This window comes from Panthera tigris, chromosome B1 (assembly GCF_018350195.1).
Source record: "Panthera tigris isolate Pti1 chromosome B1, P.tigris_Pti1_mat1.1, whole genome shotgun sequence".
Taxonomy (NCBI): Eukaryota; Metazoa; Chordata; class Mammalia; order Carnivora; family Felidae; genus Panthera; species Panthera tigris.
This window is the reverse complement of record NC_056663.1, coordinates 37,502,580-37,574,668: the sequence shown is the minus strand read 5'-3', so window position 1 is coordinate 37,574,668 and position 72,089 is coordinate 37,502,580. Positions and strand designations below refer to the sequence as shown.

Sequence of the window (72,089 nt, the reverse complement as noted above, 5' to 3'; positions counted from 1 at the left end):
TCCTGCAATCAGTTTTCTAGGTGTGTAGGATGGTTTAGTGTTGATCTGGCTGTATTTCATGGACGCAAGACACACAGAAAACTTCCATGCTGTTCCACCATCTTAGCTCCCCCCACCCTAGACTATTAGATTTTAAACCAAAGACTATAGCAAGAGATGAATAAGGGCATTACATCATACTTAAGAAGTCTATCCATCAGGAAGATATAACAATTATAAATATTTATGCCCTCAATTTGGAACACCCAAAAATACAAATCAATCAATAACAAACATAAAGAAACTCATTGATAACAATACAATAATAGTTGGGGACTTTAACAACACACTTACATACTTATGGACATATTATCTAAGTAGAAAATCAACAAGGAAACAGTAGCTTTGAATGACACATTAGACCAGATGGACTTAACAGATATATTCAGAACATTTCTTCCTAAAGCAGCAGAATACACATTATTTTCAAGTTCACATGGAATAATCTCCAAAATAGATCACATACTGGATCATAAATCAGCCCTCAACAAGCACAAAAAGACTGATATCATATCATGCATATTTTTAGACCACAACACTATGAATCTTGAGGTAAAATACAAGAAAAAATTTGGAAACACTAAGAATACATAAGGTTAAAGAATACATTACTAAAGAAAGAATGGGCTAACCAGGAAATTAAAGAAGAAATTTTTAGAAAGTACATTGGAGCAAATAAAAATGAAAACATGACAGTCAAAACCCTTTTGGATGAAGCAAGGCAGTCCTCAGAAGGAAGTATATTGCAATACAGGCCTATATCAAGAAACAAGAAAAGTCTCAAATACACAACCCAACCTTACATCTAAAGCAGCTAGAAAAGGAACAACAATAAAGCCTAAAACATGAAGAATAAGGAAAATAAAGATTAGAGCAGAAATAAATAATATAGAAACAAAAAAGTACATAGATAAATAAAACTAAGAACTGGTTCTTAGAAAGAATTAATAAAATTGATACCCTCCTAGCCAGACTATTCAAAAAGAAAAGAGAAAAGACACAAATTAATAAAATCATAAATGAAAGAGGATATATCATGCTCAACACCAAAGAAATACAAATAATTATAAGAGAATATTATGAAACTTATATGCCAAAATGTGGGGCAGTATGGAAGAAATGGGCAAATTCCTAGAAACATACAAACTACCAAAACTGGAACAGGAATAAATAGAAAATTTGAACAGACCCATAATCAACAAGAAATCAGTAATGAATCAGTAATCAAAAAATCTCCCAAAATCAAAAGTCCAGGGCCAGATGCATTCCCAGGGGAAATCTATCACACATTTTAAGAAGAGTTAATACCTATTCTTCTCAAATTGATCCAAAGAATAGAAGTGGAGGGAAAACTTCCAAACTCCTTCTATGAATCCAGCATTACCTTGATTCAAAACCAGACTAAAACCACAGTAAAAAGCAGAATTACAGACCAATATGCCTGATGAACATGGATACAAAAATTCTCAACAAAATACTAGAAAATCAAATCCAACAGTACATTAAAATAATCATTCAGCACGATCAAGTGGGATTTATTCCTGAGCTGCAGGGCTGATTCAATGTTTGCAAGTCAGTGAATGCAATACTCCACATTAATAAAAGAAAGCATAAGAACTATAGGATCTTTTCAGTAGATGCATAAATAGCATTAGACAAAATACAAAATCCATTTTTGGTAAAAACCCTCAACAAAGTAGGAACAGAGAGAACATACCTCAATATCATAAAGGCCATATATGAAAGACCCACAGCTAATATAATCCTCAATGGGGTAAGAGACTCTTAAGAACTGAGAACAAACTAAGGGTAGATGGGGGTTGGGGGAGGGGAAAGTAGGTGACAGGCAGGGAAAAGGGCACTTGTTGGGATGAGCACTGGGTGTTGTATGGAAACCAGTTTGAAAATAAATTATATTTTTTAAAAATACTCAATGGGGGAAAAACTGATAACTTTCCTCCTAAGGTCAGGAACAAGACGGGGTTGTCCAATCTCATCATTACTATTTAACATTGTACTGAAAGTCCTATCCTCAGCAATCACACAGTGAAAATACTTAAAAGGCATCCAAATAGGCAAGGAATAAGTCAAATTTTTACTATTTGCAGATGTCATGATGCTCTGTGTAGAAAACCAGAAAAAAAAAAACATAAAAAGAAACAAAAAAACTCAACTAAAAAATTACTGGAACTGATAGAAGAAGTTAGTAAATTTGCACAATACAAAATCAATGTTCATAAATCTGTTGCATTTCTATACATCTATAATGAAACAGCAGAAAGAGAAATCAAGGAATCAATCCCATTTACAACTGCATCAAAAACCATAAGTTACCTAGGAAAAAACTTAAACAGTGGTAAAAGATCTGTAAGTTGAAAACTATAGAAATCTTATGAAAGAAATTGAAGGTTACACAAAGAATTGAAAAACATTCTATGTTCATGGATCTGAAGAACAAATATTGTTAAAATATATACACTGCCCAAAGCAGTCTACACATTCAATGCAATTCCTGTCAAAATATCACCAGAATTTTTCACAAAGCTAGCACAAATAATCCCAAAATTTGTATGGAACCAGAAAAGATCTCAAATAGCCGATGTGATGTTGAAAAAGGAAAGCAAAGTGGAAGGCATCACAATTCCTGACTTCAAGCTGTATTTTTTATTTTTTGCTTATTGGGTAGGATATTTATTTATTTATTTATTTATTTTTTAATATGAAATTTATTGTCAAATTGCTTTCCATACAACACCCAGTGCTCATCCCAAAAGGTGCCCTCCTCATACCCATCACTCACCCTACCCTCCCTTCCACCCCCCATCAACCCTCAGTTTGTTCTCAGTTTTTAAGAGTCTCTTATGTTGTGGTTCCCTCCCTCTCTAACCTCTTTTTTTTCCTTCCCCTCCCCTATGGTCTTCTGTTAAGTTTCTCAGGATCCACATAAGAGTGAAAACACAATATCTGTCTTTCTCGGTATGACTTATTTCACTTAGTGTAACACTCTCCAGTTCCATGCACGTTGCTACAAAAGGCCATATTTCATTCTTTCTCATTGCCATGTAGTATTCTATTGCGTATATAATTTCTTTATCCATTCATCACAATTTCTTTATCACAATTTCTTTATCCATTCATCAGTTGATGGACATTTTGGCCCTTTCCATAATTTGGCTATTGTTGAGAGTGCTACTATAAATATTGGGGTTCAAGTGCCCCTATGCATCAGTACTCCTGTATCCCTTGAGTAAATTCCTAGCAGTCTATGGCTGGGTCACAGGGTGGGTGTATTTTTAATTTTTTGAGGAACCTCCACACTGTTTTCCAGAGCGGCTGCACCAGTTTGCATTCCCACCAACAGTGCAAGAGGATTCCCGTTTCTCCACATCCTCCCCAGCATCTATAGTCTCCTGATTTGTTCATTTTGGCCACTCTGACTGGTGTGAGGTGATATCTGAGTGTGGTTTTGATTTGTATTTCCCTGATGAGGAGTGACGTTGAGCATCTTTTCATGTGCCTGTTGGCCATCCGGATGTCTTCTTTAGAGAAGTGTCTATTCATGTTTTCCGCCCATTTCTTCACTGGATTATTTGTTTTTCAGATGTGGAGTTTGGTGAGCTCTTTATAGATTTTGGATACTAGCCCTTTGACCAATATGTGCAGAAGTTTTTATCTTCATGAGGTTCCAATAGTTCATTTTTGCTTTTAATTCCCTTGCTTTTGGGGATGTGTCAAGTAAGAAGTTGCTACAGTTGAGGTCAGAGAGTTTTTTTTCCTGCTTTCTCCTCTAGGGTTTTGATGGTTTCCTGTCTCACATTCAGGTCCTTGATCCATTTTGAGTTTGTTTTTGTGAATGGTGTAAGGAAGTGGTCTAGTTTCATCTTTCTGCATGTTGCTGTACAGTTCTCCCAACACCATTTGTTAAAGAGATTGTCTTTTTTCCATTGGATATTCTTTCCTGCTTTGTCAAAGATTAGTTGGCCATACGTTTGTGGATCTAGTTCTGGGGTTTCTATTCTATTCCATTGGTCTCTATGTCTGTTTTTGTACCAATACCATACTGTCTTGATGATGACAGCTTTGTAGTAGAGGCTAAAGTCTGGGATTGTGATGCCTCCTGCTTTGGTCTTCTTCTTCAAAATTACTTTGGCTATTCGGGGCCTTTTATGGTTCCATACTAATTTTAGGATTGCTTGTTCTAGCTTTGAGAAGAATGCTGGTGCAATTTTGTTTGGGATTGCATTGAATGTGTAGATAGCTTTAGGTAGTATTGACATTTTGACAATATTTATTCTTCCAACCCATTAGCATGGAATGTTTTTCCATTTCCTTATATCTTCTTCAATTTCCTTCATAAGCTTTCTATAGTTTTCAGCATACATATCTTTTACATCTTTGGTTAGGTTTATTCCTAGGTATTTTATGCTTCTTGGTACAATTGTGAATGGGATCAGTTTCTTTATTTGTCTTTCTGTTGCTTCACTGTTAGTGTATAAGAATGCAACTGATTTACGTACATTGATTTTGTATCCTGCAACTTTGCTGAATTCATGTATCAGTTCTAGCAGACTTTTGGTGGAATCTATCGGGTTTTCCATGTGTAATATCATGTCATCTGCAAAAAGTGAAAGCTTAACTTCATCTTTGCCAATTTTGATGTCTTTGATTTCCTTTTGTTGTCTGATTGCTGATGCTAGAACTCCCAACACTATGTTAAACAACAGCGGTGAGAGTGGACATCCCTGTCGTGTTCCTGATTTCAAGGAGAACGCTCTCAGTTTTTCCCCATTGAGGATGATACTAGCTGTGGGCTTTTCATAAATGGCTTTTATGATGTTTAAATATGTTCCTTCTATCCCGACTTTCTCGAAGGTTTTTATTATGAAAGGATGCTAAATTTTGTCAAATGCTTTTTCTGCATCAATTGACAGGATCATATGGTTCTTATCTTTTCTTTTATTAATGTGATGTATCACATGATTGACTTGTGAATGTTGAACCAGCCCTGCATCCCAGGAATAAATCCCACTTGATCATGGTGAATAATTTTTTTTACATGCTGTTGAGTTCGATTTGCTAGTATCTTATTGAGAATTTTTGCATCCGTATTCATCAGGCATATTGGCCTGTAGTTCTCTTTTATTACTGGGTCTCTATCTGGTTTAGGAATCAAAGTAATTCTGGCTTCATAGAATGAGTCTGGAAGTTTTCCTTCCCTTTCTATTTTTTGGAATAGCTTGAGAAGTTTAGGTATTATCTCTCCTTTAAATGTCTGGTAGAACTCCCCAGGGAAGCCATCTGGTCCTGGACTCTTATTTGTTGCGAGATTTTTGATAACTGATTCAATTTATTCACTGGTTATGGGTCTGTTCAAGCTTTCTATTTCCTCCTGATTGAGTTTTGGAAGTGTGTGGGTGTTTGGAATTTGTCCATTTCTTCCAGGTCGTCCAATTTGTTGGCATATAGTTTTTCATAGTATTCCCTGGTAATTGCTTGTATTTCTGAGGGATTGGTTGTAATAATTCAATTTTCATTCATGATTTTATCAATTTGGGTCATCTCCATTTTCTTCTTGAGAAGCCTGGCTAGAGGTTTGTCAATTTTGTTTATTTTTTCAAAAAACCAACTCTTGGTTCCCTTGATCTGCTCTACAGTTTTTTTTTTTTTAGATTCTATATTGTTTATTTCTGCTCTGATCTTTATTATTTGTCTTCTTCTGCTGGGTTTAGGCTGCCTTTGCTGTTCTGCTTCTATTTCCTTTAGGTGTGCTGTTAGATTTTGTATTTGGGATTTTTCTTGTTTCTTGAGATAGGCCTGGATTGTGATGTATTTTCCTCTCAGGACTCCCTTCGCTGCATCCCAAAGCGTTTGGGTTGTTGTATTTTCATTTTCATTTGTTTCCAAATATTTTTTTAATTTCTTCTGTAATTGCCTGGTTGACCCACTCATTCGTTAGTAGGGTGTTCTTTAACCTCCATGCTTTTGGAGGTTTTCCAGACTTTTTCCTGTTGTTGATCTCAAGCTTCATAGCATTGTGGTCTGAAAGTATGCATGGTATGATTTCAATTCTTGTATACTTATGAAGGGCTGTTTTGTGACCCAGTATGTGATCTATCTGGAGAATGTTCCACGTGCACTCGAGAAGAAAGTATATTCTGTTGCTTTGGGATGTAGAGTTCTAAATATATCTGTCAAGTCCAACTGATACAATGTATCATTCAGGGCCCTTGTTTCTTTATTGACCATGTGTCTGGATGATCTATCCATTTCTGTAAGTGGGGTGTTAAAGTCCCCTGCTATTACCACATTCTTATCAATAAGGTTGCTTATGTTTGTGAGTAATTGTTTTATATATTTGGGGGCTCCTGTATTTGGTGCATAGACATTTATAATTGTTAACTCTTCCTGATGGATAGACCCTGTAATTATTATATAATGCCCTTCTTCATCTCTTGTTTCAACCTTTAATTTAAAGTCTAGTTTGTCTGATATAAGTATGGCTATTACAGCCTTCTTTTGACTTCCAGTGGCATGATAAAGAGTTCTCCATCCCCTCACTTTCAATCTGAAGGTGTCCTCAGGTCTAAAATGATTCTCTTGTAGACAGAAAATAGATGGGTCTTGTTTTTTTTTTATCCATTCTGATACCCTATGTCTTTTGGTTGGAGCATGTAGTCCATTTACATTCAGTGTTATTATAGAAAGATATGAGTTTAGAGTCATTGTGATGTCTGTAGATTTCATGCTTGTAGTGATGTCTCTGGTACTTTGTCTCACAGGACCCCCTTAGGATCTCCTGTAGGGCTGGTTTAGTGGTGATGAATTCCTTCAGTTTTTGTTTGTTTGGGAAGACCTTTATCTCTTATTCTATTCTAAATGACAGACTTGCTGGATAAAGGATTCTCAGCTGCATTTTTTTTTATGTTCATCACATTGAAGATCTCCCTGCCATTTCTTTCTGGCCTTCCAAGTTTCAGTAGATAGATCAGTCACTAGTCTTATCAGTCTCCCTTTATATGTTAGAACATGTTATCCCTAGCTACTTTTGGAATGTTCTCTTTATCCTTGTATTTTGCCAGTTTCACTATGATATGTTGTGCAGAAGATCGATTCAAGTTACGTCTGAAGAGAGTTCTCTGTACCTCTTGGATTTCAATGGCTTTTTCCTTCCCCAGATCTGGGAAGTTCTCAGCTATGTTTTCTTCAAGTACACCTTCAGCGCCTTTCTCCCTCTCTTCCTCCTCTGGAATCCCAATTATGCGTATGTTATTACATTTTATCACATCACTTAGTTCTCTAATTTTCCTCTCATACTCCTGGATTTTTTTATCTCTCTTTTTCTCAGCTTCCTCTTTTTCCATAATTTTATCTTCTAATTCACCTATTCTCTCCTCTACCTCTTCAATCTGAGCTGTGGTCACCTCCATTTTATTTTGCAGCTCATTTATAGCATTTTTTAGCTCCTCCTGACTGTTTCTTAGTCCCTTGATCTCTGTAGTAGTAGATTCTCTGCTGTATTGTATACTTTTTTCAAGCCCAGTGATTAATTTTATAACTATTATTCTGAATTCATTTTCTGTTATATTGTTTGAATTGTTTTTGATCAGTTCGTCAGCTGTCACTACTTCCTGGAGTTTCTTTTGAGGAGAAACTCAAAAGTTTCATCATTTTGGATAGTCCCTGGAGTGGCACAGAACTGCAGGGCTCTTCCTCTGTGCTGTCTGGAGTAACTTGCATTGGTGGGTGGGGCCTCAGTCAGACCTGATGTCTGCCCCCAGCTCACCGCTGGGGCCACAGATTGGTGTGTACCTTATCTTCACCTCTCCCAGAGGCAGGACTCACTGTGGATTGGTGTGACTGCTGTCTGGGCTACTTGCACACTCCCAGGCTTGCAGTGCTGCTTCTATGGGGTCTAGCATATTAGCTGGGGTGGATCCGCAAGGTGCACAGCAGTGGGAGAGGCAAACTCAGCTTTGCCTTTGGTGGTCCACTTCTGGAGGGGTCTTGAGGTACCAGGAGGGAGGCAGACCCTCGGAGGGATGGATCCACAGAAGCACAGCGTTGGGTGTTTGCGCAGTACAGGCAAGTTCCGTGATGGGAACTGGTTCCCTTTGGGATTTTGGCTGGGGGATGGGCAAGGGAGATGGCGGTTCTCAGCACCTTTGTTCCCTGGCAAGCTGAGCTCTGTCCTCCAGGGCTCAACAACTCTCCCTCCCATTGTCCTCTAGCCCTCCCACTCTCCAAGCTGAGCTGTTGACTTATAACATTCCAGATGTTAAGTCCCGCTGGCTGTCAGAACAGACTCCATCCAGCCCCTCCACTTTTGGAAGCCAGATGTGGGGGTTCTGCCTTGCAGGGAGGGCTGCCCCTCCACTGCCCTGGCTCCCTCCTGCCAGTCCCTGTAGCAGGCACCACCTCTCTGCCCTTCCTACCCTATTCTGTGGGCCTCTTGTCTATGCTTGGCTCCAGAGAATCCATTCTGCTAGTCTCTGGTGGTTTTCTGGGTTATTTAGGCAGATGTGGGTGGAATCTAAGCTATCATCAGGACGTAGTGAGCCCAGCGTCCTCCTATGCCACCATCTTCTGGGGGAAAAACAAACAAACAAACAAAGAAAAAAGAAAAAGATTTCAAGCTGTATTACAAAGCTTGGAATCATCAAGACAGTATGGTACTGGTAGGAAAAACAGATGCATAGATCAATGGTACAAAAGAGGAAACCCAGGAATGAATCCATAACTATATGTTCAACTAGTCTTCAACAAAACAGGAAAGAATATCCAATGAAAAAAAACACAGTCTCTTCAAAAAAAAAACGGTGTTGAGAAAACTGGACAGCAGCATGCAGAAGAATGAAACTGGACCACACACAAAAGAACACCACATACAAAAAGAAATTTTAAATGGATGAAAGACTTAAATTTGAGACAGGAAACCGTCAAAATCCTGGAAAACAGAGGGAGCAACCTTTTTGACCTTGGCCATAGCACCTTCTTACTAGACACATCTCTGGAGGCAAGGGAAACAAAAGCAAAAATGAACTATTGGGGCTTCATCAAGATAAAAATCTTCTATATAACAAAGGAAATAATCAACAAAACTAAAAAAAGCCTTGAAATGTTAGAAGATATTTGCAAATGATATATCAAATAAAGGGCTAGTATCCAAAATATACTAAGAACTTACAAAATTCAACACCCCAAAAATTAATATTTCTCCAAAAAAAGGCATGCAGATTGCTAACAGACACGTGAAAAAATGCTCAACATCACTTATCATCAGGGAAATACAAATCAAAACTACAATGAGATATGACCTCACACTTGTCTGAATAACTAAAATTAATGACACAGGAAACAACAGATGTTGGTGAGGCTATGGAGAAAGGGGAATCCTCTTACACTGTTGGTGGGAATGCAAACTGGTGCAGCCTCTCTGGAGAACAGTATGGAAGTTCCTCAAAAAGTTAAAAATATAACTACCTTATAAACCAGCAATGTGCTACTAGGTATTTATCCAAAGGACACAAAAATAGAGACTGAAAGGGGCACATGCAACCAATGTTTATAGCAGCACTATTGACAATTGCCAAATTATGGAAACACCTCAAATGTCCATTGATTCATGAATGAAGTAGATGTGATACACACACACACACACACACACACACCGGAATATTACTCAGTACTGAAAGGAATGAAATCTTGTCATTTGCAATGACATGGGTAGAGCTAGAGTGTATTATGCTAAGGGAAATAAGTGAGTCAGAGAAAGACAAACACCATATGATTTCACTCATATGTGGAATTTAAAAAACAAAATAAATTAACATATGAGAAAGAAAAAAAATAAATATGAAGGCAAACCATAAGAGAGATTCATAAATATAAAGATCAAACTGAGGGTTGCTAGAGAAGAGTTGGGTGAGAGGATGGACTAAATGAGTGATGGGTAATAAGGTGGTACTTTTGTAATGAACACTGGGTGTACATGTAAGTGATGAATCACTAAATTCTATTCCTGAAACTAATATTACAATATTACTTATGTTAAGTAGCTAGAATTTTGATAATAACTTGAAACATTAAAAAGAAACAGAGAAAAAAAATAAACCACCTCAACAAATTTTTCTCTTCCTTATTCTTGAAGCCTCCCCATCCATTTTACTTGTTTTCTATAGAACCCTTTGTTCCAGAAACTCAGTAGTAATATTTACATCTTGCTGACTTTAATGTATACTTGAGGCCACCTTGAAGACATGACAAATGTCACTGGTTGCACATACCAGATTCCTAAAAACGTCCAGATTCTTTATTTTCCTATAAAGCCCCTCAGTCTTTTACCCTGAGTAGGTCTTCAATTTTGAAGGCATGAGCCTGATGCAGCCTCCTCTTCTGGGAAACATAATAAAACTACCAATCCTTTTTATACCCAAACTCTCTCTTTGCATTACATATTTCAGCTTCAGAATGCAGCTTTTCAACAAACTTGACCTTCAGTAAACATAACTAGAATAAGTTTTATATTTAATATTGATAACTCTAAAGACATATATATATATTGATTAAACCAACAACCTTAAATTAACTCTAATATCAAATATTTTCCCAGATCATATGAACTTGAAAAATATTTGTTATCTCCTATCTTTCTGAATTCTAAGATGTCTAATCCTTACAATCACTTGCCATTAAACCAACTAAACAGAACTCTTTTACATATTAATTTTAGCAATACCATCTGGAGGTAAAGAAATCTCACATTTACAACATATGTGGATACACACTATGAAACACAGACAAGGTGTAAACAAAATCTTAATTTTGTTTCTACTAATATTTGTAGAGAGGATATTATAGGCCCAAATTTTAAACATTTCCATTTATTTATTTTTATGAAAATATTTTCTCTAGGGTTTGTATTTCAAAGATTGGCTCTTAAGTCCAAAAGAAGATGGGGATATAAATTTATATCAATGGAAAAGCAGAGGAACTAAGTTTTCTCCAAGGTGGATATTTGGAGTATATTAGCCTGTTATCAGAGGTGCTGGAGTCTTTGCATAAAAGCTATTTCAGAAGTTTGATTTGTGGTTTTTAATTTTTTTAAATGTTTGATTTACTTTTAAGAGTGAGAGTGTGAGTGGGGGAGAGACAGAGAGAGAGGAAAACAAAAGATCTGAAGCAAGCTCTGCACTGATAGCAGCAGGCCCAACATGGGGCTCAAACTCACAAACTGTGAGTTCATGACCTGAGCCAAAGTCAGACACTCAACCAACTAGCCACCCAGGCACCCCTCGGAAGTTTTTTTTTTTTTAAAGCACTTCCTTTTTTTTTCCCTTCAGTCTCAGGCGATTGTTGGCTGTGTTCATATTTCAAAGACACGATAAGGCGATACCTGGCTGGTTCAGTCAGTGGAGCATGAGAGTCTTGATCTCAGGGTCATGAGTTCAAACCCCATGTTGGGCGTGGAGCCTACTTAAAATAAACACACACACCCACACACACACACACACACACACAAAGATACGATATGATTTATAATTTAAAGGGCCAGAGAAAAATGTAAAGAAATTTTTTTTCTAGAATTTCAGGGTAATTGGTATTTAAAATTTATCCTTTTATTGAAGTATAAAACAATTTTGTTCTATTTTTCTTATCTTTTATAATATCCACAAATATTTTGACAGGAATATGAAAGGTTTGAAGATTGGTAAAGTTAGGTGGGTTTTAACTTGTTTCTAGAGTTGTAGTTCTGGTTTTGTGGAGATTTGTAAGATAAAGACAGTTGTTTCTAATTCCCCAAAGAACTGGATTAAAGTCTGGATATCAAAGGATTGGCCCATCTTTTTAACTAAATTTGTTTCTGTTTGTCAGGGAGAATTTTTTGTCTGCTTATTTGTTTTGTTTGTTACATTCCTTATATAAGTGAAATCATATATTTTTCTTTGTCTTATGTAGCAAGATACCCACTAGTTCTAACCATGTGGTCACAAATGGCAAGATCTTTTTTATTCAATTGTGTGTGTGTATATATATATATATATATATCTTTACCCATTCATCTATCAATGGACATGTGGACTGCTTCCATATTTCCATATTTTGGCTACCATAAATAATGCTGCTATAAACATAGGAATGTATATATCTTTTTGATTTAGTATTTCATTTTGGGGGTTAAATAACCAGTAGTGGACCAGGGCATCATATGGTATCACTATTTTTAATTTATTGATGAACCTCCACACTGTTTTATACAGTGGTTGCACCAAGTTACATACCCATCAACAGTGCACAAGGGCTCCCCTTTCTCCAAATCCACACCAATACTTGTTATTTCTGGTCTTTTTGATACAAGTCATTCTGACTGGTGTGAAGTGATGCCTTCTTTGGAAAAAATGTGTATTAGGGGGGCGCCTGGGTGGCTCAGTCGGTTGAGCGTCCGACTTCAGGTCAGGTCACGATCTCGCAGTCCGTTAGTTCGAGCCCCGCGTCAGGCTCTGGGCTGATGGCTCAGAACCTGGAGCTTGTTTCAGATTATGTGTCTCCCTCTCTTCCTGCCCCTCCCCCATTCATGCTCTGTCTCTCTCTGTCTCAAAAATAAATAAATGTTACAAAAAATTTAATTTAAAAAAATGTGTATTGGGGTCCTTTGCCCTGATTTTTAAATCAGATTTTGTGGGGCCCCTGGGTGGCTCAGTTGGTTGAGCATTTATTCAACTTCAGTTCAAGTCATGATCTTGTGGTCTGTAGGTTCAAGCCCCGTGTCTGGCTTTGTGCTGACAGCTCAGATCCTGGAAACTGCTTCAGATTCTGTGTCTCTCTCTCTCTGCCTCTCCCCTGCTCACACTCTCTCTCTCAAAAATAAACATTAAAAAAATTAAATCATATTGTGTGTATGTGTGCATGTGAGTTGAGTTGTGTAAGTTCTATATATTTTGTTTTCTTTTGTTTTTATTTTAAATCCAGTATAGTTAACATATAGTGTTATATTGGTTTCAGTGGTATATTGGTTTCATTATTCAGTGGTAATCAAGATGGGTGAACTCTTAATCCCCTTCACCTGTTACACACATCATCCTACCCACCTCATCTCTGGTAACCATCAATATGTTCTGCAGAGTTAAGAGTCTGTATTTTTGGTTTGTCTCATTTTCTTTTTCATTGCTCACTTGTTTTATTTCTTAAATTCCACATTTGAGTGAACTCATGTGGTATTTGTCTTCCTCTGACTGGTTATTTTGCTTACAATATATTTTCTAGCTCCATCCATGTCATTGTAAATGGCAAGACTTCACTCCTTTTTATGGTTGAGTAATATTCCACTCTACCACACTTTCTTTATCCATTCATCAATGGATAAACTTGGTCTGCTTCCATTATTTGGCTATTGTTAATAATTTTTGCAATGAACATAGAGGTACATATATCTTTTCAAATTAGTGTTTTTATATTTCCTGTGTAAATTCCCAGTAGTGCAATTACTAGATCATAGAGTAGTTCTATTTTTAATTTTTTGAGGAAACTCCTTACTTTTTTCTACAGTGGCTGCACCAGAGTTTATTACTAAGTGCACAAGTCTTCTTTTTTATCCACATTCTCACCAATACTTGTTTTTTATTGTTTTTTTTAATTTCACCACTCTGACAGGTAAGAGGTGATATCTCATTGTGGTTTTGATTTGCATCTCCCTGGCAATCAGTGATATTGAGCATATTTTCCTGTGTCTGCTGACCATCTAGACATCTTCTTTGAAGAAATGTTTGTTCATGTCATCTGCCTATTTTTAAATGGATTATAAGTTCTTTATGTATTTTGGCTACTAGCCCTTTATCCCATATGTCACTTGCAAATACCTTCTTCTATTTCCAAGGTTGCCTTTTAGTTATGTTGGTTGTTTTCTTCACTGTGCAGATTTTTATTTTTATGTAGTCCCAATGTTTATTTTTGCTTTTGTTTTACTAGCCTCAGGAGATATATTTAGTAAGAAGTTGCTATGGCAAATGTCAAAGAGGTTGCTGTCTGTGTTCTCCTCTAGGATTTTGATGCTTTCCTATTTCACATTTAGGTTTTTAATCCATTTTGAATTTGTTTCTGTGTATGGTGTAAGAAAGCTGCCCAGTTTCATTCTTCTGCATGTTACTGTCCTGTTTTCCCAACACTATTTGTTGAAGAGACTTTCTTTTTTCCATTGCTGAAGATTAACTGACCATATAGTTGTGGGTTCATTTGTTTCTTTCCCCAAATTAGGAAAGTTTTCAACTATTATTTCTTCAAGTAAATTTTCTTCTTCCTTTTCTCTCTCTTCATCTTCTGAGATCCCTATAATGTGAATGAATGTTATTATACTCGATGGAGGTCACTGAGTTCCCTAAGTCAATTCTTGCTTGCATAATCCTTTTATCTCTCACATACTCAGCTCGATCACTTTCCATTACATTGCCGTCCAGGTCATTAATTTGTTCCTCTGCTTCTTTTAGCTTGCTATTACTTTTGTCAAGTGTATGTTTTAGTTCATTTTTTCATGTTCTTCATTTCTGGTTGGTCTATTTTATTTTCCATCTCTTTGTTAAGGGTCTCACTAATGTCCATCAGTTTTTTCTCAAGTCCAGTGAGTATCTTTGTAATCACTTTAAATCCTCTACAGGCATATTACTGATATCCATTTTGCTTATATCTCTTGCTGTGATTTTGTGGTGTTTTTTTCATTTGGGATATGTTCCTTTGTCTCTTCATTTTGTCTAACACTTTGCATCTATTTCTCTATGTTAGGAAAGACAGCCATATATTTCCTGCACTGGAAAGTAGTAGCCCTATGAAGAAGAGGTCCTATGTCAACAAACCTGACACTTCAAGGTTGTCGCTTTGTCAATGGATGAGTGTGCCTTGCTGCTGTAGCTGAACCAGTTTTTCTTTCAGTCCTGCCACCTGCAATGGCTCTCTTTATTTTTTGGGTGCGGTTTTTGGTCTCTTTGGTGTTAGACAGCCGGTCTGGGGATTCCTTGGGCTTGCGTTGGGTCAGACCAGGCATTTGCCAGAGATGCATACCACCTAACTGCAGAGCACTTTCTCTGTGTTGTCCCCTGAGAAGCATTTATTGGTGGATGGGGCCTGTAGTCAGACCAGTTGTCTGCCTCCAGCCCACTGCTGGAGTCTCCATTTGACTGGTGTATGATTATCTTTCCCTCTTTCTGGGGCAAGAGTCACTTTGGAATGGTGCTGGCCTGTGTAGGGGCTGCTTGCACACTTCCAGGCCTGCAGCACTACCCTGTATGGGCTCTTGCCAGGAGCATATTGGAGAGGGTGAATTCCCCAAAGCACTGCCTAGGGGTTTGTGCATCAGTACTAGTGAGCTTAGGTGCCACGGGAGGGGCCCCGCAGTACCAAGAATGAGGTACCTTCCTTGGAAGTAGGGTGCAGGGTGCAGGGAAGAGGGTGCCAGTACTAACAAGCTTCGTGTGTCCCCAGTTCTCAGAGAGGGCCATGTCATGAGGGACTCAAGTGAGCCTTTGGGAGGGATGGATTGGTGTAAGTACAGTGTGTGAAGAGGGGTGGCAGCGTTAGAAAGTTAAGTAGACAGCCCCTCAGGTGTCTGTGTGTTTATGCTGGGGGCAGTGGAGGGAAATAGTGCCTGCCAGTTCCTTTTTCCTGGAGGAGTTCTTGAGCAATTTCTGGGACAGGTTCTGAGATGAGTAAATAACTCTTCTTCCTGTATGCCCCAGGCACTTTCAAACTACGGCTTTTATGCTGTATCTTCGTGAACTGTTTTTTGTGCTAAGGGAGGAACTCAGTTTCCTCTCACTGTCCCAGCTTTCCTAGGGCTGAGTTCATAGATTTTTTAAATTCCAGGTTTTAAGCCCCACTGGTTGTAAGAAATCTTGAAACTTGGCCCCTCTGGTTTTCAAAGGCAAACGTTTTGGGGATTAATCTTCCCCTTTTAGGGGCCCCAGTGTGGGGTCTGTTTCTCTCCCTTTTCCATGCCCAGTGTTCCCCGCCCCCCTGATTGGAGCATCCTGTGGGTCCATTTAGCTCCTGACCACATCTCTACCTTTCCTACCCTTTTTGATATGGTCTCTTCTTTTTAATGTGTGCCCATATTTGGGTCATTTTATGAGTTATTTACCCTGATGTGAGTGTTCTCTAATTGTATCTATGAGACAAGGTGAGCCTAGGGTCTTTTTACTCCATCTTCCCCAGAAGTCAAGTAGCATATTTCTTGAAATATGCAGAAAAGTTTCTACATTTAAGCTTTACTGATAATTCACAGCTGAAAAAAAAAAAAGAGCTCTGTATTAAGTTTTGTGCATGAGCATAAAGTGTTAAGTTATTTTATAACAGAAAGAGCTCAGACTTTGGATGTAGACCAACCTGAGTTTAAATATAGACTTTACTGCTTGTTATGTGAGAAAGTGATTGTGTGCACTTAAGCTGATTACTTAAACTCTCAGACCATTTTCTTGTTTATAAAATGGGGACAGAAATGCTTAACCCAGGAGGATGAAGTGAGACAACATATTTAGGAGGGCCAATATGTCATAGATTTCTCTTTATGAAGTTTAGTGGAAGAAAATTATAAAATCATAAGGAGAAAAATAAAGAGACCTGAGTAAATGGAGAAATAAATGTAAAATTCATTAACTGACAAAAACAATGAATGGAGATAGAAGTAAGATTACTGATTACCTTTAGGAGGAGAGTGAATTTTGACTGAGGAGAGACAGCCTTCTGAGGTGATGGAAGTGTTCTACATCTTTATCTGAGTAGTAGTTACATGCAGATACATAAATGTGTTGCATATACACTTAAGATTAATGCATTTTACTGTAGATATAAGATACACAATTTTTAAAGAAAAGAATAGGGGGAGAGGAAGCAAAAGTAGAAGAGGAGGAAAGTAAAAGAAGGAGAAGAAGAAAAGAGAAAGACAGAAAAGAATGGGAAGAAAAAAAATGACTACAAAAACTGGTTGGTGGGGGAGTCCTAGAACTTAAGACAGTGGTCTGAAGATGTTTAAATATGCCCCACCTTCCACTCTCTTTCCTTAGGGCTTACTAAATTATCTGTATCAGTTCTGGAAGCTATGGGAAGAGACATCCATACATAGAGACTGTGAAGAATTTCTGTGCATACTGATGTGACTGAATGAAGAAAGGGTAGACCATATTGTGATTCAACCATGAGAAAACAGAATCTATGTGGGAGTAAGTGGAAGTGATTTGCATTTAAAAATCCTTGTCTTAGACCAGCAGGAGATGGAGGCCAACACAACCAGGGGACAGCCAGAGTGTAGTTGCACATGTAAGATTTGCTGCTACCACAATTTATGGAAAGTACTCTGAATGCAGGGATCACCACAGAGTGTTGATTCCCCCACATTATTCACCCACAGCCTGCATGCCAGGCATTGTGCATGCCAAAAGCAAATTCACCCATGTCTTTGTCTCAGCTAATTGCTAACAAGAATAGTCATGCCAGTTTAAGAAATAAATCACTTTCATTCAGACTACTTCAGAAAATGTAAAAAATAAATGAAGGCAAACAGACCAAACTCTCTAACATACTTGTCTCAACTCTGCTCTTTTCAATGTTTTTATAAGAAAGTTCCAACTGTGAGTAATTTTTTCGCCATCTTCATTTAAAGGACCTGGAAAATTTTGAGTAAAGGCTCATATAAACTCAATAGCTGCACTATTAAGGATTCAAAAGAAAGATTTAGGGATAACACATAAGAGATAGGAACAAATTTTTGGAAATTTTGGGCGTTAAAATGTTTGATAAAAACTGATGGGAAAATTAGCAAAAGAGGGATGTCCAATAGCAAATTCAAACAAAACGACATGACAATCAGAGAAAACCTCTCTAAAGTCCTTATTTCTAAGTCAACATGACTGTATATAACTTTGTTCAAACCAAAAGCCTGATTCTATGGCGCACCAGGATGCATTATACATCTGCTTTGTAAATCGTAGCTGAAAAGAAAACCATCTTGTCCTTAAGATGCCCATCAATGCTCCTACTTACTCCCTGCATTTCTTTATGATAAAACTAGTTATTCCTGCCTATATGTTAATTTATAATCTTTTGAGCTTTTACAAAATGTAAAAAAGTATATAACCTTGTGAAAACTGTTCATTCTATGTGAAGATTATATTTCCTAAGATAAAACTCCCTTTGAGAGAAGTTTATTCATTCTGCATCAACACAATAAAAAGAAAGTCAATTTATATCACAGAACTTCATAGGTAATTAGGAATTGAAGATGGTGCAAGAAAAAGGGCTGAAAAACAAGAAAATTGGTATGTGTAAGGACACCTAGGTTCCATCCAGCATATCCTAAAGCTTACCTGCCCCCTGGGGAGAAAAGAAAAATTTAACCAAAAAGGCAAAAACTAAGGGCATTACTCACAATGGAAGGCAGAGAAGAGGTGCCATGCCTAAAACAGTGAGAGTAACTCAACAGAGGTCTGCTTTCCCACCCTGAGTCCACTTAAGCCATTATGATCTAACAATGTTAACTTCAACAATCCCCTACCACCAGGGGGGAAAGTTTTTACTGGAAAAATTAAAGACAAGACCAACAGACACTGATATGGGACAGTTTTCCCCAAAATGAATCAACACCCAATCACCCCAGGAGTTTATAAGCTCTAGTCATCATGTAGTCTTCTAGGGACTACTTAATAGATTATAAGACATTTGAAGAAACTCTCCCTGATTAAAGACAGCTCAAAACAAGCAAGGGAACTGGAGAAACATGCAAATGCAGGGAATGAAAAACATAGCTTGACCCACTCTCAGAGAAAGAAAATATATTATAACCATGAAATGAAATTAGAAGAGTATTTAAAAATTTGGAGACCTCTTACAAATTAAATTATTATAGCTAAAATGGAAAAATAACTCAAAGAACAGATGGATACAAAATTGAGGAAATATCTTATGGTGGAGAGATTAAACAACAACAACCAATAAGTTTAAAAGTTTGAATAGGAGGGAAGAGAAAGATAATCAATCAATCCAGGAAGCCCACAGTCAACTAACAAGATTTCCATAAATAAAACAAAAAGTGAACATAAAATAAAACTATAAGAAAGATAGCACAATAAATTCCCAGAAAAAAAGAACATAATTTTCTAGATTGAAAAGTTCCATTGGGTATGCGGCACAAATAATAAAAGAGATCTCCACAAAGTCTCACTATTGTGAAATTGCAGAAGACCTGGAATAACATCCTAAAATCCAAAAGCAACAGTAGATCTATTCAAAGGACTGAGAATTAAATGGTCCTGGACTTCTCAACAAAAATGCTGAAATCAGAAGACAAAGGGCTGCATTCAAAATCTGAGGAAAAATTAGATCTCCAAAGGAAAAGCGAGCTGAGCCTGCCCCTCCCGCCCCCATGCACCTTGCCAATCCACCCCAGCTAATATGCCAGATCCCCCGCACCACAAGCCTGGCAGCGTGCAAGTAGCCCAGATGGGCCACGCCACCCCACAGTGAATCCCGCCCCTAGGAGAGGGGAAGAGAAGGCACACACCAGTCTGACTGTGGCCCCAGCAGTGGGCTGGGGGAAAACATCAGTTCTGACTGTGGCCCCACCCACCAATGCAAGTTATTCAAGACAGCACAGGGGAAGTGCCCCGCAGTCCTGGAACCACTCCAAGTACTATCCAAAATGACAAAAGGGAAGAATTCCCCACAGAAAAATGTCCAGGAAATAACAACAGCTAACGAACTGATCAAAAACGATTTAAACAATATAACAGAAAGTGAATTTAGAATACTAGCAATAAAATTAATCGCTGGACTTGAAAAAAGTATAAAGGACAGCAGAGAATCTCTTGCTACAGAGATAGGGACTAAAGAACAGTTAGGAGGAGCTAAAAAATGCTATAAATGAGTTGCAAAATAAAATGGAGGTGACCACAGCTCGGATTGAAGAGGCAGAGGAGAAAATAGGTGAATTAGAAGATAAAATTATGGAAAAAGAAGAAGCTGAGAAAAAGAGAGATAAAAAATCCAGGAGTATGAGGGGAAAATTAGAGAACTAAGTGATGCACTAAAGAGACATAATATACGCATAATTGGTATTCCAGAGGAGGAAGAGAGAGGGAAAGGTGCTGAAGGTGTACTTGAAGAAATAATAGCTGAGAACTTCCTGGATCTGGGGAAGGAAAAAGGCATTGAAATCCAAGAGGCACAGAGAAGTCCCTTCAGACGTAACTTGAATCGATCTTCTGCACGACATATCATAGTGAAACTGGCAAAATACAAGGATAAAGGGAAAATTCTGAAAGCAACGAGGAATAAACATGCCCTCACATATAAAGGGAGACCTATAAGGCTCGTGACCGATCTCTCTACTGAAACTTGGCAGGCCAGAAAGGAATGGCAGAGAGATCTTCAATGTGATGGACAGAAAAAAATATGCAGCCGAGAATCCTTTATCCAGCAAGTCTGTCATTTAGAATAGAAGGAGAGATAAAGATCTTCCCAAACAAACAAAAACTGAAGGAATTTGTCACCACTAAACCAGCCCTACAAGACATCCTAAGGGGGATCCTGTGAGACAAAGTACCAGAGACATCGCTACAAGCATGAAACCTATGGACATCACAATGACTCTAAACTCCTATCTTTCTATAATAACACTGAATGTAAATGGACTAAATGCGCCAACCAAAAGACATAGGGTATCAGAATGGATAAAAAAAAAAAGACCCATCTATTTGCTGTCTATAAGAGACTCATTTTAGACCTGAGGACACCTTCAGATTGAAAGTGAGGGGATGGAGAACTCTTTATCATGCCACTGGAAGCCAAAAGAAAGCTGGAGTATCCATACTTCTATCAGACAAACTAGACTTTAAATTAAAGGCTGTAACAAGAGATGAAGAAGGGCATTATATAATAATTACAGGGTCTATCCATCAGGAAGAGCTAACAATTATAAATGTCTATGCGCCAAATACGAGAGCCTCCAAATATATAAAACAATTACTCACAAACATAAGCAACCTTATTGATAAGAATGTGGTATTTGCAGGGGACTTTAATACTCCACTTACAGAAATGGATAGATCATCTAGACACACGGTCAATAAAGAAACAAGGGCTCTGAATGATACATTGGATCAGTTGGACTTGACAGATATATTTAGAACTCTACATCCCAAAGCAACAGAATATACTTTCTTCTCAAGTGCACGTGGAACATTCTCCAGATAGATCACATACTGGGTCACAAAACAGCCCTTCATAAGTATACAAGAATTGAAATCATACCATGCATACTTTCAGACCACAATGCTATGAAGCTTGAGATCAACAACAGGAAAAAGTCTGGAAAACCTCCAAAAGCATGGAGGTTAAAGAACACCCTACTAAAGAATGAATGGGTCAACCAGGCAATTACAGAAGAAATTAAAAAAATATTTGGAAACAAATGAAAATGAAAATACAACAACCCAAACGCTTTGGGATGCAGCGAAGGGAGTCCTGAGAGGAAAATACATCACAATCCAGGCCTATCTCAAGAAACAAGAAAAATCCCAAATACAAAATCTAACAGCACACCTAAAGGAAATAGAAGCAGAAAAGCAAAGACATCCTAAACCTAGCAGAAGAAGAGAAATAATAAAGATCAGAGCAGAAATAAACAATATAGAATCTAAAAAAAACTGTAGAGCAGATCAAGGGAACCAAGAGTTGGTTTTTTGAAAAAATAAACAAAATTCATAAACCTCTAGCCAGGCTTCTCAAAAAAAAAAAGGGAGATGACCCGAATTGATAAAATCATGAATGAAAATTGAATTATTACAACCAATCCCTCAGAGATACAATTATCAGGGAATACTATGAAAAACTATATGCCAACAAACTGGACAACCTGGAAGAAATGGACAAATTCCTAAACACCCACACGCTTCCAAAATCTGAGGAAAAATTATATTTAGCCCAGAACTCTGCATCCAGACAGCTATCAATTAAGTACAATATTTTTAGACATCCAATGTCTCAAATTATTTACCTCCTTTGCACCTATTTAAGGAAGTTATTGGAGGATGTACTCCACTAAAAAAGGGGGGGAGGCAAACCAAGAAAGAGGAAGAAACTGAATCCAGGAACTAGGGGATCCAATTTGAGAAAGCAGCCTAGGGGAGGCCCCAAAGAGCAGTCTTGCAGACAGCTTAGAAAAAACAGTCCAGAGGACATAGGGCTGAAGTTATGTCTCCAAAAACGAATCATATTGAAAGATTATCTAGTATGATCAGATTATTAGTTATAGGGGTTTTATAAATCTTTTGGAGGACCTGAGAAAACTGAGTGACAGTCATCTGGAAAAGTAGGCAAATGAAGCAGGCATTACCAATTCCAGAAAAAAACAAAATGCTGTAGAAAAGGGAATGAAATCAGAATACCATTCTTAGTTCTGCAGTGAGTAATGCTGATGTGGTCATAATAATGCAAATACTTATTATTAATTTGATAAATTGTGGTATAATTATATTGGAAATTAGAAGGCAGCATAACTGGCAGTAAAAATATCTAATCTCTATCTGCCATTAAAGGAAGATAGTGGATGTCAAAAGATATTAAATCATAGATATTCATGGAGGGAATCTGAAAGGATAGCAGAATAGAGGCCTCCAAGCTCACCTTGTTCCATGAATACAACTAGATAACACTCACATCAGGATAAATAACCCAGAAAATGATCCAAAGACTGGCAGAACAAACCCCACAGCTAAAGATAAAGAGGAGATCACATCAAAGGTAGAAAGGGTGAAGACACAGTTTGGGAGCAAAACAGATCATGGCTGTCCATAGTGGAAAGGGGGCAAGTGTTGCAGAGATGGGCAAAAAGCACGTTCACATCAGGGATCCCATGAACAGGGATGATGAATCATCATAACATTTGCCTTGGAAAGTGAGAGGGATCAAACTTTGTGAGTTCTTACAACTAGTGAGACTTGAAACCTGGGATTTTATAAATTAGCAGACTTGGCTCCGCGAAAGCCCAGAGGGCCTTAGGAAGCAGAGTCCCTGCCCTTAAAAAGACATCAGGACAAACAGCCTATGCAGATAGAGCATAGAACCACCAGTTTGAAAAATGCTGGGGGAATATGGGAGGGAGAATGATTTACTTATCTCAGAGCTTGGCCTGAAGAGAAGGGATTACAGGGGACACCTCCAGGAACAAAGGAGCTGACAGTTGCCATTTCCCTTTTCCACCCCCCAGCATAAACAATGGTCATCTTCTGGAACCAGTGCTGTGCCCACACAAACTTGCTTATACCAAGTCCCCCACTCCTGCAATTCTGTGAATCCACCTTTCCTAGTCATGCTCCCCTTAGTCCCAGTGCTATGGGCTCTCTCCTTCAGAAGAATAGCACAAACCCTGCCAACACCACATCTCCCCACCTGCACATATTGTGGGATCTCAGCTGTGATGGCAATGGGTGCAGGTCTCATTTCAGAAGTAGACCACCACATACCTTGTTAAAAGAGGTTGGGTAACCTCTGCTATGGACCAAACACTGCCATAATAGGCAAAAGAGCTTCTGCAGACAACTGGACTGAAGGGAAAAGAGGCCAAGATTCAACAGTAGAGCATAAGTAACACACATAGGAGACATTCCCTGAAGCATCAGACCCTGGAGAACAGTGGACACTGCATTGAAGAATACTACAGAATGTTCATAAGGCTATAATCATTGATAGAAGAAGTAGATGACTTTACTAACACAGGGAAACAGATACAAGAGTTAGACAAAATGAAGAGACAGAGAAATAGGTCCCAAGTGAAAGAACAGAACCAAACCACAGCAAGAGACCTAAGCAGAACGGATATAATACGTCTGACAGAGAATTTAAAATAATAATAAAGAAACTCACTGGACTTGAGAAAGAGTAGAGGACATCAGTGAGATCCCTAACAATAAGATAAAAAAAGAACAAATCAGGGATGAAGAACACAATAAATGAAATTAAAATACACTTTATTGCAAAATAAAACAAAATACACTTGATGGAATAAATACCAGGCTAGATGAAACAGGGGACCGAATTAATGAACTGAAAGACAGAGTAGTGGAAAGTAACCATCTGAGCAAAGGGGAGGAAATAAAATTATGTAAATTGAGAATCATCTTAGGGATCTCACTGATTCCATTAAGTAGAAAGAATTCACATTACAGGGATCTCAGAAGAAGAAGAAGAGAGAGAAAAGGAAGTAAAAAATTTACTTGAAGAAATAATAGCTGAAAACTTCCCTAATATGGGGAAGGAAACAGATCTCCAGATCCAAGAGGCAGAGAGAACCCCCAACAAAATCAACCTAAGGTCCACACCAAGATACATAGTAATCAAAACGGCAAAAAGTAGTGCTAAAGAAAAAAATTTTGAAGCAGCAAGAGAAAAAAAAATAGTTACATACAAGAAAAACTCCATAAAGCAATGAACAGATTTTTCAGTAGAAATTTTGCAGGCCAAAAGGGAGTAGCATTATATATTCAAAGTGCTGAAAGAGAAAAATCTGCAATAAAGAATATTCTATTCATGAAATATGGCCCTTTGTAGTAACGTGGATGGAACTGGAGAGTGTTATGCTAAGTGAAATAAGCCATACAGAGAAAGACAGATACCATATGTTTTCACTCTTATGTGGATTCTGAGAAACTTAACAGAAACCCATGGGGGAGGGGAAGGAAAAAAAAAAGAGGTTAGAGTGAGAAAGAGTCAAAGCATAAGAGACTCTTAAAAAATGAGAACAAACTGAGGGCTGATGGGGGGTGGGAGGGAGGGGAGGGTGGGTGATGAGTATTGAGGAGGGCACCTTTTGGGATGAGCACTGGGTGTTGTATGGAAGCCAGTTTGACAATAAATTTCATATATTGAAAAAAATAATAAAATAAAATAAAATAAAATAAAATAAAATAAAATAAAACGAATATTCTATTCAGCAAAGTTATCATCCAGAATAGAAGTGAGGAGTTTCTCAGACAAACAAAAACTAAAGGAGTTCATGACCACTAAACCTGCCCTACAAGAAATATTAAAAGGAACTCTTTCAGTGGAAAGGAAAGACTGTGAGGGTATGAAAAGTTTTTTAAAAAGCAATAAAAATAAGTGCTTCTGTAAATATCAGCCAAGGAATTCATAAAATAAAAGGAGGTAAAATATAACTTCTAAAGCATGAGGAGGAAAGGAATAAAGGATGAGTTCAAACTTAAGTGACCATCAACTTAATATAGGTTGTGATATGCAGAAGATGTTATATGCAAACCTAATGGTAACCACAATTCAAAAGCCAGTAATAGATATGCAAAGAATAAAGATAAAGGGGTCCAAGTATATAACAAAAGAAAGCCAACAACCATGAAAGACAGGGAGCAAAGAAAGGACCAGATAAAAACTACATAAACAACCACAAAACAAGAAACAAAATGGCAACAAATACATATCTATCAATATTTACTTTGAATGGAAATGGGAAAAAAATGCTCCAGTCAAAAAAATGCCCAGGTATGGGCACCTGGGTGGCTCAGTCGGTTGAGCGTCCGACTTTGGCTCAGGTCATGATCTCACAGTTCATGGGTTCAAGCCCCACATCAGGCTCTGTGCTGACCGCTGGCCTAGAGCCTGCTTCGGATTCTGTGTATCCTTCTCTCTCTGCCCCTCCCTTGCTCACGCTTTGTCTCATTCTGTTTCTCAAAAATAAATAAATGTAAAAAAAAAAATTAAAAAGACATAGGGCGACATAGTGGTTAAAAAATAAGCCCCAATCTTGAGGCACCTGGGTGGCTAAGTTGGTTAAGTGATTTCAGCTCAGGTCATGATCTCATGGTTCATGAGTTCGAGCCCTGTGTTGGGCTCTGTGCTGACAGCTCGGATTTGGATTGACAGCTGCTTTGGATTCTGTGTCTCCTTCTCTCTCTCTCTGCCCCTCCCCTACTCACAATCTGTCTCTTTCTCTCTCTTTCTCAAAAATAAATAAACATTAAAAAAATTATATGAAAAATATAAGACCCAACCATATGTTCCCTACAAGAGACTCACTTCAGACCTAAAGACACTTGCATATTGAAAGTGAGGGGCTAGAGAAACATTTATCATGAAATGGATGTCAAAAGAAAACTGAGGTAGCAACATTTTTATCATACAAAATAGACTTTTTTAAGATTTTATTTTTAAGTAATCCCTACACCCCAAACATGGGGCTCAGACTAACAGCTCTGAGATCAAGAGTTACATGCTCTACTGACTGGGTCAGCCAGGTACCCCAGACAAAATAGACTTTAAAACAAAGACTGTAACAAGAGAAAAAGAAGGTCCTAAGTAAAAATAAAGAGGACCATCCTAAAAGAAGATAAAACCATTGTAAATATTTATGTACCCAACATAAAGCACCCAAATACATAAAACAGTTAATAATAAACATAAAGGAACCAATTTATAGTAATACAATAATAATAGGGGATCCTAACACCCCACTTATATCAATGGACAGATCATCCAAACAGAAAATCAATTAAGAAACAGTGGCTTTGAATGATACACTGGGCTATATAGATTTAACAGATATATCCACAACATTCCATCCTAAACCAACAGAATACATGTTCTTTTCATTTGCATGTGGAGCATTCCCCAAAATAGATCACATATTATCCTACAAAAAAATCTCTACCAATTAAAAGAGATCAAAGTTATACCTTACATCTTTTCTGACCACAACACTATGAAACTAGAAATCAACCATAAGAAAACATCTGGAAAGACCACAAGTATATTGAGGTTAAATAACATGCTACTAAACAATGAGTGAGTGAACCAGGAAATAAAAGAAGAAACAAAAATTACATAGAAACAAATTAAAGTGAAAACAAAATAATCCAAAATCTTTGGGATGGCCAGCAAAAGTGGTTCTTAGAGGAAAGTTTTTAGCAATGCAAGCCTACATAAAGAAGCAAGAAATATCTCAAATAAACAACCTAACCTTACATCTAAAACAACTAGAAATAGAAGAAAAAAACAAAACTGAAACCCAGCAGAAGAAAAGGAGTAATGAATATTAGAGTATAAATAAATGATGTAGAAACTAATAAAATAATAGAACAGATCAATGACCAAGACCTTATTCTTTGAAGAGATCAACAAAATTGATAAACTTCTAGGCAGACTCATTAAAAAAACAAACAAGCAAGCAAACAAACAAAATAAAAACAGGACCCAAAGAAACAAAATAAAATGAAAAAGGAGAAATAACAGCCATCACCACAGAAATAAAAACAATTGTAAGAGAACATTATGAATATTATATGCCAACAAATTGGACCAACTAGAAAAATGGATAAATTCATAGAATATTTCTATATCTATTTCTATATATTCTATGAATTTATCCATTTCTTCTAGGTTGCCAAATATATATAAGGTTATATATAAGGTTATATCCTTCTAGGAATTTATCCATTTCTGAATGATAAATTGAAACAGGAAGAAATAGAAAATTTGAACAGACTGATTACTAGCAATGAAATTGAATCAGTAATCAAAAAACACCCAACAAACAAAGTCCAGGACCAGATAGCTTCACAGGCGAATTCTACCAAACATTTAAAGAAGAGTTAATACCTATCTTTCTCAAATTATTCCAAAAAATTGAGGAGAAAGGAAAACTTCCAAATTCATTGTATGAGGCCAGTATCACCCTGATACTAAAGCCAGATAAATACATCACCAAAAGAGAACTATAACCCAATATGTCTGATAAACATAGATGCAAACTCCTTAACAAAATACTAGCAAACTGAAATCAACAATATATTTAAAAAAATCATTTACCATGATCAAGTAGGATTTATTCCCAGGATGCAGAGCAGTTCAGTATTCACAAAACAATCAAAATGATACATCACATCAATAAAAGAGAGGATAAAAACCATATTATCATTTTAATAGATGCAGCAAAAGCATATGACAAAGTGCAATATCCATTCATGATAAAAACCCTCAACAAAGTAGGTTGGGAGGGAACTACCTCAACATAATAAAGGCCATAGCTGAAAAACCCACAGCCAACATCATATTCAATGTGGTACAACTGGGAGCTTTCCCCCTAAGGTCAGGAACAACTCAAGGATGTTCATTCTCACCACTTTTATTCATATAGTACTGGAAGTCTTAGCCACCGCAATCAGACAGCAAAGAGAAATTAAAGATATCCAAACTTGTAAGAAAGAAGTAAAACTTTCACTATTTGCAGATGACATGGCACTCTATATAGGAAACCCTAAAGACTCCACCAGAAAATTAGAACTGATAAATTAATTCAGTAAAGTCACAGGATAAGAAAATCAGTGTGCAGAAATTTGTTGCATTTCTACATACTAATAATGAAGCAGCAGAAAGAGAAATTAAGAAAACACTTCTGTCTAGAGTTGCACCAAAAATAATAAAATACTTGGGAAGAAACTTACCCAAAGAGGTAAAAGATCTGTACTCTGAAAACTATAAAACATTAATAAATAAATTGAAGATGACACACAAAAAAGGAAAGACTTGCTCATGGATTAGAAAAATAAATATTATTAAAATATCTATACTAACCAAAGCAATCTACAAATTTAATGCAATCCCTATCAAAATACTAACAACATTTTTCACAGAACTAGAACAATCTTAAAACTTGCATGGAACCAAAAAAAACCCTGAATAGCCAAAACAATTGAAAAAGAACAAAACTGGGGGTATCACAATTTCAGATTTCATATTATACTACAGAGCTATAGTAATGAAAACACTATGGTATGAGCACAAAAATAGACACACAATTCAATGGAACAGAAATGAAAACCCAGAAATAAACACAGGTTATAGGGTCAATTAATCTTGGACAAAGGAGGCAAGAATAAGCAATGGGAAAAAAAGTGTCTTCAACAAATGTTGTTGGGAAAACTGGAGAGCTACATGCAAAAGAATGAAACTGGACACCTTCTTACACCATATGCAAAAATAAATTCAAAATGAATTAAAGACTTCAAACCATAAAAATCCTAGATGAGAGCACAGACAATAATGTCTCTGACATTAGCCATAGCAACATTTTTCTAAGTATGTCTCCTGAGGAAACAAAAGCAAACATACACTATTGGTACTACATCAAAATAAAAAGCTGAACAATGAAGAAAACAATTGACAAAACTAAAAGGAAACCTTGGGAATAGAAGAAACTATTTGCAATTGATGTATCTGATAAAGGGTTAGTATCAAAACCATGTAAAGAAGTATACAACTCAACACCCCCAAACCAACAAGTGTTGGAGAGGTTGTGTAGAAAAAGGAGCACTTGTGCTCTGTTGGTGAGAATGCAAACTGGTGCAGCCACCTCAAAAAATTAAAAGTAGAACTACACTGTGATCCTTAAATCACACTACTTGGTATTTACCCCAAAAGTATAAAAACACTAATTCAAAGGGATACACACACCCCTATGTTTAGAGCCGCATTATTTACAATAGCCAAATTGTAGAAATAGCCCAAGTTTCCATGAGTAGATGAATGGATAAAGAAGATGTGGTATATATATACAATGGGATATTATTCAGCTATAAAAAGGAATAAAATCTTGTCATTTACAACAACATGGATGGAGCTAGAGAGTATAATGATAAGTAAAATAAGTCAGAGAAAGACAAACACCACATGTGGAATTCAAGAAAGAAACAAATGAGCAAAGGAAAGAAAGAGAGAAAAACCAAGGAACAGATTCTTAACTATAGAGAACAGAGAGGATAGGTTGGGGGATGGGTGAAACATATGGTGGGGATTGAAGTATACACTTATCATGAGCACTTAATAATGTGCAAAATTGTTGTATCACTATATTGTATACCCCAAACTAATGAAACACTGTATGTTAACTATACTGGAATTAAAATAGAAAACTTAATTTAAAAATAATTTTAAAGGGTATTAAATCCAGAAAGAGCTGAGTAAGTTTCTTAGATGTAAAAATAAAAACAAAAATAAATAAATAAAACACCTAAAAATTTGAAACTGTAGGATAGGATTCAAGGGTGAGGATGCATGAAGCAAAGCACAGCTTTTTTCCTTTATATACGCTTGAATTATTTTCCTTTTTTCATTTTAACTATTGTATATTTCAAGACAAGATACGTTAATCAAGACTGGGGACACTGGCATAAAGATTACATTACATTATTCAAGTTATATTAGGGCATAAGCAGTAAAATAGATTAATGGTAGATCTCAGAAATAAATCCTCACATATGTAGTCAAACTGACTTTCTTTTTTTTTCTTTTTTTTTAATATATGAAATTTATTGTCAAATTGGTTTCCATACAACACCCAGTGCTCATCCCAACAGGTGCCCTACTCAACACCTATCACCCACCCTCCCTCCCTCCCACACCCCATCAGCCCTCAGTTTGTTCTAAGTTTTTAAGAGTCTCTTATGCTTTGGCTCTCTCTCACTCTAACCTCTTTTTTTTCCTTCCCCTCCCCCATGGGTTCCTGTTAAGTTTCTCAGGATCCACATAAGAATGAACACATATGGTATCTGTCTTTCTCTGTATGGCTTATCTCACTTAGCATAACACTCTCCAGTTCCATCCACGTTGCTACAAAGGGCCCTATTTCATTCTTTTTCATTGCCACGTAGTACTCCATTGTGTACATAAACTACAATTTCTTTATCCATTCATCAGTTGATGGACATTTCGGCCCTTTCCATAATATGGCTATTGTTGAGAGTGCTACTATAAACATTGGGGTACAAGTGCCCCTGTGCATCAGTACTCCTGTATCTCTTGGGTAAATTCCTAGCAGTGCTATTGCTGGGTCATAGGGTAGGTCTATTTTTAATTTTTTGAGGAACCTCCACACTGTTTTCCAGAGTGGCTACACCAGTTTGCATTCCCCCCAACAGTGCAAGAGGGTTCCCGTTTCTCCACATCCTCTCCAGCATCTATAGTCTCCTGATTTGTTCATTTTGGCCACTCTGACTGGCGTGAGGTGATATCTGAGTGTGGTTTTGATTTGTATTTCCCTGATGAGGAGTGACGTTGAGCATCCTTTCATGTGCCTGTTGGCCATCCGGATGTCTTCTTTAGAGAAGTGTCTATTCATGTTTTCTGCCCATTTCTTCACTGGGTTATTTGTTTTTCGGGTGTGGAGTTTGGTGAGCTCTTTATAGATTTTGAATACTAGACCTTTGTCCGATATGTCATTTGCAAAGATCTTTTCCCATTCCGTTGGTTGCCTTTTAGTTTTGTTAGTTGTTTCCTTTGCTGTGCAGAAGCTTTTTATCTTCATAAGGTCCCAGTAATTCATTTTTGCTTTCAATTCCCTTGCCTTTGGGGATGTGTCGAGTAAGAGATTGCTACAGCTGAGGTCAGAGAGGTCTTTTCCTGCTTTCTCCTCTAAGGTTTTCATGGTTTCCTGTCTCACGTTCAGGTCCTTTATCCATTTTGAGTTTATTTTTGTGAATGGTGTGAGAAAGTGGTCTAGTTTCAACCTTCTGCATGTTGCTGTCCAGTTCTCCCAGCACCATTTGTTAAAGAGACTGTCTTTTTTCCATTGGATGTTCTTTCCTGCTTTGTCAAAGATGAGTTGGCCGTACGTTTGTGGGTCTAGTTCTGGGGTTTCTATTCTATTCCATTGGTCTATGTGTCTGTTTTTGTGCCAATACCATGCTGTCTTGATGATGACAGCTTTGTAGTAGAGGCTAAAGTCTGGGATTGTGATGCCTCCTGCTTTGGTCTTCTTCTTCAAAATTACTTTGGCTATTCGGGGCCTTTTGTGGTTCCATATGAATTTTAGGATGGCTTGTTCTAGTTTCAAGAAGAATGCTGGTGCAATTTTGATTGGGATTGCATTGAATGTGTAGATAGCTTTGGGTAGTAATGACATTTTGACAATATTTATTCTTCCAACCCATGAGCACGGAATGTTTTTCCATTTCTTTATATCTTCTTCAATTTCCTTCTTAAGCTTTCTATAGTTTTCAGCATACAGATCTTTTACATCTTTGGTTAGATTTATTCCTAGGTATTTTATGCTTCTTGGTGCAATTGTGAATGGGATCAATTTCTTTATTTGTCTTTCTGTTGCTTCATTATTAGTGTATAAGAATGCAACTGATTTCTGTACATTGATTTTGTATCCTACGACTTTGCTGAATTCATGTATCAGTTCTAGGAGACTTTTGGTGGAATCTATCGGGTTTTCCATGTATACTATCATGTCATCTGCAAAAAGTGAAAGCTTAACTTCATCTTTGCCAATTTTGATGTCTTTGATTTCCTTTTGTTATATGATTGCTGATGCTAGAACTCCCAACACTATGTTAAACAACAGCGGTGAGAGTGGACATCCCTGTCGTGTTCCTGATCTCAGGGAAAAAGCTCTCAGTTTTTCCCCATTGAGGATGATGTTAGATGTGTGATTTTCATAAATGGCTTTTATGATATTTAAGTATGTTCCTTCTATCCTGACTTTCTCGAGGGTTTTTATTAAGAAAGGATGGTGAATTTTGTCAAATGCTTTTTCTGCATCGATTGACAGGATCATATGATTCTTATCTTTTCTTTATTAATGTGATGTATCACATTGATTGATTTGCAAATGTTGAACCAGCCCTGCATCCCAGGAATGAATCCCACTTGATCATGGTGAATAATACTTTTTCTATGCTGTTGAATTCGATTTGCTAGTATCTTATTGAGAATTTTTGCATCCATATTCATCAGGGATATTGGCCTGTAGTTCTCTCTTTTTTTTTTTTTTTTTACTGGGTCTCTGTCTGGTTTAGGAATCAAAGTAATACTGGCTTCATAGAATGAGTCTGGAAGCTTTCCTTCCCTTTCTGTTTTTTGGAATAGTATGAGAAGGATAGGTATTATCTCTGCTTTAAACGTCTGGTAGAACTCCCCTGGGAAGCCATCTGGTCCTGGACTCTTATTTGTTGGGAGATTTTTGATAACTGATTCAATTTATTCACTGGTTATGGGTCTGTTCAAGCTTTCTATTTCCTTCTGATTGAGTTTTGGAAGTGTGTGGGTGTTTGGAATTTGTCCATTTCTTCCAGGTTGTCCAATTTGTTGGCATATAGTTTTTCATAGTATCCCCTGGTAATTGCTTGTATTTCTGAGGGATTGGTTGTAATCATTCCATTTTCATTCATGATTTTATCTATTTGGGTCATCTCCCTTTTCTTTTTGAGAAGCCTGGCTAGAGGTTTGTCAATTTTGTTTATTTTTTCAAAAAACCAACTCTTGGTTTCCTTGATCTGCTCTACCGTTTTTTTTAGATTCTATATTGTTTATTTCTGCTCTGATCTTTATTATTTCTCTTCTTCTGCTGGGTTTAGGATGTCTTTGCTGTTCTGCTTTTATTTCCTTTAGGTGTGCTGTTAGATTTTGTATTTGGGATTTTTCTTGTTTCTTGAGATAGGCCTGGATTGTGATGTATTTTCCTCTCAGGACTCCCTTCGCTGCATCCCAAAGCGTTTGGATTGTTGTATTTTCATTTTCATTTGTTTCCATATATTTTTAAATTTCTTCTGTAATTGCCTGGTTGACCCACTCATTCTTTAGTAGGGTGTTCTTTAACCTCCATGCTTTTGAAGGTTTTCCAGACTTTTTCCTGTTGTTGATCTCAAGCTTCATAGCACTGTGGTCTGAAAGTATGCATGGTATGATCTCAATTCTTGTATACTTATGAAAGGCTGTTTGTGACCCAGAATGTGATCTATCTTGGAGAATGTTCCATGTGCACTCGAGAAGAAAGTATATTCTGTTGCTTTGGGATGCAGAGTTCTAAGTATATCTGTCAAGTCTATCTAATCCAATGTATCATTCAGGGCCCTTTTTTCTTTACTGACCATGTGTCTAGATGATCTACCTGTTTCTGTAAGTGGGGTGTTAAAGTCCCCTGCTATTACCACATTCTTATCAATAAGGTTGCTTATGTTTGTGAGTAATTGTTTTATATATTTGGGGGCTCCTGTATTCGGCGCATAGACATTTATAATTGTTAGTTCTTCCTGATGGATAGACCCTGTAATTGTTATACAATGCCCTTCTTCATCTCTTGTTACAGCCTTTAATTTAAAGTCTAGTTTGTCTGATAGAAGTATGGCTACTCCAGCTTTCTTTTGACTTCCAGTGGCATGATAAATAGTTCTCCATCCCCTCACCTTCAATCTGAAGGTGTCCTCAGGTCTAAAATGAGTCTCTTGTAGACAGCAAATAGATGGGTCTTGTTTTTTTATCCATTGTGATACCCTATGTCTTTTGGTTGGCACATTTAGGCCATTTACATTCAGTGTTATTATAGAAAGATATGAGTTTAGAGTCATTGTGATGTCCATAGGTTTCATGCTTGTAGCGATGTCTCTGGTACTTTGTCTCACAGGATCCCCCTTAGGATGTCTTGTAGGGCTGGTTTAGTGGTGACAAATTCCTTCAGTTTTTGTTTGTTTGGGAAGATCTTTATCTCTCCTTCTATTCTAAATGACAGACTTGCTGGATAAAGGATTCTCAGCTGCATATTTTTTTTTTCCTGTTCATCACATTGAAGATCCCCCTGCCATTCCTTTCTGGCCTGCCAAGTTTCAGTAGAGAGATCGGTCACGAGTCTTATCAGTCTCCCTTTATATGTTAGGGCACGTTTATCCCTCGCTGCTTTCAGAATTTTCTCTTTATCCTTGTATTTTGCCAGTTTCACTATGATATGTCGTGCAGAAGATCGATTCAAGTTACGTCTGAAGGGACTTCTCTGTGCCTCTTGGATTTCAATTCCTTTTTCCTTCCCCAGATCCGGGAAGTTCTCAGCTATGATTTCTTCAAGTACACCTTCAGCACTTTTCCCTCTCTCTTCCTCCTCTGGAATACCAATTATGCGTATATTATGTCTCTTTAGTGCATCACTTAATTCTCTAATTTTCCCCTCATACTCCTGGATTTTTTATCTCTCTTTTTCTCAGCTTCTTCTTTTTCCATAATTTTATCTTCTAATTCACCTATTCTCTCCTCTGCCTCTTCAATCCGAGCTGTGGTCACCTCCATTTTATTTTGCAACTCATTTATAGCATTTTTTAGCTCCTCCTAACTGTTCTTTAGTCCCTATCTCTGTAGCAAGAGATTCTCTGCTGTCCTTTATACTTTTTTCAAGTCCAGCGATTAATTTTATTGCTAGTATTCTAAATTCACTTTCTGTTATATTGTTTAAATCGTTTTTGATCAGTTCGTTAGCTGTCGTTATTTCCTGGAGATTCTCTTGAGGGGAATTCTTCTGTTTCATCATTTTGGATAGTTGCTGGAGTGGTGGGGAACTACGGGGCACTTCCCCTGTGCTGTCTTGAATAACTTGCGTTGGTGGGTGGGGCCACAGTGAGACCTGATGTCTGCCCCCAGCCCGCCGCTGGGGCCACAGTCAGACTGGTGTGTGCCTTCTCTTCCCCTCTCCTAGGGGTGGATTCACTGTGGGTTGGCGTGGCCCGTCTGGGCTACTTGCACACTGCCAGGCTTGTGGTGCTGGGTATCTGGCCTATTAGCTGGGGTGGATCAGCAAGGTGCACGGGGGCAGGAGGAGCAGGCCCAGCTCACTTTTTCTTGGGAGGTCCGCTTCAGGAGGGGCCCTGGGCCACCGGGAGGGAGTCAGACCTGCTGCCGTAGGGATGGATCTGCAAAAGCACAGCATTGGGTGTTTCGGTGGTGCAAGCAAGCTCCCTGGAAGGAACTGGTTCCCTTTGGGATTTTGGCTGGAGGATGGGCAAGAGAGATGGCACTGGCAAACGCCTTTGTTCCCCGCCATGCTGAGCTCTGTCATCTGGGCTCAACAACTCTCCCTCCCATAGTCCTCCAGCCCTCCGAGCAGAGCTGTTAGCTTATAACCTTCCAGATATTAAGTCCCACTTGCTGTCCAAACACACTCCGTCCAGCCCCTCTGCTTTTACAAGCCAGAGTTGAGGGCTCTGTTTTGCCGTCGGGCTGCCCCTCCACCACCCCTGCTCCCTCCTGCCAGTCCGTGTAGTGCGTACTGCCTCTCCGCCCTTCCTACCCTCTTCCGTGGGCCTCTCGTCTATGCTTGGCTCTGGAGAATCTGTTCTGCTAGTCTTCTGATGGTTTTCTGGGTTATTTAGGCAGGTGTGGGTGCAATCTAAGTGATCAGCAGGACGTGGTGAGCCCAGCGTCCTCCTACACTGCCATATTCCTCCAAACTGACTTTCAAAACAAGTTCTGAGAAAATTCAATGGTGAAAAAATAGTATTTTCAAGAAGTGATACTGGGAAAATTGGAAATCCACATGTAAAAGAATGAAGTGAAACCCCTACATCACACCATATACAAAAACAAACACAAAATGGGTTAGAGATGAGCTAAACCTAAAAACTGTTAGAATAAAATACACGTATAAATCTTCATTGGTCATAAAATAGAACAAGGCTGTAAAGAAAAAAAATGATACCTGGAATTCATCAGAATTACAAGCATTTGTGCACCAAAGGACAGTATCAAGAGAGTGAAAAGACAACCCACAGAATAGGAGAAAATACTTGCAGATCATATATCTGTAAGGGATTTGAATGCAGATTATGCCTCCTTCTAGTTGTGTGATCTTAGGCAGCTTGTTTTCCCTTAATGAATCTCAGTTTCCTCTTCTGTGAGCTGAAAGAGTTGGAATAACTGATAGAAGAAAATAGCACTTAAATACTTTATGGTTTATAAAATGTGTTCTTATTCATTTATTATCTTATTTAATCCTCATTACAGCTCTGTTGTGAAAGCATTACTATTATTCCCACTTAACAAATAAGAATTTTCTATTATAACATTTCCTTTATGTAGTGGAGTTCTACCACTGCTTTGTTTCCTCTCCCCAGGGCCTTGACATTCCATGGTAGATGTAGGTTGAACACCAGGCCATCTCCACATTGTCATGCACTACACCTTACCTTTCTTGTTTTCTTCTGAAGATTTCCCAAGCTATCTGTTGTGTCCTCCACCCTGTCTGCTGACCGAGAACACACACCGGACTTTGCAACCCTTCCTTTAAGAACAGTTGTCAGTTATTGAACTAGTCCAAGAGTCTGAGTAACCAATAGAAGCAAGATTCTATTCAACTTCACTCATGTCTCTTGTAATTTCAGGATACTTTATGATAACTCACTTTGGAGGATAAATGCAAATAGTCCTTGATCACTCCTCTTGCCTCTGCTACCACTGTGCTCTTCACTCTATAAAGGAAGAAGAACAAAGACAAAAAGGGGGAGGAGAAGAAAGAGGAAGAGGAATCACATTTTATTTCCAGTAATTTCCTGAAAGCAGAAATTCAAACCTCAAGGGACATTTGTATTTCTGAGGTGATGTGTAACATTGGAGTGACCTCTCAGCTTTGACTCAGGCTCACAAAGGCCCTGCCTCTGGCCCTCAGTGGAAGTGCCCCCACATAATCCAATGGAGAAAGGAAACATATAAATTTCTGCAGATGGTGACACAAAAGCCCAGAAATATGAAATGATCCACTCCAGGCCACACAACTAAAATGTGGGAGAGCTAGATGAAAACATTAGGATTAGGCCTGTCTACTCCTGACTTGATTTTCCTTCTATCACCTTATGACCTACAACCATTCCTCTCTTAAGACCTTCAATACAACAAGTATGGAGAGTGCTGTGTTCCAAAGCTACTTTGTTCCAATCCTCCTTTGTTTCAGAAAATGTTTTTCTCCTGCAGACAAGGCTGCAGGGATGAACTCTGCAGGACTGACTTGTGTAACAGTGGCTCTGGTGCACTGCCTATAAAGCTCAGCATACTTGGAGAGAACTAACGGGTATTAAAGACAACAGAGGTAATCTGCCACATCCCATCCAGAGATATTCAGGGATGTTAGGTGGAAGGACTGCATTTCCCTTTCTTTGTGTCAGCCTCAGAGGACAGACTCACACAAACGTTATAGAGCTTTCTCCAGGAATAGAGTCAAGTCAGTTTGGGCTATATCTTGGAATAATAAATTCTGCAAGTAAGACAACACAGTAAAAGATAATATTCCCTAATATTAACTCTCAGTTTTCTATTGCTTTTAGAGTGGTTCTTTGTGGAAGTGTTCTTAGACTCTGTGATCACTAAGACTGGGACTTTCTTAAATATTTTAGCTACTTTAGTCATATCCCCTCAGATTTGGGTCCCTCCCTGTAAGAATTTTCCTGTCTTGGGGTACATGAGTGTCTCAGTCAGTTAAGTATCCAACTCTTTATCTTAGCTCAGGTCTTGGTCTCAGAGTCATGGGTTCAAGCCCCTCATCGGGCTCCACACTGGGCATGAAGCTTATTTAAAAAAAAATCTTTCTGTCTTTCTCCACGCTGCTCTTCCTGCCACACATTCATCAGAGTCCCCTCTGCATTTTCTCTGACTCCACAGTCACTGCCTTAATTTGTGGTGCTGTGGCTTCCACCCAGGTGTTATACTTTGGAAACAAATGTCTTTTGGTTTGTTTCCAACAGTCCCTCTTAGAGTGCCTATTGTTTCACTGGCCTGTTGAACACAATGTCTCACTAGTCCCACTGTCTTTTCTGCTGCACCATAATTGATAATTCAGAGCCCATCATCTTATAAACATGTTTATGGTCTCTTCAACTCCTCTCTTTCCAGATGAGAAAATTCACATCTTCATCTTTTCCACAGGGGAGGTCATCTGACATTGTATGCTATTTAAAAAAATATATATTGTGGCTCATTTTGCTGGATTGATATTTTCATTTTTAGAAGAACTTAGTATCACTTATGAATGTGGAAAGTTTATAATACATTCTTTTCTTCATATCATATATAAAGCCATGAATAAATACCAATCCCATTTTCTATTTTTATAGGATTCTCCTTTTTTTACTCTTCCAAACATAGACTATGTTTATGATCTATTTGTGATCTAAAATAAAAAAATGCTCCCTGACTTACTTTGTAGTATGTGTTTTTGACTTTTCTATAATAACTTATAATTACAATAAATTATATCCATTTTTTTCCCCTTAAATATGTGTTTTATATTGCTTAAACAACGCTAACCAACAAGTCAAGGATGAGTTCCTCTTTATTATTTTATTTTTTTAATGTTTATTTATTTTTGAGAAAGAGAGAGAGAGAGAGAGAATGTGAGCAGAGGAGGGGAAGAGAAAGAGAGAGACACACACACAGGATACGAAGCAGGCTCCAGGCTCTGAGCTATCAGCACAGAGCCCGACGTGGGGCTTGAACTCACAAACTGTGAGATCATGACCTGAGCCAAAGTTGGACGCTCAGCCGACTGAGCCACCCAGGCATCCCTGAGATGAGTTCTTTAAAAAAATTCTTCCTATTTTTGAGAAGAGAGGGAAACAAACCACAAGAGACTCTTTTATTATTAATTTATTTATTATTGTTTAAATTTAAGTGAGACTCTTTATGATAGAGAACTAACTGAAAGTTGACAGAGGGAGGTAGGTGGAAGATGGCTAGATGGGTGATGGGTATTAAGGAGGGCACTTGTGATGAACACTGGGTGTGGTATGTAAGGATGAATCACTGAATTCTACTCCTGAAACCAATATTGCACTGTATGTTAACTAAAATTTAAATTTAAAAATTCTTCCTACTTTATAAATGTGGTACAATTTTTGTAATAAGCCCAGTCTTTATTATAAATTCTCCTCCACATGTAAGAGTGTATCATTATCAGTACTCCTGACTCTTCTGCACCCTACCTTAACCTCACTCCCACTTTTGTACAGGGATCCAGTGACCATTCACTCAGTGTACATTTTTAGTTACAGCTTACATATTCTGACAAAGGATTTTCTAATTTTACCTTTGGGCTCTTCAAATTCTGAGACAATATCATCTTGACTAAATGACAATATAAGCACACCTGGTTTTAAAAATCAGGTAAGTCTAATTAATACTAACCCTCTAAAAACATATCCATAAATCAGCTATCCATTGTCCAAGTAATAAGGATTCACTGCTGTTCAGCTTGAACTTGTTCCAGTAATTTGGAGTTTGTACTGAGCCCAACAAACTCCTGCAAAGAAATGTAATAATCAAAGCCAGACACCATTAACATTTCAATCTGATATCCAAGTACCTCACAGCCTGCACCTGTGGGTCTTTCCATTTCTACCTCTGCCTCTATCTCTACCATTATTCCCACCCAGACTATGCGCATTTCTGCCTCTTTGTACTTTAACACAGAATGTATACTAACTTGCATTAATGATCATTTTCATACTGTGTATATCCTATTTGCTAAAATACATGGGAAGCTATTTACAAGTGGGTGCCATGACTCTCATCTCTTTAAAACCCCACATTTAATAAATGTTTGAAAAAGGTAGAAAAATGTCAAAATATTTATAGGACCTATGTATTTGCCCACACATTCTCTTTTGATATAAAAGAGCATCTAGTTTACTATGTCTGAATTAGCTAATAACTTATTCATTAACAAGTGAGAACAATTCCTCATTATAATATTTGTATTAGGAAATCCACTGTTTGAAGGGATTTCAGGGAAGTTTCTTTTCACTTCCTCTGATAAAATATTGGATAAAAAAATGTTTTTTTTTTCTGCCCTCCTGCTTTTATTTCTAAAAGTGAAAGAAGTTTAGGAAAGGTAGAAACACGGCCACCCATTCACCGAGGACAAAGTCACTTTAGCAGCTCTAGGTTTAGCCACAGAAAAACTACTCAGCTTCTAAGAACCAGGCAAACAATTTCCCACATTGGCAATTTGGCAGCAGTACAATGTTGAGGACACTTTCTCAACTCAGCTGAGAAAACTCAGGAAAGACCAAATGGAGGAACAGAGGACAAAGTTTTATGGTCTGTTGGGGATGTGCCAAAGAATATCAGATAATAGATGAAATGCAGTTTGTCATTTACCCCATTGGTTTCAGGGGCACACTGTGCTCAAAGCTGTTTCAATGGAATGAGTCACTCCTTGCAGAATCCACCACAGCTCAAGTTTAATCAGGCTTACAACAGCTTAGGAGAAAGCATAGCTATGTCCTCCCATAAAAGATGGGCCAGCTGAGGTAGCAAAGCATTAGAGGAAGAGCTATGGGTTACATTGATAAGGAGAGAACCGGGGAATGGCACTCATGGAAGTCGGGGGTAGGGGGAGGTATACCCAGGGGAGAGGGAAGTAAATCCTGTTGAGCAGCCCATAGAGATCTCATGATTAGGGAAAGAGGTGGTCACTCTTTGGTCACTGAAGTCCAAGGCTCATGGATCCAACATGTGACAAGGCTCAGAGACCACTTTCTGCTGCTACTGCTTACTGCCAGGCTCCTTGTCACTGTCTTCCCCCAGAGGAAATTCCCTTGTGGGCTTCTGAGTTGCACATATCCGGGTCTCCATGGGGCAGTCCTGGCTCAGAATTGCCTGAAGCAAGAGTCAGGAAGAGAAATTACTGCATATATTTTACCAGTCTCCCAGTTCCCTTCCCTCACTAGCTTACTCAAGTCTAGTATTGTTCGGGAAAGAGTCAAGAAATGGGGTAGGATTCTTTTTCTGCTTCGTTTACAGGCACAGGCCTCCCAAGGCACCTAGGTGTAGCAACTCTAGTCAAGAGAAATATCTGGAATGCTTTTAATTGAATCTTAACAGTGGTAATACAAACTATAGCAGGGAGTCAGCTGAAACTGGAACTATCCCCTATCAGACCCCTCTGTCTTCTTCCATCCCTTTGAGCAGCCCCCATATCCATCACTAAGCACCCTTAGGGTGCTCACGCTGCAATAAAAAGAAAGTATCTTATTAACTAAAATCATATGTTGTGGTTCTCTTCCCTGGGTTTTGTACTTTAAATGATGACCTGGTAAAGATAATGGCAGACCAAAAAAAAAAAAAAAAAAAAAAAAAAAAAAAATATATATATATATATATATATATAATGGCAGACATGAATTAATGAATTAATGAATGAATTAGCCTGGTGGAATTTTGCCTTCTTTGCGGAAATAATTTGGTAACTCATATTTTGCTAGTAACTAAAGTACAGGATGCTTTTGATGGCCCCCGCACCTAAGGTTCTCATTGTTCTTCTTTACTTAGGACCCTTTTTAACCACCCGATGTAAGAAGCAAAGTGGTTATATAGAAAAGGGAAAATAAGGAAGAAAACAAAGGAAACATAAAGGTGAAAATTAGATCAGAAAACATGGCAAAGCAGAAAAACACTCAAAGAGGGAGGAAATGGCATAGGATAAAAACAATGTGAGAGAGATATGGAAAAAAAAAAACCCAGATTATTATTTTTTTAGCAGCAGTCAGAGCCCCTTACCAGCTTTTCCTCCTTGGCTGGGGGGCTTCTCAGGTAGTAACAGAGAGGAGCATACATGATGTTGATGACCCCAATGATGACCATAAGCCAGGGGAAGCCAATGGCATGCACAATGGCTCCCCCGGTGGATGGGCCTGTGAGGAATAAACCAAATTTACCAGTGTTTATTGAGCCTTGATCACATAGAAGACACCATGCAAGGGGCAATAGGTGACCCAGAGGATGTCCTGAAGTCAAATATCTCCAGAACCTTAGGAGAATCAGCCTTCTGACTCTATTTCCAGTTGGTAAACAGTAAACAAGAGAAAATGGAAACCAGGTCCTGGGTGCTCCCTTCTCCCCTGCCAACATACCTATAGCAAAACCCATACAAAAAGCTACATCAGCTATGGCATAGACACTCCCATACACCGAGGTATGACGCAGGTCCACCAGGTGTCCCATGATGGGCATCACAGAGGAATCCACCATACCTGTAGCCAGAGGAAACAGGACACTGTCAGCTCTACTCACAGTCCCTTCCCTTTTTGTGGCATCTTTCCTTCTTATTCTCCTTTAGTCTTTTTGCCTGCTATCCTCCCACTCAGCACTGACACCTATTCCTGGTAGGAGTTAGAAGTCCACATCTTTGCCAGCTGCCCTCCTGCTCCTTCTGTCTTTTCATATACCTCCTCTTATCTGACCCAAAGCCAAAATTCAGGAGGTTCTTATCTCCTTTAAAAGTACTCTTACCTATGGAAAAGCCAAGTCCTGCATTGGGGCCAATGAGACCAAAAATATTATAAGCCAGAGGAACCTGCAACAGGGAAGGGAGAAGAGTTCATCAGGAGTCCAGCTGAATCACCACAGAAACAAAGCGTTTTCATATGGAATGCATTTATTAGCCATGTGCTGTGTACCACATGTATTATCTATCTGGATTCTCACATCTCCTTATGAAGAAGAATCTTTACCTCCAATTTAAAGATATGAAAGTTAGATTGGTGCCATTTGGATTAAACATCCTATCCAAAGTTAAGATCTAATAAGTGGCAAGATTAAGTCTAAACCTCAAATTTGACTCCATTATACTATAACAATGCTTGAGCTTCTGTTGAATGAGCCCTCCCCCTACTTTAACCACCGCCCACCCCCCCACCCCAGACATACATTTCTGTCCTCACTATTCATTGAATAGTGTTTCCTCCCTTTTCTATTAGGAACATTCAAAGGTTTTAGTTAAATTCTAACTTGGTAGCCACTGGAGGAAGACAAAATACACCACCAACAAATTACCCATAATCTAGAGGGGCAGGTGGCATGTTTGGGGTGCTATATCAGCAAGCTTGTGAAACTCATTATTCTGCCTTACCAGTGCTCCACTGAGAGCCTTCCTTTCCTCTTTTGCTGATTCCTTCCCTCCCTCTCTCCTTGAGCATCTGTTACCTACACCTGCCCCAAAACATTTACCCCTCAGAGGTTTAAAATACCATTTAGATGTTAGTGGCTAAACACAATTTTAAGGATTATTCCCAAGGGGTATTTATATTTTACCAGCAGTTGTCTTAAGATTTACTGTGGGCTCACTATGTGTCAGACACTGTTGCTATTTATATGGACAGCCCTATGAAATGCTAACAGAATCCTCTCTACACAGATGGGGATACTGAACAAAAAGAGGTGACATATCTAGCTCAAGTCACACAAGCAGCAAGTGGAAAATCTGAGAATGAATGTGGAGCTCATGTTCCTGATCAGGACCTCCAGCCTTTCTTGAACACTGTATTCAGTGCTTTACAGCTCTAGTCTCATCTCCCTCAAGCCTAGGAGACAATTGTGCTGATGATTCCCATTATGGAGAGGAGAAAATGAAGGTTTAGAGAGCTTGAAGGGGGCTCTTGAAAATAGGAAAGTTCTTCTTTCTTTCTTTTTATACCAAATATTCTGGCACCAGAGCCTGCAACTCAGATGATGGTTCCCCTAGGGTCCTGTCATGGTGGGATGAATAAATTAAGTCATAAAAGTCATCACTCTGTTGGCCCCAGAAATAGATACCAACTTGGATAGTTTCATGTGCCCATACATAGGACCTCAGACCTCTGGCTACATCTGCCCCAATTACACTTCCTCCCTCCTTCCCTCCTCCTTTAATGGGATGCCTGATGGCATCTCTCCCAGTTCTCAATTCCTACCTATGCAGAAACAGTCCTTCCAACAATCATTGCCAAGTTAACCCTCCGTTTATTTTAAAGGAAAATGGTCTTTAAATGTCTCTCTGTCTCTCTCTCTCTCTCTCTCTCTCTCTCTCTCTCTCCCTCCTAGACTTATACTTACACAAAGCAAGCTGGTACCTATAACCATCATCCCAATCATGGAGCAGAGCCACCTGGAAGAAAAAAGCCATCAGCAAATATTGCTAAAGGGAGAAATTCCTACCACCCCTAATTCCAGGAATCCCTTAGGATGTGAGAAGATGAAGACATCTCTATATGACTTGTTTATAACCAGGTGAGAGATCTTTCCCTGTTTTTTCATTGCCCTCATCTATTCCAGGCTCCATATCTCTTTCCATAGTAGAAGCAGAGGAAGTGCAACGGAACATATTATTTCTTCCTCTAGAAGAGGAATCAACTTACTCAGAATGTACTTGCCCCTTGGTAGTAACCCTCAAACATAAATCATGCTACTCCCAGTTCACACTATATCTCCCCTATTCATATTTTTTCTGGTCTTCAAGATTCATCTCAAAAGCCACAGAAAATACCATACTTCTTTCCTTTTCTGACTTCCTATAGCAGGGGTTTTAAGAACTTATTTTTTAAATCTTTATGCTGAACTCCAAAGATAAAATTAAAGTTTTTCTCACTGTAGTTGAACAGAATCCATACTCATATTTTTAGCCCTCAACCTTTTACACTTGATGGCCTCTGAGGTCCCTCTAGAACTCTCTAGGGATCTATGGAACACAATCTGATAACCACTGCCCCCAAAGTACTGAGCTTTCTCATGACTGTTCTCTGTGGGGTTATTTTAGCACTTCAACTAGACAACAAACAACTGGAAATAAAGGTTATCCCTCACAACCAGCTCAGGGCCATCCTTTCTCTATATTGTCCTCACCAACTACCCACCCTCATCCTCCCTGTGGGAAGCTTTTATCTATGTGTACTTGTTCTAAACTTTAAATATCAGAGAAGCTGTTCATTATCCTAAGCTCAGGGACAACCTCAAAAGGTTCTCTCATCCTACATTCTTTTTATTCTCCACAGATTCCCAGGTTACATACCGACCCATCTTGTTTGCCAACACACCAAAGAGGTTGGTGCCAATGAGGTAGGACACACTGGCAGGCAAAAAAGCTAGACCTGTGGAAAGACAAAGGTCCTCATCTTAGGACATTCCCAGTTAACTATTATATAATTTATTTCCTACAAGACAGTTAAGTCTTCAAGGACCCCAAGCCACTTTGTTACCTATTACCTTCAAGGACCCCAAGCCACTTTGTTTTGTGGTTTGGAGATCCTTGTGCAAACCCAGAGAAGTTGACATAAGGCTCTCACCTCCATTTTCCTCAGGAGTAGGACTTTGTTTAGCTTTAATACAATGTGTTCCAAGCTCCCCACTTAAACTTCTTGAAGAATGGCTCTAATGAGCCATTTTCATGTATAAAATCCTTTTGATTATCAGCATAAGACCATCAGCATTAGAGAGAGAAATAAATATATCTTGGGACGTGAAATTCCTGCCTTGCTATTCACCTTTCTTTCTATTGCTCTGGTAATGATCTTGGGTATGTTACTAAATCTTTCTGAGCTTTGGTATATACATCTGGCAAAAACAAAGCTATGACTCTATCATACCAATTTACACTGAGAAGTAAATTGTATAATGTATGTAAAAGTATTTTGTAAACTGAAGCACCAGCTACATTGCTTTCTCTGACTGTAGAGCCAGGTGGTTTAGATCATGGGCTTTGGAGCCACACAGTTTTGGGTTCAAACTAGTTTCGCTACTTTTTAGCTCTGTGACTTTGGGCAACTTACCCTCTCTGAGTCTCATTCATTCATTCAGTTTACTTTTAATGAGCTTTTACTATGTCTCAAGTGTTCTAGGATTAGAGGGGGTAAATAAGATAGACAAAATCTTAGCTTTTGGAGAGTTTACATTCCAAGAGAGGGGAGCCAGAAAATAATAAACACACAAACAAATGAATGAAAAAAGATAATTTTGTAAAATGGTAAGTTCTGTGAAGAAAATTTAATGTGGTGACATGGAAGTGTGACCAGGAACAAAGCTAACTTCAGTTTGGGAGTTGAATGCTTTTTTGAGGAGATGACATTTAAACTGAGATTTGCGAATCAAAGCAGAGCATTCAAAGCAGGGGGGAAAAAGCACATCTAATGCAAATACCTTAAAGAAGAAACCATTTGTCTGTTACAGGAAAAAAAAAGGAAGTCTGTGTGGCTGAAACACAATGAGCAAAGTGAAGAGTGATAAAAAAATATAGGTCTATGGGGGAATGGGTTAAATGGGTAATGGGCATTAAGGAGGGCACTTTTCAGGATGAGCACTGGGTGTCATATGTAAGAGATGAATTACTGGCTTCTACTCCTGAAGCCAAGGCTACACTGTATGTTAACTAACTTGAATTTAAGTAAAAAAAAAAAAAAGAAAGAAAGAAAATGTAAGCCTAGAATTTGGGATTTATTCCAAGTGCAATGGGAAACTTTGGAGGGAAACAACATATTTTAATTTACATTTTTAAAAGTCCTCTGGTTGTGGTTAGAAGAATGGGATCACAGGACAAGCATGGAAGTCAGAAGATTATTTGTAGAACCCAAGAGGAAAGTGACAATGCTTCAGCTTAGAGGTCACAATAGAAAGAAGTGAATAAAATCAGAGGTGTTATGGTGGTAGAGTCAGTGGAATTTTCTGTCAGATTGGGCGTGGGCATAGTGGGAGTGAGGGAAAGAAAGAAATCAAGGATCACTCTTTTTTGTCTTAATTTGGTGTACTACTTAATTTTGTCTTACTTAATTTGGTAGAGGAAGAGCTTGGGGGAAAAAACATGAAAGGTTTGAAATGTGTATTAAATATCCAACTGGAGATGTCAGGATGTGAGCATACAAGTCTAGACTTCCAAGGACAGATCCTAAGCACAGATATAATGTTTGACTCATTGGTTTATACATGGTTCTTAAAGCCATAGGGAGGGCTGGGATCACCTCTGAAATATCAGATAGAGAAGAATAGAAATCCAAGGTCTGAACCTTCAGGGACTCTTAACTTTAAAAGTTAGCAAAAGAAGAGGAGCTAACAAAGGTAATAAGAAGTAGCCAAAGAAGTGGTTGAGAAGGGATGGAATGCAGAAAAAGAAGAAGTAGAAGAAGAAAGAAGAGGAAGAGAAGGAGAAGAAGGAAGAGGAGGAGAAGGAAGAAGATAAAAGAAAAAAAGGAGGTGGAAGAGGGAGTTGAGCGAGGGAGGAGGAGAAGAAAGAGGTGGAGATGGGGGGAGGAGGAAGAAGAAGAAAAAGTAGTAATAGTGGTGCTGGGGGCAGGTGGGGGTGGGGTGGTGATGGTGGTGATAGTGGTGGTGGTAGTAGTAGTAGTATTAGTTGTTGTGGTTGTAGAAATAGCAGCAGTAGAAGTAGCTTGGCCTCTGAAGGAGTTGGGATGCTTCAACCATAAAGAGAAGGCAACGAATGTGGGTACAAGTGCAGGGAATATGTGAGTTCCTATCTCATTGCTTCTATTTTCTCAATGACTAGGAGATGAGAAGGATGAAGGTAAAGGAATCAGGGTACAGAGGAAGTTTGAATGGATAAGTGTAAAATTATCATTTCAGAAAGTTGGAAGGAGAACAAAACTGGGGACTTAGAAAAATGTTGTTGGGTAATATGAAAACCTACTTCAATTTTTGTAAAGTAACTCCACAACCAGCAGTGAGCCCAATGCGGGGCTTGAACTCATGACCCTGAGCTGAGATCAAGAGTCAGACACTTAACCAACTGAATAACCCAGGTGCTCCTATGAAAACCTACTTTAGATTTGTAGCCATAAATATAAGGTTAAACTGAGAGCCTAGTTGTGTGTTTTCCTACAGCCCCAATCCACTACTCACGTGCAGACAAGGAGTGGGAAAACAGATTGGCTTAACCAGAATTAATGCTGTGCCAGCTGACAACCCTAGAGGGAGAGCAAGGCAAAGGAATTAGCAATGCTTTCAAAAGAGTAACATCATGATGGAATCCAAGCTGAGTAAATGAATAAGTGAGGATATGAGAAATGATGGAAATAGGAAAAGAATTGAGGCCAATGGATTGGTGAGCTTAGAGTAGCCAAAATTTGTTGATATGGAGATATTAGAATACCTGAGCAGGGAATATGTAAGTTGATAACCTGAAAGCTTGGAATTGAAATTTCAAAGGTGATACAATTAAAGGTTTGATTGGTTGAGGTGGAGAGGAGAAAGAAAAATTGCAAAAGATTATTGTAAGAAAGTAGATTAAGGAATAGGCCAAGATGTTGGTAAAGTTCTCCACCTGGATATTGAAGCCACCAAAAGTGGCTATAGGTGTAAAGGATAAAAGAATATGAACCAGGTATTGACAACTTTAATGAACGAGAATGGGTAAGTAAGGGGTCAATAGGTGATTGCAATGAAGAGAGGTAGAGGGGGGTATAATATGATGACATGATCTTCAAGAGTGTTTGGGTCTTTGAAGGAGAATTAAGAAGAAATGATCCAGCAGCAGCAAAAGTAAGCAAAGTCTAGAGGAATGTGGACTTCCATCAAGAGGGCTGGGAAAGGGTGTTCTCAGGAAACATTAGGGTTTCAGGCCAAGAGAAGATGAAGGAAGTGTTTGGAGAAGAAGATGAAGGCACGGGGACACATGTCAATGACAGGAGGTTCTACAAAGCCAGGGAGTTTTTGGAGGGGAAAATAGGAAATTGTGTAAAGATTAAGAAATTTTTTTTTTTTTTAATTCAAGTTAGTTAACATACAATGTAGTCTTGGCTTCAGGAGTAGAACCCAGTGATTCATCTCTTATATATGACATCCAGTGCTCATCCCAAAAAATGCCCTCCATACTGCCCATATGAAATATGGCGTTAATAATAATTCCTACCAGATGGGCTGGTTGTGAGCTTTGAGATAATGTATGCCAACCATTTTTCACAGTGTCTGGGACACAATAAGTGCCCTCAGAGCACCAGCCTTAACTGTTAACATCATAACCAGTGAGTAGCAGGATCAGGACTTGAACCCAGGCCTTCTCCTTCCGACTTCCTGTGTCTCCACTACCCATACCAGTGGTGTGAGAGCACAGATGGCTCTGGCATAAGGGACTGTAGAGAATGCAGTGTGAATTTCTTCAAGTCTCACTAGCCTCTCTATGCCTTTCTGTAGCTATATGAAGCAGTGTTGCCTGATGAAAACTGTCATGATGATTACAATTAAACCCAAAGTACAACAATTCACCAGTTATTGGTCAATGGCTTGTTTGACTTTAATATTCTCTTCAATGGGCTGAAAGTGAAGCATATCTTAGTGTATTTGTCTATTTGTACAGGGCATCAAAACTGTACCCAGTTGTTTATTTGTAATTGCTTTTAAAAATTTAAAAGTATACCTACTCCATTTTTTACCTGAGATCTGGAAATGAGCATCTCTAAGAAGCCCACTAGCCACTTAAATACATCTCCTTAATATTGCTTTGAATGACATGGAATTTTCTAAATGAGATTTTCCTCAACTAACGTGGCTTGTTCTTTAGGATCTGGGTATAGGTTGCATTTCAATAGTATTTTGTGCAAAATAGGTGTTACAAACTATATGTCTACAGACAAACATATATTTTTCACAGCATATCTTCAAAGGAGCAGGAAATTACACATATCTGTGACTGTTTAAATAATTTCTAGAAAAATAATGATGAAAATAATAATTTTTATTTGCTGAGTATAACTATCCTGTATTCTTGTACTATGCTAATCCCTTTAGAATACATAGATATATTTAATCCTGAAAACATCTCCCTTTTTACAAATGGAAAAAAAAAGTGGTGTGAAGTGGTATGAAGAGGTTAAATAACTTATCCAAGGTCACAACCAGTAAGTAATCAGGATTCAAAGCCAAGTGGGCCTATTTCCAAAGCCTGTGCTGTTTCCTCCACTTAGAGTGCTGGGTCACTTAAAAAGTGTCCAGTCACAGACTACAAAGCACCCTCAAAACTGCTGTCTCCAACTCCTAACAACCATGAGAGGTTGTCTCCATTTAGTGCAATATTTTTCAGTGTGGTCACTGATACCACATCAGCATCACCAGGAAACTTATGAAAATGCAAACTTGATTCTGTCGAATTTCTGGGTGGGGCCCAACACTCAGAATTTTAACAAGCTTTTCAGATGATGTGAGACTTTTTGAAGCTAGACTTACAGATGCAGATAGCATTGAGGAAAGTTGTAAAGGATGGTGGGAGACAAAGCCTTATTGGTGTTTTGACTTACTCTCCAGAGGGCTTTCTGCTGCAGCCTCACCTCCATAAGGGACTGTGTGGAATCAGCCCAGTGAATTTCTTTTGGTGTCACTAGCCTCTCTATGCCTTTCTGTACCTAGAGGAAATAGTGGTCCCTAAAAGAAACTGTCATGACAATTACAGTTAAACCCAAAGTCAACAATTCAGCAGTTATTGAAGGCTGGTTCACTTTTCTCTCCTATAGGGTGAAGAAAGGCTGAAGAGGAGTTGTTCTGAGCTGTATTTGCCCATGTGCACCAAGAGCCTGAGCCAGCAGAGCCTTGGAGCAGAGGATGCTTTTCTATTACAAGCACCAATTCAATTAATTGTCATGGTCAGAGGTAGTCGCAGCCCAGAAAAATTCAATTTGAGGCTAGGAGTGCAGCTTGGAGCCTTGCTTAGAATTGTCCCCTAAAAAATTAGATATAGTACTTTTTATTGTATACTGAATTTTATCAAATTCATATCAACTTCCCCTCTGGTCCCATAAGCTTCTCCTCTCTACAGTGACTGAATGACATGTAGCCTTCTATGTTCCCTTTTCTTAGGCTTCCTGAACCTAAGCTCATCTAAGCTCAGATGAGTCATGAGTACCTCTCACCATGAATCAGAGGAGGCTAGAGGCCTTTCTCACAGAACAACATACTCCATAAACACCTTGTTAGAGGTAAAAAGATAGCAAAAGGGTAATCTAGGGGAAGGGGAGTTGAAGAGAGAAAAGTGTGGATGTTAATGGTGGTGCATATTAATATTCCACAGGTGCAAAGCATTTCCACAAATTATAACATGTATTCCTCATATTACCCTTTGAGCTAGACAGTATTCTGATGCCCTCTTCAGAGATGAAAAAAAATATTCTCAGAAAATTGATGTGGTTTGCATAAGTTTGCATAGCCAATCAATGGAGCTGAAATGAAAACCGAGGTCTTTTGACTAAAAATTATTGATCATTCTATGACTTAGCTGGGCATGTTGACTCTCCATAGCCCCTCTCAATCCCTCCCACCCCGCCCATCTCAGGATGCTTCTTGGAGGTACTGCCTGGCCACTCAGGCTCAATTTATAAGTATGGAAAGAGAAAATACAAATGAAAAAAAAAAAAAAAAAAAGAAAAGTGGTGACAAAGGAAGCACATTGTGACCCTGAAGACCTGGACCTGATAATGCTTCTCAATTACCTGAGAAATGGCCATGGCACACACCTCTGGCCAAGCCCAAGTTGGGGAATAAGGTCACTTACCTAACTGCCACTCAGGGGAACACATGGTCTGCATCATCCAGATGGGCAGTGTGGGCTCCAGCATGGCCACTCCCATGTTAGCAAAGCAGAGGGAGCCTGGAGAGACATTTCTGTGAGCCCCCATGGCTACCCTGAAGCCCAGACTCTTCCTATCCCAAAGGGAGGCATTGTCAGCTTACCTGCAGCCACCAGGATATAAGGGTCTTTGAGAAGTGTAAGAAGTGGAGTCCCCTTGGCACTCTGAGAACATGCACAACAAAAAAACATCCATTTGTACAGTGTACATCTCTCCTATTTTCATATAATCTGAGAATATGCAGACAGGACCTTAGAGACCATCTATGTCAGCTATGTTACAAGATGGTCAGCTATGACCATCTATGTTACTGAAGAGAGCAGACACACAAGTTAAAGGAGATAAAGTGACTTGTCCAATGTCACAGAGTCACCTGGCAGTTTACCTCCTGTATATAAGACAGACAATGTAGTAGTCATAAAGAGTAGGACAACATATTCCATACATGATTCCGGCCTTCAAATGATCATCAACCAGATGAGAGTGGATTGTCAGCAAGGCCAGCTTTGGACAATGGATATCTGGACTTCTGGTCTTGGGCCTTACCACTAGATCTCACTGGCATTAATGTTTGTCCTGGGAGAACCACAGGCAAAGTACTGAATCCTAAAGGTGAACACAGAGGTGATAACTTAGAAAGCTTCTCAAGCATTCTGAATGCTTTATTCTAACCATTTTAAGCCATACTAGACAAGTATAGCAGAAAGTGTTTGAATATCTAGATTAAAATGTGAGCCTATGGACACCTGGGTGGCTCAGCCTGTTAAGCGTCCAACTCTTGGCTTTAGCTCAGGTCATGGCTTTGTGGTTCTTGAGTTTGAGCCCTGCGTTAGACTCCACACTGATGTGCAGAGCCTGCTTGGGATTCTCTCTCCCCCTCTCTCTCTGCCCCTCCTCTGCTCATGCTCTCTCTATATACCAAAATAAACTTTAAAAAATAAAAATAAAAATAAAATATAAGTTCTAAATATTCAGTTCTAACTTCTGTCTACCCCCAGCAAATTTTTATTCCAGCTAAACTCAATCATTCCATCTTCTTCCCATTCATTCAGTGGGTTATTTTTGCCTAACTAACTTCGTGGTTATTTTTGCCTAAACTATCTTCCTTCTCTCTACAGGTCCAAATCGTCCCAATTCTACCCTTCTTCATAGTCAATCTTAAATAGCTCCTTCTTTTCCACAGTATTCCATGACTCAGTAGCTGGAGCTTCTCCCACTTTCAAACTTCCTGAATTCTGTGCCTTAATCCATGGTGCTAACTACATCTTATCTTGTAATAGAATGAATAGTTTTGGTATGATAATCATCTGTGCATACACACTAGGGTGGATTGAAATATTCAGAGATATTAAAACTAAACATATAATTCAAATTAAAGAGACAAATCTAAATCATAAAATACACATAAAGAAGTCCAATAAGCCCTTTGGCCCAAAAATTCCACCTCTAGAAATTTATTCTATAGATTACTTCCAATGTAATAAAATGTATATACATAAAGTTATTAATTGTAGCACTATTTATAATTGCAAAGTACTAGAAACTACCTAAATGTTCAAATCTATGAGATTGAATAAAATATGGTACATGCACAATGGCATTTCATACAGCCAGAAAATAATAATTGAATTTTTTGCATATCTGTAACATTACCATCTAAGTCAAAATTATTGAAAAAGATATTAAAGGAAAATAATTTCTCCTCTCACAACACTTTTGACACTGAATGTGGGAACTTTCACCAAGCAATTCTTCAGTTCTTTGTGGGCACCAATTGGTTGTCCTAGAATGTAATTCAATTCTGACACTAAGTACTTGGAGTTAGCACACACCCCACAGATTAACAACTTGGTCCCGCAAGACTGCCCCCACTTCAGATCCCAATTGCAAGTAGTGTGTTCCCATATTACCCACACTTCTGTCTGATGTGGCTATAAAATCAAGGTTTTTAGATCAAACTTTCCCACATTTTCTGTACTTACTTGTCTTTTATTCTATGTGGTTTAGTATGAATTTCTCAGAGCCATCTTTGGCTTGGGGTCAGACAAATACCAACTCTGATATTTAATTTTTTTTAACGTTTATTTTTGAGACAGAGAGAGACAGAGCATGAACAGGGGAGGGTCAGAGAGAGAGGGAGACACAGAATCGGAAGCAGGCTCCAGGCTCCGAGCTGTCAGCACAGAGCCCGACGCGGGGCTCGGACTCATGGACCGTGAGATCATGACCTGAGCCGAAGTCGGCCGCTTAACCGACTGAGCCACCCAGGCGCCCCCCAACTCTGATATTTAATCATGATAGGATGATAGTGTGCAAAGATGCTCTTGGTGGAGAGATTGAACAGCATCTAAAGTCTTCTCTAGCTCTGAGGTGTTATAACCATGAATTCACAGGTCCCAATGTCATTCCCTCTTGTTCTGAGTTCATATATATAAATTCTGTAATGTTTCTTTAATTTTTCATAAGGTCCTTCCTCCATCTTTGTCCAACATCAAACCAGACGCCCTCACCATCCCCAACATTACCCTAAATATGGACCTATCTTGGAATCCAGATATAGTTCTCACTTTCCATCACTCCACTCTTCTTCACCTTTCTTCTTATGGTTTGACAGGGATGATCTAGGGGAGACTGGGTCTTAGCACTTAACCATCTATATATCCCTTGGCAATGGAGCTTGGTGCCCTCTTACCTCAGGAGAGACTTTGGAAGGCTGTAGGATACACAGCTGGAGTGCTAAGAAAGAAAGAGGCAGAGAAAGAGACAGTTTAGTTTGTCCACTGATTATTTGGAAACTCCAGTAACAGCCATAATTCTATTGCTATTATCACCCTATCATGTAGAGATCTAACTCTCTGAATTTCTTCCTTCTTTCCAAGAATGGGGCAGTCCTTGATTTTTCAAGTATGTCAAGACTGACACCATAGCAGAGTACATTGCCAACCTGATTTAAGCTATCATCTGTCTGGTGATCTCTTATGGTGACTTACCTCCATTTAGTAGTGCCAGAAAGGCCAATATAAGGAAGGGTGAAGACCGCCCAACAAACACATACATCACACTTCCAAAAGGAGCTCCCACTGGAAAAGAAAAACAGATTTCAGAGGTAAGGGTCAATTCCTAGTTGGTGTGATTTGTCCACATATATCCAATGAGATTTACCAAAGCTCTACGAGGCACTGAGCTCCACATGAGGTTCTGGGGATTCAGAGATGAAGAAGACCTGGTTCCCAGGGGCTTACTTTCAAATAGAGAAAATGCATGTGATTGGGGTGGGGTGGGATGACCCAAATAATTAAAACATGGTGAAAAGTAAAGTTCAACAGGAAAGTTTCAATCTACAAAGTGCTGTGTAAACACAGTGCAGTGAGTTCAGGTGGCCACAAGGGCTTTGTCAAGTGGATAATACAGGTGGGGAAGAAGCATAAGTGAAGAACATTGAGGTGTCATAAAAAAGACTGTAGTTGGAGAAGAAATAGAATGAAGTCAGTTCAGTGTTCAGTCACTAGAATGTGAGTATTTGGGAGAGAAAGAGTAGAGGTGGGGAATGTTGATGCCAAATAGTCAAGTGCCCCGTATATCCAGATAAAGCATGTATTTGGCCTTGTGAGCTATGGAGAAACATGTTTTTTTAGCAGGGGAGAAATGCCACCAGCTCTGGGCATAGGACATTTTTTCTGGTGGCAACTTGGGGGAAGAAAGGAAGGTGAACGAGATCAGGCAGTAGGCTGGTTCCAACTGAGATGTGATGAGGAACCAACCTTGAGGAAGTAGCTATACAGAATATACTGGGCTTATCCATTTGAGAGTGAGAAGTGATAAAGGAGACCAAGATGAACCAAAATTTTAGCTTGGGTGGGAAAATGGATATTAACAAAGAACAGGGTTTTTGTTCCCTCTTCTCCCATGGTTTTGGTGGGAGGTGGGGTATGGACCAGGGAACAGACCTTTGGTGTTTTTCCCTCAATTAGATTGCAAGGAGGGGAGAAACCATGTGTGAGGCTTCTTACCCATATCCCCTCTGTCCTAACATTGTGCTTGGCATGAAATAAGTGCTCCGTAAAATATTTGACTTGTTGGACTAGTCAAATGAATCGTATGAGAGATGAACCTCAAAGGAAGTATGTTACAGCTTGGGTTTTTAGGCCAGAAAATGTGAGTCTATATCCTGGCTCTGGCATTTTCTGTATGTGTAATCTTGGATGGTTGCTTAAACTTTTTAGTTCTCATCTGTATAATGAAGACAATAATTCCTCCTTTATAGTGGTGTGATGACTAAGAGAGATTATGTCTGCAATATATTTAGCACAAAATCTGTCAAGGAGCTCCTTTCATTTTGAGAGCACTAGCCATGTGTGGAAATTGAAGTGAGACAGTGGCTGCTAACATGGGTTTCTGGACCATTCCCAGGCCCTCATGGGCTATTAAGCTTCTTAAGGGGAAAGAGACTTTGCCTTTTTTGGGAAACATTTCAGAAGGACTCCACATGTAATTGGAAAGAAAAGGGAAAAAAAAATACTGTCTTCCTTGAACTTAGAAACACCTGCCTCCTGGATCCATCTTCAAAGAGTATGCACTACCCTACCCTCTGAACCTAGATTTGGGTCCAGGTTATGCTTACTCAGCACTCCCAAAGCCAGGCCCCCCAAGGCAATTCCCATGGCATGCCCTCTCTCATAGTCATCAGTGTAGACACTTGCCAGCATCCCAAGACCTGAAAGAAGAGTTACATAATGGAGTTAGCATACAGGAGCCCTCTGTCTGCCTCTTTCACTGAATTCTTGGTCTATTAGTTCTTAGTCTTCTATCCCTATTATATCTTCAGGGATCATCTTACCTAGAGTTCCAGTTTGAGGGTTTTTATAAAACTTAATGCATAGTACTTTATAAATACTGTCCTCACTGGTCCCCCAAACTCTCACATCGCTGTCTCCTTCTGCTCACAATATTGTTGGAAGTGTAAAAGTCTCTGGGAAGGGTAATACAGAATACCACTGTCCATTGATTCTGCATTTCATTGCATTTTATCATTCCCTATCTTATTTTCCTGAAGGAATGTATATGAAGTAGGTCAAAAAAGGAAAAAATCTATAAACACAGAACACTATTCTATTCAATGGAGGTGCTCAAGGAAGACATAAACAGAGTATCTGGAAGACAGCATGGGTTGGGCTTTCATGTCAGTTGTTCATGTGAAAAATGGCATAAAATATCTACTTCATAGGATTACATTAAATGTTGTATTTGATGATACTTTTCAAAGTGTGATAGGGTTACTGGTAGTATTCACATTATTCTTCCTATAAAATGTTAAGAGGGGGACAGAGAAAAGACCATAGAGTAGCATTAAATACAAACCTGGCCTACTGCATGGTCTTACTGAACTTACTTGGACCTAAGATGGCTGTATCCAAATATTATCAGAGGAAGTTGTGTCAGGCTTAGGTGTTTATAACACTGCCAATAACTACAATTATATTGTTTTTGTTTATTCTTTTAATGTTTATTTATTTTATTTTTGAGAGGAGGGGGAGGTGGGGGGGGGGGCGGGTTGGGAATAGAGAATCCCAAGAAGGCTCCACGTTGTCAGCATGGAACCTGATGCAGGGCTTGATACTACAACTGTGAGATCATGACCTGAGCCAGAATCAAGAGTTGGACACTTAACTAATTGAGTCACCCAGATGCCCCCAATTGTCTTGTTTTTGAATCATAATTTCTTCCTACTAGGATACTTTCTTATCTATTCATATAAATCTTATAGGGTCTGAAGATGGTAAGAGATGTATGGGTGTGTGTGTTGGGTGTGTGTGTGTGTGTGCATAAGATGTCAGTATTACCTGCAACAGAAGAAAATGAGGATCCAATGCCTTGAAGGGTTCGAGCCACAAAAAGTAGGGTATAGGTACCAGAAAAAGCAAACACTGAGTAAAGAGAACAGCAAGAATGCTCCAGTTAGTAAATTGTCTTTATCCCTGGCCACCAGAAAATATGCCCATGATATTATAGATATAAGCCACTAGATATATGTTTTAATAAAGCATGATCACTGCTTTCTGTTTTTGGATTTGTCTTTCTAATCTCCCATGCCTTATTTAGGATTTAATTTTCATTGACATGAAAACTGAGAAACCACAGAAACATAAACCAATTCACCACACAGTGGATGGAAGGCTGGATTTCCACATTTCCTGTCCAAAGCTCAACATCCTGTCCATTGGAATCATGGCTGCCCAAAAACTTTAATGCCTTTAGATCCTACTTCTCAATCCTTTATATTCAACACCCACATTTGACCTTTGCCATTGTTGGGCTCCATTGGGTCATCTAAAGTGAGAGGACAAAAGCTATGTGTAATTGAAGGACCATTGGCATTGGGTAGAAAATAATATCTTGTGATCCAATCAGGTATTTCCTCTTATTTTACCTGGAAGATCTTTTAACCAAATCAAATCAGTGAGTATGTGTTAAGTAATACCAAACACACAGCTATCATATACAGACTCTGTAGCAGATGTGAAATAAAGAAAACATCCAGTTCATGCCCTTTAAGAGGTTCAGCCTACTCAAGACTAGCATACAAAAAACTGAGTACCAAATAGAAATACATTATCAAAAACTAAATTACAGGGTGTTGGTAGTAAGCTTGGTAAATCTAGACATGTCTCACCTCCATTTCAGGACAATGTCCCTGAAAGAAAGAAGACTCTCTCCCAAAGTATTTGAATCAGCAGAATTTGAATCCATTTACCCTTTCATTACAGATGTGTTTGGTTGTTTGCTGTCTTATAATTTTCTCCCATTACTTCCTGACATGATCATAGTCTCTCAAACATGCATGGACTTGGTTTCTCTTTGCTGGCTTTCTAATGCCTTCTCCTAAGCTTTCTGATTTTCAGTCTGTTCAAGGTTGGCTATTCCTATTTTCTTTGAGAATGGAGTTACCAACTTGTTACAGTTTGCCAAAGACTTTGCATTCTGGAAGGCCCCTGAATCTCAGGCAAAATAGAATGGTTGATAACCCTATGTAGGAAAACCAAAACAATTTCTTTCTCACTTTGCCCCCAAACATGGTCTGCCATTTCACTCCTAATTACATTAAGCATAGGTCTCAGCTGGAGGCCCTTAAGGGTAATAATGGGCATCAGCAACCTCTTTTCAGTATTTAAAAAACCCTAAAGAGATGCCACATAAAATTCTGTAAAGAGCAAACATTTGCTAGAATTAGGCCAATTCAGTATAGCAACACTGGTTATAGCATGGAAACAATAATTATTATTTAATTGCAGAGAATCAAGCAAGGACCTTATACTAAAGAGTTTGGGATACTATAGCATTATCTTATTTTGCAGGGTGCTTGTTTTATCTCCCCAGACACACATCATAAACCTCTGGACTGGAACCATGTCATTTCATTCTTTAACTCCCCTCAATGGCTTTTGCCATCAAGACATAATATGTGTGCTCTACAAAGTTTTTTGGTGAGAATTATGGTCTCATTTGATAAAACAGAATCCTATTCATTTTTAATCTATTATGTGGCATGGACTGAGATTCTACAAGTTCAATAAACATTTCTAACTTGAATTTCCTCACTTTCTTTTATTTAGCTAGAATTTTCACAAGTAAGCTGCAGTCCTCAAAACTTCACACATCAAGCTTCTGCTCTTTGCAGCTTTCCAACCCTGAATGCAACAAATTCCTGTTAAGCATTGGTTGATAAGAGTTAAGCCCTATGCTGAAAGGGAAGAAAACTTGAAGAAAGGCAATAGAAAAAGCAGAAAAGTAACAAAAAGGTGGTAAGAAAAACAGGAGAGAGAAGGAAATAATGTTACTGGAAGCAGAGTAAGCAGAGGCAAGCTACCTTCTCCTGTATTAACCTCCCACCCCCCTTCATTCCTTCTTATTTTAATTCTCAGGGTCAATTTCCAGACATAATTTGTTCACTTACTATTTTTATTCCATCTCTATTTTATTAGAACATTTATATTATACTGGATAGACTGTCTTTATTTTTCTTTTTTTTTAAACAAAATTATTTCTCTAAACTATAACCTTTAATGTCTTTACTTGAAGGCAGTAGACTCTTTGGTATTATCCAGTTGCTATTGTCCAATTTAGATTCTTTGCTGGTGGCCCTTTACCTTTGTGTATCAAAATAATACAAACTTTCTCCAAATATGGGAGGTTTGTACTAAACTCATTCAAGGGACTACTGATACACACACACACACACACACACACACACACACACACACACACTATAGCCCACCTATTTAAAAAGTATTTACAATTTTCCCCAGCTGATGGAAGCAAAGTGTCTTTTCTTCTATAGCAGAATATACAAATTCCAAGTAGAATGATTTGCCACTACTGCTCTAGTCCCTATATCAAAAGCAGCAAAGTATTTAAATCAGTGTCAGGCTATTTAGATACTACCTAGCTAGCTTGACCCTACTCTCTTTATTGTAGTGCATGTGATAAAATCAAAGGTAATCAATGAATAAAATAAAAGATGAAGCAAATTACTTACTAACTGTGGAGAGAAACAGGATAACAAAGCCAACAAACATGGGGATGTGATATCCAATCCTAAAAGAGAATTAAAAAGAAAAAGATACAGTCCCAATAGGCATCCATATACTTGGACTATATATTTTTTTCTTATAATTGGGAATATAAATGCAGTTATTGAGTACCTGGAAAACATGTCTCTGAATGCAAGTTTAGAGATGAATATGACATATGAATGTGTATAAGCAAATAAACAAATATGCAAATTTACCCAGAGACCAGGGCCAAAATCTTTTTTTCCAGGAAGGATGCCCTAGTCAGAGTATATATCCCTTTGAAACATCAGGGTAATCCCAAACACTTCTAACAAACCAGTGTTCTAGATTGCAGTAGTCCTGCCTTTGAGATATGTTCCAGAGCACTGAAATAACATCAACAGTATACTTCTGACCATTGGTTCTTTTCTTGGTACTCAATAGTCAGTACATCATTAAGAAAATTTGAGCTCCATGGCATTTCATCAATACCATGTTATCCTTTGGGTAAACAGCTGACTCCCCAGAGATAGACAAGTGAGTTCTTTTCTTCCTCTAACTACCTTTATGATACCACAGCCCATCCTCTTGCTTCTGAGCCAGTGAGTACCATGTAGAGCACTGAACTTATTGAGATACCTGTTGATGAAAGGTCCCACGAATGGGTTGACCAGAAGTTGCATCAGAGCCTTTGAAGCAAACAGAACCCCAACCCGTATGTTCTCTTCCTCCAAAAACTCTGTGCCTTGCAAGCAGTTGTTTTGTTGTGCTGGGATGGCTTCAGTGACTAGAGGAGGGATGGTATCAGAAGTGCGATCTGTCCATGCTGTGCCACTGGGTGCACTTTCTTTAATAGCCATGGTGTCATTTCCAAAGAAGGAGAAGATTGTGGAAAAGGCACGAGGAGTAAGGACATGCTGGGAAACTGTGGTGGTGCCAAGGTGCAGAGGAGTGTTGATTTCTTTGAACTCTGTGGCATATAGGAAGTTGGGTACAATAGGCACTGAAAGTCAAGAAGGACAAGTGATGAGGGCTAAGGATACTTTTTAATGCTAATTGGTTCAAAGGCATTACTATAGGCTCTATATCATGCTCAGTGTGACATGATTTGAAGCCTACTAAAAGACTGCGCCATCCAAATTATCCTTTTAGATTAAGTAAATTCCAACTAACATAAAATTGGTCGCATTACTCCTGGATTCTGTATGGGCCAATCACCTACTCACTAACATTTATTTTTAATCACAAAATCATTATTTATGGAGTTTTCACAATTTTTCTCAAACATACATACAGAGAGTGGGGAAATTTTCAACTCACCAGATGCTCACTTTCATAGCTGAGGTTGAACAAGGCAAGCTTTGTCTTACTGTTTCAGCTTTCATACAGAGATGGCAAAGAATGGAGATGGTAGGGTCAGGGAAGTATAGTGCAAGAAGGTCTAGCTCTGGGATCAGTTGGACAGAGCTTGAACCCCAACTTAGCATCTATTAGTAGGGAAGTCACAGAACACTTCTGAACCTCATTTACCTTTTGTGTTTTTCAAGTCCACTCACTGCTAAATTTTAGCAGGGTGTGTGCTCCCTGCTGGAGCCCAGACCAAATTAACCCCCAGGGCAGAGACATCCAAACATACCCACTACAGTAAGTAGCATGTTGTCCAGGAGCAGAGCAACAAACACCACCACCAGTACCAGCTTCCGGGACTCTCTCCTCTCCTTTAGCAACTGCTGAGGAGCATCCCAAACTATCCTGAGCATGGTGAGAGCTGGGCTGAAGGTGTCTTCTCCAGTTTCTTATGGAAGGTCCTCTTACAGCTATAGGTCTTCTGCAGCCTTTACAGAAGAGGGGAGAAATCCTGCCCAGACAAGTGGAACTCACTATTAAAATAAAAAAGTGCAAATAGTTGCAGATACTAGGAAGGTATTTGAACCATTTCCATGCCTGTGTCTCTGTTCACTTATACATCTCAACAATTCTACTGGGTTCCTGGAATGCCTTATAAGAAAGCACTGCTTACCATCTTTTTATATCTGGAATTCTACCTAGCATATTTTTTTTCTTTTTTTCAAATTTTTATTTAAATTTTTATTTGAATTCTTTATATATATATATATATATACATATTTAAATATATAATATATTAAAAATATAAATATTATTTTATTTAAATTCTACTTAGTTGCACTAAATACAGTGCAATGTTGGTTTCAGGAGTACAATCCAGTGGTTCATCACTTACATACAACACCCAGTGCTCATCATAACAAGTGCCCTTCTTAATATCCATCATCCTTCTAGCTCATCCCCCACCCACCTCCTTCCATCAACTCTCAGTTTGTTCTCTATGAGAAAGAATCTGTTATGGTTCATCCCCCCTCCCTTTTTCCCCTTTCCCATATGTTCATCTTTTTTGTTTCTTAAATTCCACGGATGAGTGAAATCATGGTATTTGTCTTTCTCTGACTGACTTATTTCACTTAGCGTAATACTTTCTAGCCCCATCCATGTTGTTGCAAATGGCAAGATTTAATTCCTTTTTAAAAATTTTTTAGGTTTATTTATTTATTTTGAGGGAGAGACCACAAGCAGAGGAGAGACAGAGAGAGATGGAGAGAGAGAATCCCCAGCAGTCTCTGCACTACCAGTGCAACACCAGGGCAGAGCCTGATGCAGGGCTCGAACTCACAAACTGTGAGATCATGACCTGAGCCAAAGTCAAACGCTTAACCAAATGTCAAACTGAGCCACCCAGGTGCTCCAAGATTTCATTCTCTTTGAATTCTGTGTAATAATCCAGTGTGTGTGTGTGTGTGTGTGTGTGTGTGTGTGTGTGTGTAAGCGTGTGTGTATCACATCTTCTTTATCCATTTATCAGTTTATGGACATTTGGGCTCTTTCCATAGTTTGGCTACTATTGATAATGCTGCTATAAACATCAGGGTGCATGTGCCCCCTTTGAATCTGTATTTTTATATCCTTTGGATAAATACCTAGTACTGCAATTGCTGGATCATAGGGTAGTTCTGTTTTTAAATTTTGAGGAACTTCCATACTGTTTTCCAGAATGGCTGCACCAGTTTGCATTCCTGCCAAAAATGCAAGAGGGTTCCTCTTTCCCGATAGCCTCACAAACACCTATTGCTTCTTGTGTTATTAATTTTAGGCATTCTGATAGGTGTGAGGTGGTATCTCATCATGGTTTTGATTTGCATTTCCCTGATGATGAGTGACATTGAACATCTTTTCATGTGTCTGTTAGCTATCTGGATATCTTCTATGGAAAAATGTCTATTCATGTCTCTGCCCAATTTCTAATTGGATTTTTGTTTTTTGGGTGTTGAGTTTGAGAAGTTCTTTATAGATTTTGGATACTAACCCTTTATCACATATGTCATTTGCAAATATCCTCTCTCATTCCATAGGCTACCTTTTAGTTTTGTTGATTATTTCTTTTTGCTTTGCAGAAGCTTTTTATCTTAAGTTCCAGCAATTCATTTTTGCTTTTGTTTCCCTTGTCTCTGGAGACATGTCTAGTAAGCAGTTGCCATGGCTGAGGTCAGAGAGGTTGTTGCCTGTGCTCTTCTCTAGGATTTTGATGGTTTCCTGTCTCACATTTAGGTCGTTCATCCATTTTGAATTTACTTTTGTGTATGCTGTAAGAAAGTGGTCCAGTGTCATTCTTCTGCACTTCACCGTCCAGTTTTTCCAACATCATTTGTCGAAGAGACTGACTTTTTTCCATTGGATATTCTTTCCTACCTGTTGAATATTAGTTGACCATGTGGTTGTGGGTCTATTTCTGGGTTTTCTTATGTTGCATTGATCTATGTGTTTTTGTGCCAGTACCATGTTGTCTTGATGACTACAGCTTTGTAACATAACTAGAAATCCAGAATCACGATGCCTCCAGCTTTGCTTTTCTTTTTCAGCGTTGCTTTGGCTAGTCAGAGTCTTGTTTCCACATAAATTTTAGGATAGGAATTTCATTAAATAGATTACTTGGAGTAGTATATACATTTTAACATGTTTGTCCTTCCAATCCATGAGCTCAGAATTTGTTCCATTTCTTTGTATCCGCTTCAACTTCTTTCATAAGTGTTCTATAGTTTTCAGAGTACAAATCTTTTCCTTCTTCAGATAGGTTTATTCCTAGGTATCTTATGGTTTGGGGTGCAATTGTTAATGGTAAATTACTTGATTTCTTTTTTTTGTTGCTTCATTTGTTTGGAATTCTACCTAGCACATTAAGCAGACTCTAGCTCTATTCACCTAACTCTCTTTGTCACATGTCAGACATTTGCCTATCACTTCAATGGTTTATGTTAATATCTGAGGACTACTTGTATTATCACTTGTTTAATCTTTTTCTCTAAATCAACTCTTTTTAAAAATCAAAATACTGTTGTTTTAAGAAATAAATATGCCATACAAAAGAAAAGAAAAAAGTATGGTGGGGTTCCTGGGTGGCTCAGTCAGTTAAGCATCAGACTTCGACTCAGGTCATAATCTCACTGTTTGTGGGTTTGAGCTCCACATAGGGCTTTCTGCTGGCAGGACAGAGCCCACTTTGGATCCTCTATCCTTCTCTCTCTCTCTCTCTCTCTCTGTCTCTCTCTCTCTTTCTCTCTCAAAAATAAACATTTGAAAAAAAATATGGTTTATGCCTATGTACCAACCCAAAATTATAGCCTATGGTCTGTACCACCCCAAAATATCTCATGTGCCTCAACCTGACCTAGACCAACACTGTCATCTCACAGATGAGAAATCTGAGACTCAGGAAGTTAGGACATCTGTCTCAGGTGACACAATTAGTATTAAACTGTAATAATGCTCCAAGCTTTTTAACTTGCAGGATTATATTCCACCATCTTCCCTTGCTCTGTGGTACTTGAAGCACTTCTATTTTGTCTGCTCAGAAAAGTGTGTTACTATGTGTAAATAAAATACTGTCATGGCTAGTTCTCTCCTTAGGATTTCATATCATTAATCAGCATTAAGTCACAGTATTTTTTTTAAACTTCAGGTAATAACAGTTTCTGGGAATACTTTTATTTTTGTGTGTGTGGCTTCTGTTGTGGTATCAACAATGACAATTATATAAATTTTAAAATATATTACTGTCATGAAATATATCAGGCTCTAAAATTATGTAACCTTTGATTTGGTAACCCCACTTCTAAGAGCCAATCTTAAAGAAAAGATCAAAAGTGCACCCAAAGATTTATGTTTAAAATTATTAATTGCCAAATTATTGATATCAGTGAAAAAATAAAACATTTTAATGGTGGAATATAAACAGCTCTTAAAATCATTTTTTTTCAAATGATTTTAATGACTTAGAAATACAGTTAAAAAACAAACTGTATTTGCAGCTTGATCTTAAGCACATAAAAAATTAAAAATGTGCATATTTTGAAAGATTAGAAAGATATACACCCAGTGTCAGCTATTATAATCACTGCTTAAATCATTTTGTTTTTGCTTTTCTATAATTTCTAAATATTTTAAACTATTTTCATAATATAAGAAGTAAATAATTTAAATGATTATCACTGGAGTTCAACAGTGGGCCTCCAATGTTGGGAGTATCCTAAGTACTGAGCTACTCTGTTCTGTTCTAAGACCAGAGCTGAGAGAAAAACATCATCCATATGACAGTTCTAATTGACCAAGAGGTTCCCCCACTGAACCAAATTCCCAGATAAGTTTTAACCAGAAAATGCATGCAATCATTTAAGATCCTTCATTTCTCTATATAAATAAGGTATTTCTAAATACAAATTTAACCTGGGATACATAAGGAAGAAAATAAGAGACTAAGAAAAAAAAGCAATAGAAAACTACATGTAAAATGGAATAAGTACTATATGGACAGATCAAAAAATATATAACAAAACCAACAAAACCAAATCAAGAATTTGCCAACCAATCGTAGTAAACTTAGTTTACTAGGGAATTTTAGTCAAAATTCTTTGTTGAGGACGCAAATTATAAGGAAGGATTAAATGTGTTCAGGAAGAGAAACATCTTACCTTAAAGCCCATCTTTTGTGAGGTACTCAATGAGTTATTGACAGCTGTTTGCTGTTCAGCAGGGACTCTGTTCTCTGAGTAGATGTGCTGATGTATTTATTGCCACCTGTTATCTGAGGATGTCATGTGAGCCCTTTGTCCACAAAGATTTAATTGGAACCTCCAACAGGTTTCATTCAGACCCTTTGTTCCCTGCAGTCAGAAGCAGGAAGGCGGGACTAGAGAGGATAAAGTGAAGGGGAAATTATCCTATGCGAAGATGGACTGGGCTGTGTTGTTTTTCCTCTGTGCTTATCTATCATTGAACTAATTAACTCTTGCCTGGATCTGAATGTAAATTGGAAGATAGAATGAAGCCACAGTACAGCTCCTGTCCCTTGCTACCTAGTCAAAGAGACTCCATATACCCCAATTGCTTTCTGGAAAGAAACAAATCCTGGAACACCCACAGGATCAAAACAAACAAACAAAAAAAAACTATGCAAGTTGTTCTCAAATCATAAAAATCCAACTTCTATGGCTTCTGTAAAGACATAGTTCATGCTGCCATTTTTTGCATAAAGGTGCTAGCTGATTGCCAAGCACATATTGGCCTTCAGTAAATATTTCTTGGATGGATGACTGAATGAATGGCTACATGAGAGAGTGTGACTCACTGTGGGGTCTTGGAGTGGCACTACAGATTTATATTTTTCTGACACTAAGAGTCATCAGTGGGTCAAAGAACATTAACAGTTTACAAAAGAGCAAGAGTAGCAACAGTAGTTTCCACCTTATGGTTTCTCCTAATTGTTTTAAATAACTTGAAGACTTTCAATTTAGGGGAAAAAAATAAGGAAAGAGCTTTAAAGGAAATCTAGAAAGAGAAATAAGGTGAAGAGGCAAGGATATTTAAGGGAGCATATGAGTTTCCTGTTGCTGCTATAACAAATAACCACAAATTTAATGACTTAAAACAACACATATTTATTATCTTAGAGATATAAAGGTCAAAACTTCAAAACAGGCTTTATTGGGTTAAAAATCGAGGTGTTGGCAGAAATGCATTTCTTCTTGAAGCTTTAGGAGAAGCTCTGTTCCTTTGACTTTTTTAGCTTCTAGAGATGGCCTGAGTTTCTTGGCTTGCAGCTCCTTTCCACCTTCAAAGTCAGCAACAAGGCACTAACTCATTTAACTCTCTCTCTCTCTCTCTCTCTCTCTCTCTCAATTCTTAGCTTCTGTCTATTCCCTTAACTTTTAAGAACTCATGTAATTGCACTAAGCCCATCCAGATAATCCAAAATAATTTCCTCCATCTCAAGATCCTGAATTCAATCACATCCATAAAGGCTCTTTACCATGTAAGGTAACATATTCACAAGTTCCAGGATTAGAATGTGGACATCTCCGGAGGCATTATTCTGCCTACTGCAGGGAGCATGATGTACTTCCCCCCTTACATACCCTGTGACCTGAGCCTTTGTGAAGAGAGGGGGTTGGGGCCAAAAGATGGAGGAGCCTTATTAATATAGACACTCATAAGGTGATGTCCTATTTGAAGCCCAGGTGACACTTCTGTCATCATGCTGTCTATCCTTAGTGTGGTTCTGGAACTCTGGGAGCTTAGGGAAACCACCAGCAAAGCAAAGCTATGACTAGTAGTGAGCACCAACAGCAGAGGGCTCAGATGAAGCATCTTTGCAGGAAGAAAAAGCTGTTCTGAGATACTTTAGAACTGGGAATGCCCCACATAACCAGAAAACTATGGTTTACAGGAGCTGAGGGCCTGAGAGACCAGATACAGACTGAAAATCATCATACTTGGGGCATTAATAGAAACAACAGCGACAATAATAATAGCTACCATTTATTGAGCACCCATTATGTAAGTCATGTTTCTAATACATATATATGTTTATATTTATATAGATTGACTATGACCATATTAGCATTTACAGGCTAGCCAAATCTGGGGTATTTTCACAAAGACTCATCACTGTTAACAGTCAGAGTTTTGTCTAGTAAATAGGAATGAGCTTTTATCTTCCTCCTGTTTAATTTTATTCATTTTAATTCCAATGTAGATAACATACAGTGTTATATTAGTTTCATGTGTACAATATAGTGATTCAAAAATTCCATACATTACTCAGTGCTCATCAAGACAATATACTCTTAATCCCCTTTAACTTATTTCACCCATTCCCCACCCATCTGCCCCTTGGTAACCATCATTTTGTTCTCTATACTTAAGAGTCTATTTTTCTTTTCTTTTTCTTTCTTTTTTTTTTTTTTTTGGTTTGTGTCATTTTTTTTCTTTGTTCATTTTTTTGTTTCTTAAATTCCCCATTTAACTGAAATCATGTGGTGTTTGTCTGTCTCTGACTTGCAAATATTTTCCCCCATCCAGTATGTTCCCTTTTAATTTTAATGATTGTTTTCTTCACTGTGCAGAAGTTTTTTATTTTAATGTAGTCCCAATAGTGTGTTTTTGCTTTTGTTTCCCCTGCCTCAAGAGACATATCTAGAAGGATGTTGCTACAACCAGTGTCAGAGAATTTACTGCCTATGCTCTCTTCTAGAATTTTTGTGGTTTCAGGTCTCACATTTTAGGTCCTCAACCCATTTTGAGTTTATTTTTGTGTATGGAATAAAAAGTGGTCCAGGTTCACTCTTTTACATGTAGCTGTCCAGTTTTCCACTACCATTTGTTGAAGAGACTGTCTTTTTCCTATTGCATATTCTTGCCTCCTTTGTCAAAGATTAATTGACCTTATAATTGTAGGTTTATTTTGGGGTTTTCTATTTTGTTCTATTTATCTAGGTCTCTGCTTTTGTGATTGTACCATACTGTTTTGATCACTATAGCTTTGTAATGTAACTTGAAGTCTGGAATTGTTTTACCTCTAGGTTTTATTTGTTTTGTTTTGTTTTGTTTTCAAGATTGCTTTGACTATTCAGAGTCTTTTGTGGTTCCATACAAATTTTAGGATTGTTTGTTTTAGTACTGTGTAAAAAGCTGTTGGTAATTTGATAAGAATTGCGTTAAATGTGTAGATTGCTTTGGGTAGTATAGACATTTTAACAATACTTGTTTTTCTGATCCATGAGCATGGAATGTCTTTCTTTTTCTTTGTGTCATCTTCAATTTCTTTCACCAGTGTTTCATAGTTTTCAAAGTACAGGTCTTTCACCTCTTTGGTTAAGTTTATTTCTAGATATATTATTTTTGGTGCAATTGTAAATGGAATTATTCACTTAATTTCTCTTTCTGTTGCTACATTATTAGTGTATAGAAATTAAATGGATTTCTGTACATTGATTTTGTATCCTGTGACTTTACTGAATTAATTTATCACTTCAAGTATTTTTTTAATTCTCCTGTTTAATTTATTAATGTAAAAAAAATAAAGCTGATGTGTGTATAATGAAATAGAAATTCATATATACTATTAGAAGCTATGCAAACAGATACAGTTCTTTAGAAAGCAATGTGGGTTTCTAACTTTTGTCATTTAAGTCATAAAATATTCATATCTTTTGACCCAAAATTTCACTTCTAAGAAATCTATTCTAAAAAACATAAGCTAAAATATGGAAAGAACATGATAACTACAAAACTTTTACCATAGCATTTAGGGGAAAATTGGGCATGTCAAACATCAAATATTCAACTATAAAAAATGCTTAAGGGCCATCTGGGTAGCTCAGTTGGTTAAACATCCAGCTTTGGCTCAGGTCATGATCTCACAGCTGGTGGGTTTGAGCCCCGTTTTGGGCTCTGGGCTGGCTGGAGCTGGCTTCAGGGTCTGTGTCTCCCTCCCTCTCTCTCTGCCTGTACCCCACTAGCACTCTGTCTCTGTCTCTCAAAAATAAATAAATGTTAAAAAAAATTTAGATGTTTAAGTACATGGGATTGAAGAACTATCATGTTGCTATTAAAACAGAGAAGAAAAGATTATTATGCAAACTATATATATCAATCTAGAAAAATTTATCTATGTTTATACCTAGATATAATGGGAAGTGAAAGGTAGGACATAACACTTTATGTAAATTCATAACAGAATTATGCACAATTTCCAAAAGGTAGGCGTAACCCCAATATTCACTGATGTGTGAATGGATAAACATATATGGTATATCCATATAGTGGGCTATTATTCACCCTTTAAAAGGAAGACAATTCTGACACACGCTAATCTTAAGGGTGAATCTTGAGGACCTTATGCTAACAAGTAAAATAAGCCAGTCACAAAAAGACATATACTGTATGACTCCACTTATAGGAGGTATCTAGAGTGTGAAAATTCATAAAAACAGAAAGTAGAATGGTAGTTTCCAGGGTCTGGGGAAGAGGAGGAAATGAGGAATTGGTGTTTAATTTATATATAGAGTTTCAGTTTTACAAGATGAAGAATAAGATTGGTTGCACAACAATGTGAGTATACTTAATACTACTGAACTGCATGTCCAAAAAATGTTAAGATAATAAATTTTATGCATATTTTGCCATGACCAAAAGGTGTTCAAAATTTTATGTATATTGTAATTATATACCTATAAAAACTCCATATCATAGGATAAATATATTTAAATTATATTAGTGGTTATGCTAAGTGGCAAATTATGGGTGATTATTTATTATCTAAATTATAATAGAAAATGTAAAGATAAAAAGTCACCAGTCTATATGCATTTGAGCTGGTGAACTCTGAATCCTTGATACAAACTAATGATTTCTAGCCAGAGCAGGTTATTGAGAGCAATTTGGGATGGAAATGAACGTTTGAGGCTCTTTGAGAGTGGTTATCACTCCAGTTAAAGTGGCTAGCACACAGCAGCATCAGAAGAGACAGCTCTTTCTCCAGACAAATAACATGCATAACCTAATTATACTTACCTTTAATTGTGACTGACATGGCCTGCCAGAGCAGATAGTCCTCTAGCTCAGACCTAGAGGGTGCTTTTGTTTTTCATTGCTTCCTGTTTTTCTTGCTGTTGAAATACTTAACGATCAGTTCAGACTTCCTCTTATACCAAGTATATGTCAGAGTTCCAGCCTCAAACTAGAAGCTTTTGGTTTCGGTCATAGGCTTCTGAAAAGAAGGCCAGGAAGATGTTACTTTATGGCTATGATCTACCTGGCATTTTAGACCCTGTAGGGGTGGATTTGTGTCCAAAACTATAGGGAATTGCTATGCCTGGTAAAGTGAGGAAAGAGTTTGTTTCAGATCAAGGGACATAAGGTGGTTTAAAACCAAACCTAAAACAACCTGGAACTTCATTGAATAACTGTATTGTAGGGACCCTGGTGACAAACTGGA

The 72,089-nt window shown here is 38.2% G+C and overlaps 1 protein-coding gene across 3 annotated transcripts; it reads right to left on the bottom strand.

Annotated features, from left to right (window-relative positions):
* Positions 1 to 41,370: 41,370 nt before the first annotated feature.
* On the bottom strand, positions 41,371 to 62,505 carry SLC18A1 (solute carrier family 18 member A1). 3 transcript variants are annotated; one of them, XM_007093949.2, is made up of 15 exons: positions 62,382 to 62,505; positions 61,385 to 61,748; positions 60,730 to 60,788; positions 58,037 to 58,120; positions 56,818 to 56,910; positions 55,187 to 55,276; positions 54,889 to 54,932; positions 52,300 to 52,360; positions 52,121 to 52,216; positions 45,650 to 45,728; positions 44,698 to 44,749; positions 43,117 to 43,180; positions 42,738 to 42,857; positions 42,385 to 42,518; positions 41,371 to 41,484 (listed from the first exon to the last, which is right to left on the bottom strand). In XM_007093949.2, the coding sequence occupies exons 1-15, from the start codon at positions 62,503 to 62,505 to the stop codon at positions 41,371 to 41,373; spliced, it is 1,578 nt and encodes a 525-aa protein (XP_007094011.2). The 3 variants fall into 3 exon arrangements, with proteins under 3 accessions (XP_007094011.2, XP_042838587.1, XP_042838588.1); XM_042982653.1 differs by lacking the exon at positions 52,121 to 52,216; XM_042982654.1 differs by lacking the exon at positions 42,385 to 42,518 and having other exon boundaries at positions 41,396 to 41,484.
* Between the last annotated feature and the right edge of the window lie 9,584 nt (positions 62,506 to 72,089).

Bases quoted from the DNA above. Each gene is read 5' to 3' on its own strand.
- SLC18A1 (XM_007093949.2), bottom strand. From the start codon at position 62,505: ATGCTCAGGATAGTTTGGGATGCTCCTCAGCAGTTGCTAAAGGAGAGG. The intron at 52,361-54,888 runs GTAAGAGGGCAC...GCATGTTCTCAG, and splicing joins CTTCCAAAGTCTCTCCTGAG to AGTGCCAAGGGGACTCCACT. The intron at 42,858-43,116 runs GTAAGAGTACTT...CTCTGGCTACAG, and splicing joins AGGACTTGGCTTTTCCATAG to GTATGGTGGATTCCTCTGTG.